We start from the raw sequence: 72089 nt of genomic DNA, 5'->3' as shown, positions 1-72089 counted from the left end.
AACTGTGTCACATCATTAAGTTTTCTGTTGACTTTTGGCAACTAATTCTAATTAGAAATAGGTGCAGTTTACACCTTAAGCATAACAGAATTATGCAAGAGAAAATCCTAGAAGAATGAGACCATAGCCTCCTCTGATTATTCAACTTTGTTAGAAGGTGAACTCAGGTGGGGGGGGGGGAAGAATCCTAGAAGGGTTCCCTTCTCCCCTTCAAAATGAGCAATAGACCACATTTAGGGAAGAGCTAACTTGTTTATCTAGAGTCTTTATGAAAAAGAGAAGACAAACAATTTGGGAAGTTGTGAAGTATATATTAAGTGAATTTTTTGGCAAGTTCCTATATGCTCAAGACAATCCCTTATGTGGTGTACACAGAAGGCTGGATTTGGAGGATTGAATTTATTTCAGCTCAATGTGCTCTTCTTGTATGCTGACTTCTCTACTCAGACTGTAGTGAGTATCAACAGAATGGACACATTTTAATTGGCTAATTTTTCACACATTGTGTCACGTTTTATGTATTTTCTACTAGTATTTCTGTGCAAATTAGTGCTTTGCAAGTTCCAACAGTTGTCATACAGTGAATGTGAGACTAGTATTGACTATGTTTTCAACAAATAGATCAATAACATCAATCAACTCAGCCAATAGATGGATTGTGTTTACTTGTCCATAGGCCAATGAATGTGTAGAACTTGGGAATCAATGAGACACTGTGCTCCATAGACTGAGATATCTATTAAGTCCAGGGCAATGATAGTTACACTGAGCAAGTCTATTTTTGTCATTTTTTCCTTGGAAAATTACTTGTTATTGATGTATTTCTTTACATCATCATATTTTCTCCTAATATCCTTCCTTCTTTCAGAGTTGTAAAACATAATAGAAAATATTTTAACATTCTTTTTCTTTCTTCCTTCCTTCCTTCCTTCCTCTCTCTCTCTCTCTCTCTCTCTCTCTCTCTCTCTCTCTCTCTCTCTCTCTCTCTCCTTCTTTCCTCCCTTTTCTCCCTCTGTCTACATAAGTTATCATAAGTTTAACTGTAGATACTCTGCCCAAAGTAATTATTGAAACCTTGCAAGATATCTTGTAGTTTCCAGATTAGATTTTTTCCTTAAGGACTATACTATAAACCCCGAACACTCTGACTTTCATTGGTCTTTGTATGGACCCAGATGGCTCTTCCCCTCGCAGATTGATTTTTTTGACTAGGTAAAAGGCCATTCTTTGCTTCATTTATTTCTTACCTAGATTAATCACTGAATGGGCATTGCCTCAGTCAAAATGAGAACTGTTAAGGACCTGAGCTTAAAAAGACCAAAGTCTCTCACTGCATCCAGGGCCATCTCCAGTCATCCTGATCCATATCTGACCACTGGATCTAAATGACTCTGGAGGAGAAAGTGAGACTGGTGACTTAGCACAGAACTTCCTCACTCAAATCCAAGTTACTTGTCCATCAAGGCATTCACTTCTCTGATGGCCCTTTTCGAGAATGAGGGACAAAAAGCAAAAAGCACAATAGTATTCCATCACATTCACATGTTAAAACTTGTTCTGTTCAATTCTCCAATTGAGGGATACCACCTCCCCATGTTTTTGGCACCACAGAGTTGTTCTAAATATTTTTGCCTATATATATATATATATATATATATATATATATATATATATATATATATATATATATATACACACACACATACACACACAAACACACACACACACACACACACACACACACATATATATATATATACATATATATATATATATATATACACATTTCTTCTTTCTTTGATATCTTTTGGATAAAGACATAGGCACTGGTATCAGTGGGTTAGAAGATGAATTCAATTTTATAGTTTTGCTATCATAGTTGTTTTCCAGAATGACTGGAGCAGTTCATAGCTCCATCAATCATACATTAATGTAATCACTTTTCCACAACCTTTCCAGAATTTGTCATTCCTTTTTTTTTTTTGTCAGTTTTGCCTATCTGAGAGATTATGGGCTATTTTTTTTCCTAAACAAGGTATCTGTTTGCCTGTGCACATGGAAAAAGTCAGCAATGTTGAATCTCAATGTCTTTTTATTTCCTCTCCCATGTTAGGAATTACAAACAATGTAATATAGTGAACATATAAAACTATAAAGGATCCTAGGCATCTTCTAGCTTAGCACCATCATTTTACTTCAGAGGAACCTTATATCTAAAGAGACAATTGTGACTTATACAAGTTTTTAAGACCTAAATTTTGGAATATAGTTATCAATACTGTCCAGTTACACACACACACACACACACACACACACACACACACACACACACACACACTGGAAGGATTATCATTAATGGTAAGAACACCCTCCAGAACAATCCTTTGAAGAAAAAAACTTAAGAACAAATGTAGTATCCCACTTTCTTTTTCTTACTTTTGTCTCATACTGTCCTCCTACTTCCAATTATGACATTGGATCACATACAAGAGGGCTTCTTGAACCTCTTACAGAAACCTATTTCTTAAACTCCCTGTGTTGATATGCTCCATTCCAACCATTAGTATCATTATTTGAACCTGCTTTATGAGAGCACACTTGGGCAAGTTATCTTTTAGCAGATGATAGGTTACCATTGTTAGGATGTTGTGGGGGTTATTCTTAATCAGTCAGGTTTAACTAAGGAATTTCTGAGTTTCCTTCCAATTCTGAGAATTCTTAATCATAGTCTATTATTTCTACAATAAACCATGCTAGAAGTCCTGCTAATCTGGTTTTGATTAGAATGATATGGGAAACTGAGGCTTTAATGAGATTCTAGGGGGGAAAACATATTTGGCCTGTGATGACTGCAAAATCAATCTCTATTCCCAACGTATTTCCCTAAATTCTTGAAGTTTTCATTTAATTATTCCTTTATTCTGTCATGTCATCTGATGTTTTCTAGAAAACAACATATCCTGCATCCCACTTCCCTGCCTCAAAAGTCTGGGTCATACTTTTACTTTTATCTACTAACTTGATATTAGCATGAAACTCAATCTCTTGCCCCACTCCATCCATTGCTATTTCCCTCAGTAATTTCTATTCATTTTGATGATCTTCCTATCAAACCAACACCATAATTCCTAAACTCTAACTGTAATGACCTTGCTATTTATTCCACCACATTCTTGAACATGTCTTCAACTTTACTGTCTCTAAGCATGGGCAAAGATCTAAAAAGATTATCATAACAAACCCATTTAATCATTGAGAACAACTAAAACATTTGGGCTCAAACATCAGAACATGAGTGTGTTGCACAAAGAAGTGAAAAGGACACAGAAGAAACAAGGATGGCAGAGCCAGACTAGATCCACTATAGTAGGAGACTGGATTAGTGTATCTCATGTGGTACCTTCTTGGTGCTGGACCAAACTTCCCTGGCCCCTTCTGGAGATATGTGCTCTAACTCAACATCAACTATCACTTTGGGATGATACAAAGTTTCCTATACTAATCCCTACTTTGCATCTGCTCTTATTATTAGTAGGTTTTTATGCATTTCAATACCTATATCAGGCAATATATTTCAACAACTTTGTCACCCATTTCTTTTTTTTTTTAGGTTTTTTGCAAGGCAAATGGGGTTAAGTGGCTTGCCCGAGGCCACACAGCTAGGTAATTATTAAGTGTCTGAGTTCGGATTTGAACCCAGGTACTCCTAACTCCAAGGCTGGTGCCTAATCCACTATGCCACCTAGCCTCCCCTCACCCATTTCTTAAAAAAAAAGATTATTCCATATCTAAAATATTCACCAAAACTAATAGCACTAACTTGAGCAGTAAACATCAATAGCACAATATCTGAGGTTGTATGTTATTGATAATTGCAAATATACAGTAAGCAAATATACAAATGGATATCAAAAAAAGAAATAAATTCAAATCGTGAAAAACAATATCAATAATACTTTTTCATGTACCAAAAATGGTGAGCTACTATTCAAACAGCCTGCAGCAAATAAAAATACTTATTTATACTCATAGTTATCTCAATACAGACACAAAACATTAATGAATAGAATTAGGCAAAATATTTTATAAAAATAATGTTTTATATAACAATGAATTGATAGTGGAGCAAAAAAAATTGTCCCTATGTGCCTGAAAATACAGCCAAAACAAAACTGAACATAAATTGGAAAAAGAAGGACTTTACTAAAATCAAAGTTATAAAAATCAAAGTCGATTAAAAAATGGGAAATGCATTTAAAATACGCTAGAATAATAACCTGATCAAAATGGGGGGGAGAAGTCCAGAATGAGGCAGTAGATAGATGAATTCTACTGTAAACAAAAAAAATCTAAAGGAAAAGAAAAAGACTAAAACAAAATTTAAAGATCAAAATGAAAAGAAAAATTATCAGTGAATAGATACTATTTGAAATATGAAGACTAAAAATCAGTTTAAACCTCAAAAGATCACTAACAATCCCAGTTGCTAGAGAAGATTAAAATAACTTTTCAAAAATTAACAAACCAAAAACCTAATTACAGGATAAAAACAACAGGAAAAATTAGAATAACACTTCTAAAAATTACCTGTCATCCTGAGAATATCCCATCACTACCATCATGGGGACCAAGGTTTCCAATAAAAGGATTATTTCATCTTCCCAAAGTGAAAGTCCTTTAGCTATAAACTAGAGCATATTTGTTACAGGAATTATTAGGGGAGCCCACACATTCTTTATGAGATAGTTAATCATGACTGTATCTCCATGTGAAGGATGCTATACTTCAAACCTTCCACTACACAAGGATACAGAGAAGAAGTCTGTCCTGGAGGTGAAATGCTTTGTAGAACATTGAAAGATATTGGGCGGAGCCAAGATGGTGGAAGGAGAATAGCCTTTCTTAGGAGCTCTCTCCAAAATATTCAAAAACCTTAAAATTATTACTTTAAATTTTCAAGAGACAGAATCCACAGAAAGATACAGAGAGGCAATTCTCCAGCCCAAGGTAACCTGGAAAATAGTGGGAAGGCTCTGTTCCACAGGGTTGGAGGGGTGGCAGCAAATTGGGGTAAAGGAGCTTCAGCCTTGCAGGAACAGCCCCAGGGTGCCTGGGTCCCTGGGAGGCCCTGCTCCTGGCAGCAGAAGCAGTTTCCTAACCTGTCAACCCAGGGAACACCAAGTGCAACTTGAAGGATCAGCAGGGAAACCTCTGCCAGAGCAAGTGCAAAGCCCAAAACAAGTGTGCCCCTGATCAGTGTGGCCATGGCCCTCAGTATAGCTCAGATCCCAGGAAATGGAATCAGGCCCATGGAGCAGCCCAGAAAAGAGCCACCTGGAAGCTGCTCCATGAGTGCTCAGTCCATGGAAGGTAAAAGAGTGGAGGGAGATTGTCAAGGTCTGTTGTCTGTCCCGGGGACAGGACTCTGATCATAGTCTGGGACCCCCATAGAGCAAGGACCTCCTTTATAGCCCCGGGGCAGAAGGGTGTGCTTGTGGTCTTTCACAGACTAGGAGAACAGTCAGAATCTCCCATAATACCTTGAAGGAACTGAGGTCCTTGCAGGGGTGTCCCAATAATACTCAAAATCTCAAGAAACAACCCAAAACCAGGAACAGGTTGGAGAAATGACTAAACAGAAATAAAAAGGAACCTGACCATAGACAATTAATATGGTTCCATGGAGGACCAAAACACACACTCTGAAGATGACTAAGTCCAAGCTTCTGCATCTAAAGACTCCAAGAAATAAACTAGTTGGGCTCAAGCTATGACAGAACTCAAAAAAAGCTTTTGAAAATCAAATAAGGGAGGTAGAGGAAAAATTGGGAAGAGAAATGAGAGAGATGCAGGAAATACATGAAAATGAAGTCAACAGCTTAGTCAAGAAGATCCAAAAAAATGCTGAAGAAAATAGCATGTTAAAAACCAGTTTAGGTCAAATGGATAAAAACAGTTCAAAAAGTTAATGAGGATAAGAATGCTTTAAAAAAGCAGAACTGGCCAGATGTAAAAGGAGATAAGAAAGATCTCTGAGGAAAACAAATCCTTCAAATGTAGAATGAGCTAAAGGAAGCTGATGACTTTGTGAGAACTCAAGATGCAATAATTCAACACCAAAAGAATGAAAAACTTGAAGAAAATGTGAAAATATCTCATATAAAAACAACTTATCTGGAAAACAGATTCAGGAGAGATCATTTAAAAATTATTGGGCTCCCTGAAAGCCATGATCAGGAAAAGAGCCTTGACCTCATTTTTAAAGAATTTCTACAGGAAAAGTGCCCTGATGTCCTAGAAGCAAAAGGCAAAATAGAAATTTCACCCATCTCCCCCATAAAGAGATTAAAAAAAAACCCAGGAATATTATAGCCAAGTTCCATAACTCCCAAGTCAAAGAGAAAATATTACAAGCAGCCAGGAGGAAACAATTCAGATATCATGGAGCTACAGTCAGGATCACACAGGACTTAGCAGCATCTACATTAATGGCTCATAGGACTTGGAATATAATATTCCAAAAGGCAAAAGAGCTTGGAATGAAACTGAGAATCAACTACCCAGCAAAACTGAATATTTTCTTCCAAGGGAAAAGATGGGTGAAAGTGAAACAGGGGAATTTCAAATGTTCCTGTTGAATGACCAGAGTTGAACAGAAAGTTTGATCTTCAAGTACAGGACTCAGGTGAAGTATAGAGAGGGTGGATGAGAAGGGTAAATTGAGGGACTTGATGATAAACTATGTGTATTCCTGCATGGAAAGATGATAATACTCATATAAACCTTCTCATTTAATAAAGCCTTTATAGATGAGGTACAGGAGAGAACTGAATCTGAAGGTATAATATATTGTAAAAATGGAGTCAGTGGGTGAAAGGGAAATGTACTGGGAGTAAGAGAAAGGAGAGGTAAAAGAGTCAAGAAACAGCATTTGCAATGGTATTGAAGGAGGTAAGGTGAGGGGGAATGAGGGAGCCTCTATTCTCATCGGAAATTCAGGGAGGAAACAACATGCACACTCAATATGGTATAGAAATCTAAAAGAAAAAAGAGAGAAGGGGTCAGGGGGAAGGGAGGGGGCATGTGGGTGATAGAGGAGAGGGTAGATCATAGGAGAGGATAGTCAGATATAACACATTTTCTTTTTTACTTTTTGCAAGGTGGTGGGATTGGGTGGCCTGTCTGAGACCATGGGGCTGGGTGGTTGCTGGATCTTTGGGGTGGGATGTAGGCTTGGGGCTGTGCCACTCAGCTGCCACACAGCACATTTTTGAAGAGGTACAGAGTGAAGGGAGAGAGAAAATATAATAGATGGTAGTGGGGAGGAATGGATGGAGGGAATTATAATCAGCAACAGCAACTGTGGAAAAATATGGAGATAATTTCTATGATGGACTTATGATAAAGAATGTGATCCATCCCAGAGACAGAGCTGATGGCATCAGAACACAGACTGAAGAGGACAACAATAAATATGAATCACATGCCCACTTTCATATCTTTATGAAATTTAAATGAGAGTAATCTATATGCCCATGAAATAGTCTCCACTCTGAATTTTCAAGATAGTGTTTCCTTTTAATTATCTTCCTACTAGTCTGACTGTTCCTTTAGCGTTTCCTTTATTGTATCATCATCCATATCCAATCTTCAAGTATGGATACCACAAGATTCTATTCTGAGCCCTCTTGTTTGCTTGCTTATCTCATATGAATTCATGGAAGAACAAAAACCTAATTTGATCTATTATGCACAAAGCTTTAGCTGGGACTTCACTGATGTTCAAAACTTCCATTTCCTTATCATCTCCCACTTCCTTAAAAAGTTAAAGGAAAAGTTAGCAGTTAACTGCCTTAACTTTTCTTCTCTCCTCAAACCTTCCACCATATTTTCACCCTCCACACTCATAGTCAATGATCTAGTTCACTTCAATGATCATTCCCACTTCAGTTATCCCTTCCACAAGCGTGACTTTCCCCTCATTTTGATCTATAGCAAGTTGGCAAAAGAAATTATATAGGAATATTTTGGAGTTTTGCAGAAGCTTCAGATAACACAGAAAAAGTTTAGAAACTCAAAATGCATAAAATATATGTATAGTACTGCATAACATCAACATATTGTATCTTAATAAAATAAAAATTCAGACTTCTTCCCTAGTATTGAAGAGAGTCAAAAAATTTTATGTGAATTTTCCAGATTACAGGGAGTGCTTGGCTCTGATGTCCATGATGTGGAAAGGATAACTGTATTCTTTATGTCTGAAAACAAGATAGTAACCCTTCTGGAAAAACTTCTACAATTTCTATTCCCATTAGTGAGTTGGATGCCCAGAGTCTCACAATTCTAAAAGTAACTCTGAGGGGCTGGGTTTGTAGTACTGTTGCTTATTAGAGTCCCCCACTCCAAGAGTCTTTCCCACTAATAATTAGCCAGTCATTTTCTTTTATTGAAGGTATTCACTAAGATTGCATAATAAGAAGAATAGTTATAAAAATGGTTACCCCCAAAATACATATAGAGTCTTTGGTGAGTGAGTAAAAACTTAAAGTACAAGATGCACATATGAGGAACAAATGTGACAAAGGAATAGCTTATAAATTCTGGTTACTGGAAGTCTTTGTCTCCCTTTTGAGAAGCTATATGAAGTCCAGTAGTATCCACAGTGGCCACACCTTGATAAACTCTTAGCACATGGGTTAAATCAGATTGAAGGTAGCCAACAGACTTTAGATCCATTGGTTAGGGTGATGCCTACCCCAAGCATATAAAGGGATGCCTACACTAAGCATAAGAAGACTTCTCCTGGCAGAATGGGCATACAAGAACAATTTGTTTCAACTGTAAAGAGGTGTTTGAAGCAAGTACTATGGAGCCAAATCTTCTGTGATCCTAAGTTTGACTTTGTAGGATGTAATGTATTCTTTCTGACTGCTTGTAATATTTTCTCCTTGACCCAGGAGCTCTGAAATGTGGCTATAATATTACTGGGAGTTTTCCTTTTGGATTTTTTCAGGAGGTGCTAGGTGGAATTTTTCATTTTCTACTTTGCCATCTGTTTCCAAGATAACTGGACAGTTTAACTTTATGATTTCTTTTTTTTTAAATTAAAGATTTTATTTGTTTTGAGTTTTACAATTTTTTCTCTAATCTTACTTCCCTCTCTCCACACTTTATGATTTCTTGAAAGGACTTTCAAGTAGTCTAATAATTATAAAATTATCTCTGCTTATTCCATTTTCCTCGGTCAGCTGTTTTTCTTAGAAGATATTTTTTTTCTTCAGTTCATTGACTAAATTGTTTCTGGATGTCTCATGCAGAAACTGACTTTCACTTGAATAATTTTGATTTTTAAGGAGTTATTTTTTTTCAGTAAGATTTTATGCCTCTTTTGCCAATTGTCCAATTCTACTTTTTAAGGAGTAATTTTCTCTAGCATTTTTGTACCTCTTTTATTAAGCTGATAATACTCTTCATATATTTTTACATTACTTTCATTTCTCTTCCCATTTTTCTTACCACTCTGATTTTTTTTAACAAATATAAACTTTTTTGCTCTTTTTAAAATCTTTCTTTGACTCTTCTAAGAACTCTTCTTGTTGGGCTCATGTCTAATTTGCACCTTTTTTTTTGAGTCTTTACTTATAGATGTTTTCAAGTCAAGTCTTAAAGTCATAGTTTTCTTCTGAGTTTGTGTCTTAAACTTCCCTGTCACCATAGTAGATTTTTATGATCAGGTTCTTTTGTTGTTGTTTGCTCATTTTTTCAATTTACTTCCTGACATAAGAGTTTACATGAGATTTTTCTTTTGATCATTTAACTGGTTTGAATTTTTTTCTTCTTTCATCTGCTGCTGCTTGTAAGTTTTTGTGCTTTCAAAATGATGTGATCTAAGGAGAGATAATCTTATCTTTACCTGAAAGCATACTTGTGATATTCCTCTCCACCCTAAAATTATAACTTCTATCTGGTAAATAGGTGAGAGAGCTACCAAATGAAATTTGATCCTGTGCCTTGGGAGCTTTGTTTTTGACCAGGTGTTCAGTCCCCTTACTTGGGGCACTACAGCTGCCCCACAGTTCACTGATAATACTGATTCTGTTGAGCTACACTTTATTCCCAGACAATCTCACTGTATTGTCTGCAGATCTCCCTTTCTCTCTTTCTAAGTTGTTCTGGGCTGGAAAAAATTATTCAAATCTGACTTTTTGTTGATTTTCCTACTGATAATTTAGTATAACACATCTTTTAAAGTTGTTGTAGAGGAGTATGTTGAGAAAGCTTGGCAAATGTGCTGACTTGAGGTGCCATCTTGGATCTGCCTACCCAATATGTTATTCTAAGATTCTTTCCAACTTTAGAATTCTATGAGTTTATCACTCAAATGTATTTCTGTTTTAATTAATTGGTAAATGAGCAAATAGACCCTTAGATAATGTAGCAGTTGTAGCCAGATAATCATTATCAGAAAACAAAGCAATTATTAAGTGCTCAAATATGCTTGGCATTGTGATAAACTCTGTAGAGATAGATTTATAACCCTCCTTCCCAATTTCCAACTTTCTTTCCCTAAATTCTAAAGATTACATAAAAACCAAATTGTCATTAAAAAGAAAAGACAGAATATTTAGTTTCCCACTTTGCCACCTGTCATATTTCTTTGAGTTTTATACATATGGCTCAGTAACTAATTTAATTCCTTTTCTAGAGACTCAATATCACTTTTTCCTAATTCTTTTTCCATTCTCAATGACAATACATGAATTCAAACCAGAGTTCCTAGTTTAGGTTTTTATTTATTTAATATTCATTCTCATTTTGTACACATTTTTATACATTAGTAAAATATTGTTTAAGAGTAAACAAAATATCCCTCCCCCCAAAAATATAGACTTGCTAGAGCGATAAAGTAAAGGGGAGAGAAAAAAATTGAAATAAAAAAGTAGTAATAATTGTAGGTATGGTCAGGTGGTTCAGTGGATGGAGCACCAGCCCTGGAGCCAGGAGCACCCAAGCCCATATCCAGCCCCATACACCCAACAATTGTGTTTTTACAGGGATGAGGAGATGCCTGTCTTGTGTTCACAAATATTTGGAGGACATAGGACTGTGATGGAAGACACAAGGGTCAGAAGTCCTGTAAATTACAAGCATGCCTACATGATACTTCCTATTAATGATATGTAAACATCATTAAAGGTACACAGTAAAAATGTAGATCTGTAAGCAGTTCCCCTCTTTCCTGTCTGAAACAAACATTCTATCTATACTAGAGATGAAATCTCTAGATCATTCTTGGCTGATCTTTCAACTTGGTAAACCTGTCACCTACATGGGAGATGGAAATTTTACAAATTTTCTTACCTGAGAATTTTCAAATTGCCAAGTTTCTTGGATTAGGAATTGAAAAGATTTTTTCTTTTGTAACTATGCCATGTGATTTTCCTTTTTATCCAAAGAATATGAATTCCTACACTGTCACTCTTATAATTCCTTGTAGAAATTATAACTTCAGTAAAATGAAATTTTTTCTATCTCTTTAATTCACTGTAAAAAAATCTTTTGACTGAGGAACTTGTTTAAGGTATTTATATAAGATCTCTACAGAGATGAAAGGCAATTGTGAGATTTTTCTTCTATTTCTGATGTTTATTCTACCTGAATTTGTTTTTGTTCTAAAGAAACATCTGGCATACCATTTGTTCTTAAGTTTTTTTAAATATTATATCTATGTATTTGACAAAATAAATAACAGGAATTGGTAAAGTTTGTTATGAAATTTTTAAAGATGAGAAGATAATATTAAGAAGATGGGTTCTATACATGAATGCTTGCTTTCACAGGGTCTTTTATCACTAAGTATTATTTTCAGTCTGTGGGATATAACAAGATGTAATATTGGTCTTTAGCTTTTGGAAATAGTTTTAGTTTCCTTCCTGAAAAGGTGAAAACAACTCCCATATTCCACACAATTCCTCCTCCTTCTCCTCCTCCTGCAAATTATCTCCTTTCTCTTCTTCCTTTTTTTGGGGGGGAAAGGAAAAGATCAAGAGTATTCATTGCAATTCTTTTTTCCTCCTACCATAAACTTTAATTTTTAGAGATCTATGGTACCAGGGTATTCTAGTACCACTGGTTATATGTCTATCCATGAAATCTTCAATTTATATAAGTGAAGTATTTCATATAGGCATTTTAAGTTAGTTGTTTAAAACCTGAAGTAAATGTGTTTCCAACAACAATTTATATTTCCAAAACATTTTGAGGTTTATAAACTATATTTCTCCAAATAACTCTATGAAATAGATAATAAAATATTATCCTGATTTTTCATGAGGAAACTGAAACATATAGATCTTACGGTAAGGAATACAATGTTAAGCATTGGAATACAAATTTATAGAAACTTTATATTATAAATGATGACTATATTTCCAGTTGAGATCATAAAAGGTATTTAATCCCTAAGGTACCTGGACCACACTATAGATGAACACATTATCCAAATGTTCTTATTTGCAGGTGACATTGCTTTAATTACATGACTCTGGAATACTGCAAAATTTCTTATGGACCATAGCTATTAGAGGATACTCCTGGATTTGACAGCAGAAAAAAAAAGGTTTAAGTCTAAGCTGTCCTATATATTCTATGTGTGTAACTTTGAACAAGTCACTTAAACTTAAACTTTCTGTGCCTCTATTTCCTCATCTGTTAAATGAAAATGTTAGATCTGACTTCTAAAGTTCTAGCTCTAAATCCCTGATTGTATGTTCTTAAAGGAATTAATGATCTCTCAAAAGAGATTAGTGTAACAATCCACATAGAAAAAAAAAATAGAGGAAAAATGTATATTGCTTAAATTATGTCAATTAGTTGACTAAATAATTTATTAAGTTAATTAGAATGCATATTCTCGTTAGTTATTGAAGATAGACAGCTGGGTTCAGAACAATTGAAAGATTAGATTAAATCATGTTTGGAAAGTGGCATAACTTTCAATAATTATGAGCTACAAATCACCAAAAAAGGTTATTAAAAAATTAATATTTGTCCAGTGATGATACTATGTGAGTTGCATGATATCAGTATAATAAAAAGAAAAAACCCAATGGGCATAGGAGAAATACATGATGGCTCCGAACAGATTGCAACCTATTATTAGAATATATACAGGTACTTTCTTTTTTTTAATATTTACTATTTATTTATTCTCATTTTGTACAAATAATGTTTTTATACATTAATAAAATATTCTTGTTTGAGTAAACAAAATAACCTCTTCCCCCAAAAAATACAGAATCACTTGAGCAATAAAGGGGAGAGAAAAAAATTAAAATTAAAAAAAATAGTAATAATTGTAGGTATGGCCAGGGTGGCACAGTGGACAGAGAACCAGCCCTGGAGCCAGGAGCACCTGAGCCCATATCCGGCCCCATATACCCAACAATCACCCAGCCATGTGACATGCAAGCTACCCCAACCCCACTGCCCTACAAAAACAAAAAGAAAAAAAAAGACTCAAAATAAAATAAAATAGTAATAATAGTAGGGGTGGCCAGGTGGTTGACAGAGCATTGGCCCTTGAGCCAGGAGCACCTGGGTCCAAATCTGGCCTCAGACACCCAATGATCACCCTGCTATGTGGCCCCAGGCAGGCCACCCAGACGCATTTGCCCTGCACCACCCCCCAAATAATAATAATAAAAAATGTGCTTCAGTCTTTGTTCCAATACCAACAGCTCTGTCAAGGGTGGATCACATTCTTTATGATAAGTCCATCGCAAAAGTTACTTCCATATTTTTCCACTATTGCCATTGCTGATTGCAACTCCCTCCTTTCATGTTCCTCCGCTACCATGTACTATATTTTCTCTCTCCTTTCACTCTGACTCTGCTGTAGGGTAGCTGAATGGTGCAGCAGACAGAGGCCATGAGCCCCGCTACCACCCCTTAGGCCCAGCATCCACTTGGCCCTATGGTCCTGGACAGGCCATCCAATCCCTGCCCCTTGCAAGAAGCAAAAAAGAAAATGTGTTATATCTGACCACTCTCCCCCCATGGTCCATCCTCTCCTCCATCACTCACATCCCCTGCCTCTCCTTCTTATTCCAGATGTCTATACCCCATTGAGTATATTTGTTGTTTCCTCTCCTAGCCACCTCTGATGAGAGTTAAGATTCCCTCATTCCCCCTTGCCTTCCCTGCTTCTATATCATTGCAATAGCGCATTGTAATAAAGAAAAATCTTATTATATGAAATATCTTGGCCTATTCCCCTCCTCTCCTTTTTCTTTCTCCCATTACATTTCCCTTTTTTCTATTGACTCCATTTTTACGCTATATTTTATCTTCAAATTCAGCTTTCTCCTGTGCTTCAACTATAAAAGCTCCTTCTCCCTGCTCTATTAACTGAGAAGATTCATATGAGTATTATCAGTGTCATTTTTCTATGCAGGAATACATGCAGTTCATCATCATTAAGTCCCTCCTATTTTCTCCTTCTCCTCCACTCTCTATGCTTCACCTGAGTCCTGTATTTGAAGATCAAACCTTCTGTTCAGCTCTGGCCATTCCAACAGGAACATTTGAAATTCCCCTGGTTCATTGAAAAATCCATCTTTTTCCCTGGAAGAGGACATTCATTTTTGCTGGGAAGTTGATTCTAAGCTCTTTTGCCTTCTGTATATTATATTCCAAGCCCTACAAGTTTCCAATGTAGTTGCTGCTAAGTCCTGTGTGATCCTGACTGCAGCTCCACGATATTCGAATTGTGTCCTTCTGGCTGCTTGTAATATTTTCTCTTTGACTTGGGAGTTCTGGAACTTGGCTATAATATTCCTAGGTGTTGGTTTTTTGGTATCTCTTTCTCAGGGGGATTGGTGGATTCTCTCCATTTCTATTTTGCCCTCTGCTTCTAGGATATCAGTGAAATTTTCCTGTACTAATTATTTTGAAAATGATGTCAAGGCTCTTTTCCTGATCATGACTTTCAGGTATTCCAATAATTTTTAACTTATCTTTCCTAAATCTGTTTTCCACATCAGTTGTTTTTTCAATGAGATGTTTCACATTTTCTTCTAATTTTTTATTCTTTTGGTTTTGAAGTAATGAGTCCTGATTTCTCGTAAATTCATCAATCTCCCCTGAGTTCTATTCTTTGTCTGAAGGATTTGTTTTCCTCAGAGAATTTTCTTATTTCTTTTTCCATCTGGCCAATTTTGCTTTTTAAAGTATTCTTCTCCTCAATAACTTTTTGAACTGTTTTATCCATTTGACCTAAGCTGGTTTTTAGCATGTTATTTTCTTCAGCATTTTTTGGGGGGTTTCCTTGACTAGGCTACTGACTTCATTTTCATGTTTTTCCTGCATCTCTCTCATTTCTTTTCCCAGTTTTTCTCCTAACTCCTTCATTTGATTTTCAAAGTTTTTTTTGAGCTGTGTCATAGCCTGATCCCAGTTTCTGTTTTTCTTGGTGTCTTTAGATGCAGGAGCTTGTGCTTCCTCATCTTCAGACTGAGTATTTTGATCCTTCTTGAGCTCATTTGCAAAATATTTCTCAATGGTGTTCCTCTTTTTTCTCTGCTTGCTCATTTTCCCAGCCTAAGCCTGTTTCGGGAGTGCTTCCTGAGCTTTTGGGACACTCCCACAAGGGTCTCAGTGTGTGAGGCTCTGTCCTCCCTCCTGGTCTGTGAATGACCATATGCACCCCCCTCTGCTACAGGGCTGAGGTGGGAGGGCCCTGCTGTTCTATGGGGGGGCCTAGACTGTGATCAGGATCTGAATGTGGTCAGAACCCCAGAGTCCTGTGCCAGGGGCAGAGGACAGAGCTCTGCAATCTCTCTTCACTCCCCTCCCTCAGCTCAATGGGCTCATGCCCTGGGGGCTCTGCTCACATGCTCTGCCCGCTTATGTTTCCTGGATGTGGAATGCAGTGGCCAGGCTGCTTGCTGTGTGCCTTGAGGGCTGGGCTCACGTGCTCCCTCTGGCAGAGGTCCCCCCCCCACCCCGTTCGCCCAATTTGTGCCCGGTGTTCCCTGGGGCATAGCTCAGGAAACTCCCCCACTGCTGTGAGCCAGGGCTCCCAGCGCCCTGGGGCCACCTCTGGGAGGCTGAAGTTCTTTTGCTCTGGCGGGCCACCCCTCTGGCTGGCCACTCCTCCAGCCCCAGGGAGCAGAGCCTTTCTGCTCTTTCCAGGTTACTTTGAATTTAAAGTCCTTAGTTTCAAAGATTTATGAGAGAGCACCTAAGACATGATTCGCTCTTGTGGCCATCTTGACTCCGCCCTCGTGACAGATACTTTCACCTATGACACTGTTAACTCACTGAAACCATCAACATCACCAAGTTGGAAGGGGACTTCATAAACCCCTGAGTCTAATCCATACCAGTACATAAGATTCTCTTATACAACATACTCAGCAGATATGTACAGCCTTATCTTTTCTTCAAAAAATTTTTTAAAACATTTTTAGTTAAAGTTTTGAGTTCCAAATTCTATACCTTCCTCTCTCTTCCCCCCCCCACCTCCTGAAATTATAAGCAATTAGATTTAGGTTATGCATGTATAGTTATGTAAAAAAAATTCCATATTAGTCATTTTATACAAAAAGATTATAATAAAATGGAAAAATGAAATAAAGTGAAAAATACCATGCTTTAGTTTGTATTCAATCAATATCAATCTTTCTCTGGAAGTGAACAACCTTTCCTTTCAGATTTCTGATACAATCCATTCTACTTTAGGAAGGTTGTCACGTGTAGAAAGTCTTATTTTTGTGGTGCCTAAGACTTGAGATTTCTCATACAAGAAGTTTTGAGACTTAAAAAACCTTTAAGACCTCTTTGATGTGGGGTGCAAGAGAGGAATACAAAATGAAGCTTGGCAAGGGTTTGCTTGAAATAATGGGACTTGAAGTACTCAATAATCAAAATGGGAGGAGGGGGGGTGAGATTGACTTTTTTAAATCCTATAATCCTAAATATGCTTCTAGTAGGATGTGTTAGCAAAAGAGAAATTTATACTAAATGCTTAAGTGATTTGGCTTTTTAAGGGAACCTATTGTTAAATCTTTGGTGATGTCAGCCCCTAAATTAAATTTGGCAGACGTAGATAGGGTTCTGCTATTACTACTTGCATGACCTTGAGAAAATCAATTAGCTTCTCAGAGTCCCAGGTCTTTTATCTGTAAAGTCAACTTTACATCTTTATATTTCTTATTACTAAAATTCTGTGAATGTGTTTCACTAACATCTCAAAGTAATAAAATATGGTGTTGATTTATATGCTATAAAGATGTTAAATAAATGTTAATTAATGTGTTGAATTAAATGAACCCCTCCTCTAGGGTTGGAATCACCTATGTGAATAGTTCAAGATGCAGGGTCAAATGAAATCTCATGATGCCATGGGTTATGCAATATATTTTTGAAAATAAAAGAATGGATAAAGTAGGAACTAGATTTGAAAATTATGCTTGCCTCAATAGTACAGTGTTCTCTGTGTATTATAATTAGGTTAAAAGCTTTTCTGATGGGCTTATTGAAGTAAATTAGCAAGGAAAATACTTAATATGTGTTTTCTTGTTTACATGCAAGTATATTTGGAATGGGTTGTATATTATTGGTTAGATAATACATGAGATCACAGGGCTGAAACAATTCTAGAGAAATCAGTCTCTCAGTTACATACTCACATGACTGTGTCTAAGACACCCACACTGAAGGATCTATGCTATTCTAAAGAAAGAAACTCCAAGGCTTTCATTCACAGGGGTGTCTTACAAGGTGAGACCCAGAGATGTGGATTTGATATCCACAGTAAGTCATTTCACTTTCTTGTGCCTCTCTTATTTTCTTAATCAATATTAGGGAATCAGGTTAATATTAGAGATGTCTAAGATTCCTTTGACCTCTGACAGTCTGATTCTATGAAAGCATTTTTTTTTTTGCATTTCATAATTCTTGCTTTGGGGGACAATTATAATTAACTTGAGATAGTTTTTCTTGATGTAGCCTTTAAAAATGGTACATTAAAAGGTTTCTAGACCTAAATAAAATGCAACCAACTTACTTATAAAATATAGCTCTGTCTTCTTTCTAGAAAGGAGTTGCTAGAAAGCATTTATTAGTTTTATATATTTGGATATTATCATTTCTTAAATATAACATTTCTTAGTTTTTTTAAATTTATGGATGCTTTTTTACTTGCTCACATTAAAAAAAAAGTATACAAGTACACCCTCTAGGGCTAGGCTATATATTTTGAATGAGAATGAGCTATAATGAAAATTTCAAATAAACTGCTAATAATAATAATTTAAACAATCCTTTATATAAATGAGAAAGCAAATGAAATCTATCAGAAAATCCTCCTAGGTTCTCTGAACTGTATGTAATTCTCAGTTGTCAATAACTCCTATCCCAGATCAATTTGTATTTATCATATATATGTGTATATATATGTATATATATATATATATGTATATATAGCCTGTATTTACTTATCTGTGAATCTTTCTCCTCCCTTACTCAGTCTCTATAGACTTTTCAGCCAGAACTGGCTCATTTTGGGATGTGTGTGTCACCATTGCCTAGAATGTTAGCTGACACATAGAAGAGCTTGATAAATGCTTATTGATTGATTAATTCAATGCTAAAACACCATGGATTATGTGGATATAAAGAGAGGTACCATGAAGTAGTAGTAGTAGAGGACTGGTCTTGAAGTTAAGAATACTGGAGTTCAGGTCCCCTCCCTGACAAATTCCAGGTATGAGAATGTGGGCAAAAACTCAAGAGGTGGATTTGACTATTGAACACTCTAGGAAAGTCTTTAACATTGTAAATTACAGAGAAGGTATCCTCTGTCAGGGTGAGAGGGTGAGAAGGTTGCAGGGAGGAGAGAATTTCTCAAAAATTTCCAAATCAGGAGTTCCCTATACAGATGAAATCAAAAGACCAAAACCAAAGTGATACACTGAACATAGACTTCTTCTCATAACAATCAGGCAAATTGATCTAGCTTTCCCTATCCCCTTTCTCCTCCCCTCCCACCAACATCTGAAGAAGATGGTAGGGCAAAGAATGGCAATGTGGCAGAGTAGAAAGAATCCTTTAATAGGAGTTGGGGTGACATAGTTTCTGATCTTAGTTTTGCAACTAATTACCTGAGTGAACTCACACAAGTGATTATACCTCTATAGACTCTTGGTACAATGAGGGAGTTATACTAAAGGATCTCTAAGATCCCTTTAGACACATTTCTGTTTATGAAAATTAAAAAGAAATGACTATTTTATGATTTTATTTTTGAAGAGATTTTAACTTCTTCCACATTGATAGGGATCATGTATTTGAGAAAACTAAACACAACAAGATATTTTAGAGGAGGGAGGGAACTTAAAGGTCATCTGATCTGATTAGCTCATTGTACAAATGGGGGAAACTGAGTAGCAGAGTAAATAGCAAAACTGAGACTCAAACTCTTCTCTTCAGACTCTAAATCTTATGGTACCAAATCTAATTTCTTTGGACCTAGATCATCAATAGAAATCTGCATAGGGTTAATTCCAATAATTTTTTAAGGGTATAGCCACTCTGTAAGTTGGTAAAATAGTTATCAACTCATAAAGATATTTTTAAAAAATTGCTGTTTTCTAATGAAGGCATTGTGACACTTTTGTTGCTACAGTCTGGGTTTCTTCACTTCCCTATCACTTATTTTGACCATCAGAGTAAAGGGTGGAAGTAGGGTAACCACATTAGCAAGAGGAGAGAGAATGACTGGTGTGTAAGTGTGCAAATGTATCGTTCAAAACACATTTGACTATGAACTAATGTCCATCATATCAAGAGGGTGTCTAATGTCCAGTGGTAAATTTGAACAAAAAAATGTTATATGAACACGTATAAATCCACATTAAGTCAGTTCATCTACTCTATCCTTAGTTTCTTCATCTGTAATTCTTGTCACTTGATGAGATACTTACTCTTGCTAACTTCCATGCATTCTGAGAAGGCATAATAGTAAATAAAATCTTGATTTCCATGGTGCAGTGAGTGCTTAGAGTATGACAGTTAAAAATATTAAAAAATCAAATTAAATAAGATTATATAAATGAGAATACTGTATATCATTTTCTGTTGGCATTTATTTATTATTTTGAGAATCACAGAATGTTGCAAGTTGTGTCTATCATAACTATAAATAGTAAATTTAACCTTTAAAGCAAATTTTGTTGCAGAAAATGGGTGGGGACCAAATATAAATAGTTTGTGTTTTTAAAGGCATACGTGAATGTGTGTGTTTGTTTATGTGTGTGTGTGTGTGTGTGTGTGTGTGTGCGCGTGCGTGTGTGTGTGTGTGTGTGTGTGAGAGAGAGAGAGAGAGAGAGAGAGAGAGAGAGAGAGAGAGAAGCCAAGAAGTCAGGTTCTAATCTTATTTGGGGAGGAAGGAGAGGGACCTACAGCTATCTAAATGACAAAAGCCACAAGGATTTGAACAGAATGCAATATACTTAAAGAAGAGAGTTTCTGTTATTTGTAAAAGAGGAAATATCTGATCAGAGGGAAGAGGGATGACTGGTCTTCTGCTGGTCTCTTTGTTAAAAAAAATGAGAGAAGCAACAGGAGCATAAAAGTGGAGCTGAAAGGGATCTCAGAGACAACCTAGTTCAATCCTTTTATTTTGACAGAATCCTAGGTAGCATTGAATTCTGGTACTCTATATTCTTGCTCCCATGGTATGACCAAATGAGATCATATTTGCAAAACTCTAGTACCTGGAACAGAGTAGGAACTTAATGAATAACAGCTGTTTCTTCCCTCTTCTTCATGTTCCCTTGCTCAAGGTGTCAAGAAGAGGAATGTCCTTCAGAAGAGAATTAGGTTTCTGTGAACAGCAAAGAAGGAAAGTGACAAGAAGAGTTCCAGGATTCTAGATTTAGAACTGAAAGCAACTTTGGATGTGATGCGGTCCAATTCCATAATATTACAGATGAAGAAACCCATTTTCTTTGGAATTTAAGTTGTATTTAGTTTTCTCAGGTACATGATCCCTGTCAATGTGGAAGGAATTAAAGCCTCATCAAAAATAAAGTCATCAAACAGTAACTTATTTTTAAATTCCAATGAAAAAAATCAAAGCATCAAGTTGACTGTTTCCTTTTACACATTTCTATGAAATTTGATGTAAACAAATGTTTCCCATCTTGCAATAAAGATCTAGCTTGAAATGTAAGCAGACTTCTTTGCAGAAATGAAGTGAGAAATCAGAATTTCATCACTTGCAGTTGATATTTGAATTCATTAGACTCTTAAAACTGTAGGAGTAGAAGTTTCTTTCTTCAAGAGTTTAATTATTTATAAATTAACTCTCAAATAAATTCCATACTCATGCATCATTGGAAAACTATACCAATGTTGGAAATGTGCCAAAATCCATCCAATGTCATGTCTAACCTGAAAGAATAAGAAAGAGAGAGTAATGAAACATTGGAAATGGTTTTTTAAAAGGGGACAAAATATGGGTCATCTATTTGATTGGTGATGCTACTAGGAAGAAAAAAATATTAAATGTGTAAAAAAACTTACTTGTATCCTTTTATTTGAGCTGTCTTTTTCAAAATAAGAATGCACTTTTGGAAGAGAATGAGTTATGGTGAGCAAATACATATTTTATGAAATTTTACTCCATTTGGCTATAGTTTACTTTATGGGGGGGGGCTAGGTGGTGCAGTGGATAGAACACTAGCCTTGGAGTCAGGATGGGAGCTTGAATCTTGCCTCATATACTTAGTTGTGTGACCTTGGGTGAATCAATTAACCTGAATTGCCCACCATTCAGGGTCATCTCCAGTTGGCCTTATTCATATCTGGCCACTGGCCCCAGATGACTCTGGAGGAGAAAGTAAGGCTGGTGACTAAGAACAGCAGCACCCCTACACTCAAATCAATTCGTATGATGTCTTCTTGATGTCACAGTCTTCTTTGAAATGAAGGACAAACATTGTTATTACTTTATTGGAAAGGCAGTTGGGGTCATGTACAGGATAATTGAAAATAATTGGAAAATATTTCAGCTTTCTGCTGAATTCATTATGTATTAATAATTTTTTGGAATTGTTAATGACTATTTAAAATAAATCTGACCAGGTCTTCTTTTTTATGTATGTTGGTAGTGTGTGGACCTAGTCCCAGCTATATTTTTATAAGTGTCTGAGAGCTGAGTTATGTGCTGCACAAGAACAATTGACACCCTACTCTATTCTCATGATTCACCCTGGTAAGCAGTGAAAATGTAATCTAGAAAGTGACCTGACCTTTCTGATAAGTGATTCTAGCTTGAACTGAAAATTATATAGGAGAAAATAACTCCTTACAAGGGGCCATTGTCAGAATAAGCCAGATTGGATGCAGGTTTGTCAAATCCTTCTTTAAAGATGATTTATTCTCTTAAAGTGCTGTATTTCCTTTGGAAAATTAACCAAAAAAACCCCAGAAGGTTGCATATTAATAAAATTATTTTAATCTGAGAAAAAAGTACAGATGAAGAAACCAAAACAGAGTTATACCGATGAGCTAGAAAATGATACACAACTGAACTTGGCTTCTCTGGCTCCAATTCTTGTCTTCTTTCCTATGTGGTAAAATAAAATTCAAAAGGTATAGAGTAGGGGCAGCTAGGAGTCGCAGCGGATAGAGCACCGGCCCTGGAGACAGGAGAACCTGAGTTCAAATCCGAACCTCAGACGCTTTATAATTATCTAGCTGCGTTAACCCCATTGCCTTGCAAAAAAAAAAAAAAAAAAAAAAAAAAAAAGGTATAGGGTAAATGGAGGGAAGTGGAAGGGTTAGGAAGGGCTATTTAGGTTTTCTATGGCGTTTAGGGGAAGAGATATAATATCTGAGGGAGGGAACGGAGTGTTTTGTTAAGAGTCATCATGTTTGGTCTAATTTCCTGGCCAGGCAGAGATGGTGGGGCAGTCTGATGGAAAGAAAAGGATCATGCCCCTCAGCAGATGCCAGGGGTAGCAGCCTGGTAGGCAGCTAGAGCCAAGGCAGGACCCCCCCGGAGATCTAGGCATATGGGGGGGGGGCTTTCCATGCTAGTTCTGCCTTTGTTTTCTATTACATCATCAAATCAACTGAGGACCAGAGGATCCAGGGCTCATATAACCGTCTCTTTACAGAGACCGCTGTGAATCTGGGTCTTCCGACTACAAATGCAGCACTTTCCCCTTGTTCAGAGCTCCAATGAGATCTGCAGGCTCATCTTCCCAGGTTAAGGGACGGAGCTCTTGGATCACAGCTCCAGGTGCTCCTTTGGCACGAAGGTACGACCCGGCCAGGTGAGGCACTCCACGGAGACGCGCACCGACATCTCGCCCTCCCGGAATCAACACGGAGGGAAAGCATCGTCCGCTGCTCGGCTCGTCCGCGCTTCCCGCCCGGAGCTTTGAGAGCACAACCTTGGTCGGAAACGTCTTTTTGAGGGGGATGGACCTGACATTCTTCCGCGCCTTCCGTATCCCCAAGGGTGCCGGACTGAAGAGGGAGCCCGAAGTCTCAGCTCCGGCGGCCACTCCCTTTCCACTCGGCCTCCATCGCCATTCCCCGCCATCCGCTTCCTTCTGTGCAGGAGGGACAAGTGCCAAACGCTCTGTGGATGTGTGCGTGTGTGTGGATGTATACATGGAGAAATATATAGTTATATAGAAATGTCTAGGCGTGTGTGGCGCACTGGGGGGCGGAGACTCCTTTCAACACCCAATCAGGGCCGAGATCGGAGCAGTGGCGCCGGTGACGCGTGGCCCCGCCTCCGGCCCCGCCCCGCCCCCTTCCACACACGCGCTGTGGCGCGCGCCGAAGAGAAAGGCGAGCGGGTCGTGGGTGAAGGCAGAATGAGCATGCGCAGCGGCTCGCGGAAGGCGGGGCCGGCGGCGCTAGAGATCCGTACGCGCGGGCGCGGAGGTGCGCGCCCGGGGGGCGGGGGGCCGTGGGCCCCGGGCGGAGGGGGCGGTTCCTCGAGTGTCAAGGGCCGGCGGGCGGGCGGCTGGCAGGTGCCGCCGCCGCGGCCGCCGGGTCCTCCTCCGCCGCCGCCGCCGGGTCCTCCTCCGCCGCCGCCGGCTCCTGCGGCGATGCGCGGGCTCCCAGCGGCCGCCGCACCTGCCTGCTGCCTGCCACCCGGGGCTTCCCGGCCCGACGCCGGCCTCCTCCTCCTGGTCCCCCAGGGCCCCGCGGCGCGGCGCGGCCCCTGAGGCGCGGCGGCGGCCTCCCGGCCTCCCCCCCCCCCCCCGGGCCTCCGGGGCCTGCGCTCGGGGGCCGCTTCCCTCCGCCGGCCCGCCCGCCGTCCTCAATGTCTCCCCGGCGGGGAGGGGGCTGCCTTGGAGACGCGCTGAGCAGCCCCCCCCCGGCGGCCCCTCGGTAGCCCCCGCGGCGCCCCGGCCCCGGCCGTGGCGGCCTGGAGGAGCCGGCCCCGAGCCTCCGACCCGCCGCCGCCCCAGAGCCGCGGAGACAGCGGCGGGCGCCCCCCGGGGAAGATGAAGGCGGAGGGCGCCGACAACTCCATGATCAACCTGTCGGTGCAGCAGGTCCTGAGTCTCTGGGCCCACGGGACGGTGCTGAGGAACCTGACGGGTAAAGTCCGCGCGCGCCCCGGGGGGCTGCGGGCGGGAGGGGGCGCCGGCGACCCCGACCCAGCGCCCCGCCGCCCGCCGCTTGCGCTCCGGGCTCCGCACGCCTTGCTGGCCTTTGCCAAAAAATAGGTGTTTTCATTATTATTTTCATAATTTGTGTTTTGTGCATGTAAAAACATTCAGAGAGAGCAGCTGCCCAAGGGGTCCAGAAACAACCCCAAAAGATAACTTCTTAGGGTAAGAAAGACCCCCCCCTCCACACACACACACAGCTTTTCCTCATCTCCGGCCTTTCTCCCTCTCCTGAGATGGATGGCAGATTGCCAATCTTGGAGATAATAATAACAACAATAATAATAATGTTGATAATAGTAATACTAATAATAATGTTGATAATAATAGTAACATTTTTTTATAGTGCTCCAACATTTACAGATCGTCTTATTTGACCCCTCATTACAATCATTATTGTCATTTTAGAGAAGAGGAAACTGTTATTGTGAGAGTCACAAAACTAGGAACTACCTGCAGCAGGATTTTCAGACTCCTAAATCTAATTCTACTCCATTTCCAGTATTACTCTATCTGGAGGAGAATCTTCATGATCTACCCTTATACCATTTACCCAGGACCTATTAATTTCCTTAAATAGTGTAGAAGAGAAATTTTAAGTCCACCTCCTTTAGGGAACAGTAGGGTTGTTTAGTCTCTGTAATAATACTCCTGATTGAGTATGTGGGATTTATTATTCGTGATTTAAGTTTTAAAAAAAAAAATAGTTTTTTGTTTCTTTCCAAACACTTCTTCTTAGTGGTTGCATCTGGGTTAGGAGAGGTGTAAAGGAAGACATTCATTTTTTTTTCCCCCAAATCTTCCCTAGTAATATAAGGGAACTTGGAGCATAGTAAATTGTCAGGTTGCTTACCTGGCTCATGATGTAGATGTCTGCTTAATTAGACTAGAAATGGAAGCAGCCTTGGGTTCAAGATCTAATAAACATGCACATCATTCAGAAAGGGAACAGATTTAACTATATGTGATGATTGAGGTATATAATTTTCTTTAGGATTATTTTTTAAATTCTTTTAGTTTTTTAAGGCAAACGGAATTAAGTGGCTTGCCCAAGGTTACACAGCTAGGTAATTATTAAGTATCTGAGGCCAGGATTTGAACTCAGGTACTCCTGACTCCAGGGCAGGTGTTCTATCCACTGCACCACCTAGCCTTCCCAATTTTTTTTTAAGAAAGTGAAATTATAATGAAGTTGGACTCCACCTTATTTTCAAGCAAAATAATTTAAGCTACATACTTTTTGCATTTCAATTTGGGAGTAGTTGTGGAGGATCTTTCCCTCTCCTCCCTTTGAAAATTTACCATTACTACATTATTGTTATTTTATGCATCCATAGTTTTTGGAAATTAGTATACAATAATGAAGATAAATATATAATGTTCACACACGGGAACTAAATTCTTTTTTTGTTTTGTGAAGCAATATGACAGTCATGTTGCTTTTTGTTAGTATGTGCATCTTTAAAAGCATTTAAAAAAAATTTTTTTAGGTTTTTTTGCAAGGCAAATGGGGTTAAGTGGCTTGCCCAAGGCCACACAGCTAGGTAATAGTGTCTGAGACCAGATTTGAACCCAGGTACTCCTGACTCCAGGGCTGGTGCTTTATCCACGGCACCACCTAGCTGCCCCCGTTTTTTTTTTTTTTATTTCAAAAGGAAGAAATAGCCATAGCTAAGTCCTTAGTAATAAAAATGACCTTACATTCAAAATGATTTTAAGTATAAGAAGTTCTGTTACACTTTATAGCTGACATATCAGCAAGTCAGATAATAAACTTGAAAATATAGGATTTAATTCTTGAAAATTTTTTCCATGCGTTCTATTTTTGTAGGACATTAATATTTCAGAATGTTTTTGGATAAAGGTAGCATAGATAGTACTTGATTGATTCTTGGACACAAAATATATTAATAAATTTAAGATTTGATATTATGTGGAATAAATTCCAGCAAGAGGATAAAGGAATTTGAATTACAGAGAGGCATGCCTTAAGGGAAGGTAGCTGTCTTCAGTTTGAAATTAACAAATTGTTTTACATTTTAGGTTTTACTGATTGAGCTTGATAGCTTCATTATGGTGCTAAGGATTGTCTTTGGGCAATTTGGCATTAAGATAATAACCAGTTTTTATAGTCTTAAGCTATATTCAGGTAAGAGCTCCATGCTATTTTATGATTTAAGAGCCACAACCTAAGGAGAACTATATGAACCAAACCATATCAAATTCCTTCTTCTGTTTAATAGGGTTTGATTTGAATGCCAAATGTAATGTCTTCAATTATAGTTTAGCTATAGGTAACTTCATTTTTTTTGGAAATTAACTGAGGAACTAAAAGGAAAAGAAAAAAATTAGACCTCTGAACAATCAACATATATGATCAGTCCTTCAATGGTCTTTAACTCAGAAAGTGTTTAATCTTTCTTTACACACAGTATAAAGTTTGTGTGGTTTTCCTCAGCCTAAAAGCAGTATAATGAGATAACCCAGAAAAAAATGGTCCTCTAGGCTAAAACACTACCAGCAATATGAAGTGACATGTGAATTCTAGGAAGGAACACATATGATTATAGATTTAGAGCTGGAAAGGTCCTCAGAAATCAGCTAATTCAAATCTCTTATATAAAAGAAGGAACTGAAGTCCAGGGAGAACAAGTGACTTGCTCAAGGCCATGTAAAAAGAGCCACACAGATATTCAAGATTCTCTTTCTCCAAAATCAGTTTTTTCCCCTCACAACATTTTGCTGCTTCATGATTCCTAAAGACAAAAAGATTTAGGACATTAACTGTGGACAAAAAGAGTTATAGATTTCAATAGGTTCTGAAAGTATAATTATTCAGTACTATAATCAATAATTGTAGTACAATGATTCCCGAGTCATCAAGATAAAGTTAAATTAGAGTTAATAAATTTGTTTTAAGAAAGCAAAGTGGTATATAAAATATTTTTTTAGATTTTCATCCTAAAAGGTTAGAGAAATAAACTCTTTTAAATTGTTTACTTTTAAGGATTTGGATTGGGATTGAGATGAAGAATTTACTAAAAGCATATATCAGAACTGTGAGCTGTTAGCATATCTGAATATATTAAGATATATTTAGAAAACAGTAAAAATTATTTATTGCTTTAATCTCAAAAATTATGAGTTTTCAGTAATAATTTATATTTATAGAACGCTTTCCTTATAAGAATGCTGTTAAGCAGGAATGGAAATATTATAATTTTTTTATACAAGAAGAAGAATAATACATATATTCAGTGAAGTAAAATGCTTTGACTAAGGTAACACAGATAATAAATATTGGACCCTAGATTCCAACTTGATTCTAGCACATTCTCTTATTAGTGATTTCCTAGTTGAGAGTTTTTGTATTCTAGTGAATTCTAGGGAATCTTTTCTCCAAACTGCAAAATTAGATTTTGAAGAAGTTAAGAACCATTGAATTCTCCCCTGTTGAATATCACAATCCTCAATAATTTAACAAATTAGTTTGTTTATTTGAAGACTGTTATAGACACATCAGTTCATGTATCAAATTACAAACACAATGGCTCTAAACTTGTACAATATGAATACTACTGTAGTAATAAGTACTATCTTAAAATATTTACATAGACATAGGATGAATGATGGAAAGGTACCTATAAAGTGCTTAGTGTGTGCTAAGTACTAAGCACTTGCTAAGCAAGACAGACACTAGCACTCAAGATAGATCTACTAAGATCTCTAGTTGTAAGTAAACAAAATATGGAAATTAATCCAGCATTTTACATTTGGCTAAGTTGTGGCATCCAGGGGTTGACCACTGTATAATTGTAACACTACTTTAATAATTCTTTCTTTGATTTAACCCCTAATGTAAGAAAAATCATATGCATTATCAGGTCCTAGGACTATTATGAGCAATATCAGCTTCCAAGTTCATAGATGACTTTGAGAACATTCTTAAATGTATGAAAACAGTAGCTTTCAAAGGAGTTAGGGAAGTTTGAACAGAATCAATTGGAAATCAAGATATTTTGTTTTTAAAGAAAGACCCTTAATTGATGTTTCTTAGGTTATATAGTTTAATAGATGTTAAAATTATGATTTTCAAATAAATATAATACAGTAAATTGAGTGCTGGACCTGGGTTAAGAAAGATCTAAATTGTATTTCAGCTCCATACTAGTTGTGTGATCCTGGGCAAGTCACTGCACCTGTGTCTCCCTCAGTTTTCTCATTTGTAGAAAGGGGTTAATAATACACCTGCCTCCCAGGTTATTATGTAGATAAAATTAGTCACTTTGAATGTTGTCTAATTACTCATTATTTCCATTGACATTTGTTAGGTCGCTTGAATTTTGATTCTTCTGAGATTTCAGTATTTTATCATTAAATGTACAAAATATAGTTTCAAAGAGATTAATACTGGCATCGGGAGCAGTTTAGGACCTGAAAATTTCATCTTCATAGTTTTTTAGCTACATAGTTAATCAGCTAAAACTGAACTTCAGTTCCACTTGAATTTTTTCCCCTTGATCCCAACAGCATGAGCACAGAATGACTTAGTATCCAAAAGCATCTGGACTAAATTGCTTTCCACTTCATGTTCAATTCTCTGCTAAGCTCAGTGTACTTCAAAAATATATTGTAAAGTGATTTTATTTAAAAAAATATTTTTGAGAAGAAGAAAATCTATTTTCTTTTCTTCCCATCTCTCCCCCCCCCACCTTAGAAAAAAATGAAAACAAAGCTCTTGTAACAAATATGCATAGTCAGGCAAAACTAATTCTCAATCAGCACCCAGAGTTCATCATCTCTCAGCCATGAGGAAAGGCATGATTCATCAGAAGTTCTCAAGAATACTGATTGGTCATTGATCACAATTGGTAGAGTGACTTTTTCAGAATATATTTACTAATTGGTTAAATCAAGGGCCTGAAAACCAACTCTTAAGAGCTAAATCTGAAATAGCCAAATTTTTATACCTTGAACTAAGGATGATTTTTATATTTTTGTATACAATAAAGCTTTATTTTAAAATGTAAAAAAATATAAACTTTCTGGGCTTCACAAAAACAGACTGGGGCCAGTTACCAGCTCCTGGAGTGAATCATTAGGCTTTTCATTTAACTGTATTTCATAATCTAGGTAATATTCATTTTCACCCATATGTTTTTTCCAGTATGAAAAAAATGCCCTTTCTTTTTTTGTGTGTGGGCATAGTGTTAAGGAGTCATGTGCCAGGGCTTGGTGAAATCAACACATATCATTTGTAGTCAGAGAGATCTAGGGAATCTTAACCATCCATATGATACACTGCTATTGGTGTTGCTGGATATCTTTCATGATAGTGGCAAACACCTTTCAGCTTGCCTTTCAGTTTTTATGCCTCACTTCAAATTGATAATCAGAAAATTGTTGAACAGTTATTTCTTTGGTTGCATTTATCTCCTAATGTACCTAATATTTAAAAGACAGCAATATTTTACTGTAATATACTTCAGAAAAGCATAGTTTCAAGAGTGAGCAGTCTATTAAACAGCTCAGAAAGCAACTCATCTATATAACCCAGGGGATAGTTTCTGAGAATAGCTGCAGCTAAAATATTTAGTTACTGAATATATTTATTTGAAAAATCATAATTTTAAGACCTCTTAAATTGAACACATAATGGACCACTAAATTTAAGATATTTTGTTTTACAATAGAGACTTTCAAATTTCTGATCATTTCAGACTATCTGAAGCATCTAGATTGAAACATACTGCTTTCAGATTAACAAAGGGAACTATCCTGATGGTGCTTAGGACACTTAGAGTCTTTATATGGCTTGATTTTTTTTTAATCAACAGGTGTTGATTTTCTTTATTCTTTCCATCTTTTTTTTTTAGTTGTGTAACTTAAGATATGCTGTATTTACTTTTTTAGGGGTTTTTTTTGTTTGTTTTTGCAAGGCAAGTGGGGTTTGCCCAAGGCCACATGGCTAGGTAATTTTTAAGTGTCCAAGACCGGATTTGAACTCAGCGACACCTGACTCCGGGGCCGGTGGTCTATCCACTGCACCACCTAGCTGCCCTGATATGCTGTATTTTAAAGATTTAGTGTGTGAAAGCAGATTTTCATCTTGTGATCATTATGGATACAGTAAATTTGTACATAGCTAATTCCATAAAGATTTTATAGAGATGTAAGAGGATATGGACCAGTAGTTTCTAGTTTAATTGGAAGAATTGACAAATTGCTGAGACCAGTCAGCGATCCTTAAAAGAAAGGAGTTGGGTGTCACAGTGGATAGAGCACTATCCCTGGAGTCAGGAGTACCTGAGTTCAAATCCAGCCTACGACACTTAATAATTACCTAGCCGTGTGACCTTGGCCAAGCCACTTAACCCCGTTTGCCTTGCAAAAATCTAAAACAAAAAAAAAAGTAGTTGAAGCATTAATTAAGGACCTACTGTGTACCTTTTACTTGTGTAAAGCACTGGTGATAGAAAAGGAAACAAAAGACAGTCTTTGCCCTCAAGGAACTGCCTAGTATGATGAAAATCTCACAATTTAATGAGTAAATAATTGAGAATTAGGAAAGGTGCTAGAACTAGAGAAGATGATTTTTTTAAAGAGAAGTTGAGATGTTTTTTCTTGACTTCTATTAAAATTCTCGAATATATTATTAAAGAGATGGTCTTGGGGCGGCTAGGTGGCGTAGTGGATAAAGCACCAGCCTTGGAGTCAGGAGTACCTGGGTTCAAATCTGGTCTTGGACACTTAATAATTACCTAGCTGTGTGGCCTTGGGCAAGCCACTTAACCCCATTTGCCTTGCAAAAACCTAAAAAAAAAACAACTAAAAAAATGAGATGGTCTGTTAATAAAAGAAAAATTAATTACTAAATGTCTTAATACAGAGTAACATTGTTTACATTTTTATTTTAACAGAGCTATTAGATTTGTAGACTGGAGGAATATCATCATAAATACAGATTAGATTTCAACAAGGCATTTGACAGTCTTATTGTGGACAGAATGGGAAGACATGATTGAGAAAATGATGGTATAGATATGTGGGTTCAGGACATGATAAATAACTGGACCCAAAAGAGTAATTATTAATAGTACTAATGTCACCCTGGTCAAAATCTTGTCTTTGATACCATATTGTTCAACAGTGATTTGATTGAAGGAGTGGATGGCATGGTTACCAAATTTACTAAACTGGTAGATTTTTCAATAACTGACAAAGTTAACATCCAAAAACATCTGGACTGATTAGAATGATAGACTGAAACAACTAAGATTAAATTTAATGAAGATAAATATAAAGTCTCAAACTTAAGTTTAAAAAATCATCTTCCCAAGTATCATGTGAGGAATCATTGCTAAACAGCATTTTCTTTCAAAAATGGCGACTTCTTAGCACATTGAGAAAGGATTATTGCGCAGAATATTAGAGATTACAGTCCCATTATACTCTGCTCTGGTCAGACCACATATGAAATAGCCATTCATCATTAAGCTGAAGCTCTTAAAGAAAAGTGTGCCTAGATGGGGGAGATGTTTTTTGAGTTCATTTCACAGGAGAATTAGTTAAAAGAATGGGGATGATAAGCCTTAAAAAGTTATTGTGGGTAAAAGGGATTAGATTTGCAACCTTGTTCTTGGCTCTAGAGGACAGAAACTGTGAAGAAACATTGGGGCATATTAGGCAGATTTTGGCTGATGTAGTGAAAGCTTTGTAACTGTTAGAGCTGTCCAACAATGGGATGAGCTATTTTGGCCTTTTTACTTTTTTAAGGATTAGTTTCATTAGATTTTTAGATTTGAAATCTCATTATACTACCTTTTTTGTTTAAATGATCAGTCAGAGGAAACTGAACCTCAATTCCAGTTGACTCTTTTTTTTTTATGTGAAGCAATCAGGATTAAGGGACTTGCCTAGAATCATATAGCTAATAAGTGTCTGAGATCAGATGTTTACTCAGATCTTCCTGACTCCTAGATTGGTGTTCTATCCACTGCACTACCTAGCTGCCTCTTCCAGTTAATTTTTTAAAAAATTATCCTAATACTTGCAGAAAAGTTTCTGTATGTGTTTTTTCTTATAATTAAATAATAATGTCTTATTATTTCCAATTACAAAGATAGTTTCCACATTCATTTCCCTTCTCTTCCCTCCCCCCTCTCAAGACAGCAAGCATTATGATATAGGTTATAAATACAGTCATGTTAAGCATATTTCTATATTCGTCATGTTTTGAAAGAATCAGAACAAAAGAAGAAAAAAACCACAATAAAGAAAAAATAAAAATTTTTAAAAAGTGAAAAATAATGTGCTAAGATTTTCATTCACATTCCATTCTTTTGTCGGGATGTGGATGGCATTTTCCATCTCTGTTTCTTGAAAATGTCGTTTTTTTTTACCTGGCATATCCTGTATTGTGACCTTATTTCTCTAGTGGTTAAACTTAAATTCATCTCCTGGTATTTGGCTTGGGTTTTGAATGCTTAATTACTGGATGTGTAAAAACAATTATTTCAACTTTTATTATGAAAGAAAACCCTGCTACAAATAAACATGACCTATGTAAATAAATGCAAAAGAAATATTTCTTATATAAATATTTTGTATATAGAAAATCTCCAATTACAACTCAGGTTCTAAATGTTTTTTTGGTAGTTCATTCACCTAAATTTAGAATTTTTTCTTTAAAAAACTGTATGATTTTTTTAAAATATAGCTTATTATACCTGGAAAGTATGCTGTTCTACTTAATAGTAGAGTACTTTATAGAACCAATTACTATAATGTATTCTTGAGAGGATACATTTAGTCTTAAAATTTACTCCTGTCGAAAATTCCATCATTGACTAGCTACACTTCCCTGGCCTATAGGGTCAAGGATTATACCAGGTGTTTCTAGTTATTGGTGATGATCTTGCAATCAGGAGAGCTGAGTTCAAGTTCTTAAAAATGTAGGAGCTCTGCAAACTTGTACCTCAATTTTTTTACCCATAATGAAGATAATTGTCAACCTCACAGTATTATAAGGAAAAGGTGCTTGGAAACTTTAGAGAGCTATATAAATGAGTTTTCTCTTTTTGTTTTTATTTAATTTATTTTATGCACATGTTATACGTGTGTGTGTGTAAATTTTTTTGTACATCCTTATCTGTAATACCATGTATACTTCTATTTGTCAGCTCTTTTTTGGAGATCTTTAACATCTTCCTTTTAGAAAGATGCTTTATAATTGATTTGTGTATTTATAATAGTCAAATTAGTCGTTCACAGTTCTTTAAACAGTATTGCAGTCATTGTATATAATGTTCTCTTGGTGCTGCTCATTTCACTCTTTATTTCATGTTGTCTTTTCATACTTTAGCTCCTCGTTTCTTAGCGTTTTCCCTTTTTTTAAAAAAAAAAGATAACTTATGTGAATATGTGTATTGCAGACTCCAACTTAAATAGTAGCACTCCTGTCCTTCCCCCCCCTTCCCTCTTCCCCTCCTCCCTTTTATTCATTGAATGAGAATTCACCTTTTTAGAGAGACTTGGAAATTGGCTTTCTTTTCTTTTTCTTTTAAAGAAAAATTAGCTAATAGCTTATCTATTTTGTCGATTTAAAAAACTAATTCCTACTTTTCATTATTAGTATTTGATTTCAGTTTTGTTACTTGCCTTTATTTTTCAGAATTCCACTTTTGTGTTTATTTGGGGGTTTTTAATTTGATTGTTTTCTAGTTTTTGTAGTATAATGCCTGATTTGTTGATCTGCTCTTCTGCCCTTTTACTGATAAGTGTTTGGTATGTATTGCCATTGTTGCCATTACCATTAATGAAATTATCAATTTTTTCTGTGATTTGTTCTTTGACTCACAGGTTTCTTAAAATTATTTAGTTTCCAATTTTTTAATCTTTACTTGAAAAATCCTTTAAGTAGTCTTTAATGCATTTTGGTCAGGAAAAAGATGCATTTAATATTTCTGCTTTTTCTACATTTTTGTGAGATTTTTAATACATATATATAATCATTTTTTGTGAAAGTACCCTATACATTGATAAATAGGCATGTTATTTAATATTCTCCAGTGGTCTACTATCATATCTAACTTTTCAAAATTACGTTTAGATCCTTCTTTTTTTTTTTGTTTATCTTTTGGATTGATTTCTGGAGAATTCAGAGTGTTAAATTGAGGTTCTTCATAGTTTCACTATTTCTCTCTGTAATTTAACTTTTTCCTTTAATAATGTAGATGTTAAACCATTTGGCATATATATATTTAGTATTGCCATTCATTATCTTTTAGCAAAATAGAGTTTTCTTGTTTATTTATCTCTTAGTTTATTTTTTGCTATTCCCTTTTCTGAGATCATAATTGTTACCCATGCCTTTTCTGATTCAGTTGAACTATAATAGTAGATTCTGCAGCAGACCCCTATTTCAACAGCGTTTATCTGTTTCAAGTGTGTTTTTGTAAACAATATATTGTTAGAGTGTTGTTTCTAATCTATTCTGTATACTTTTTCTTTTTATGTGTGAGTTTATTCCATTCACACTTAGTTATGATTGCTAATTTTGTATTTCCTCCCATACTGTTCTTTTTCCCAATCTCCCCCACCTTTTTTTTCTTATTAATCCCTACCTTGAGCTACCTGCCTCTTAATCATCCTGCCCTTTCCCTTAACCCTGTTCCTCTCTTTGTTAGGTAAGATATATTTCTATACCCAGCTAATACTGTCTGTGTGCATATGTATATGTATGTGTTTATATATTCCTTCCTTTGACCAGTTCAGATAAAAGTGAGGTTCAAATGTTATTCTCTCCCACCCTCCTTTTTATATAGAATTGTATTTTGGACCTCATTATGTGAAATAGTTTCTCCCTCTCCCTTATCTTCTCTCTAAGAGCACTCCCTATTCCTCTGGCTAATGAAACTCCCTCTATGACCTCTGTTGATGATGCATTTCTGAGGGGTTATAAGCATGCCGACTTTGTTTCAAACCTTATGATTACTCAGTTGTATTTATTTACCTTTTTATGTTTTTCTTGACTCCTATATTTATTGCATTTTCTATTTAGCTTTGTTGACTTCTCTTTGATCCCTTCTAATATTCAGAGTGCTATTTTCTTGGGTAAGGCTTTATTTTTATTCCTCTTGTTATATAAGCTGCTAATTCTCCTTTCATATTTTCCTCCCCCAGGTCTCATTTCTTGTCTCATTTTTCTTTATTTCTTTTGTGTAATAATTTTATGTTCTTTTTAAAAATTTCTAAGACTTCTGGTTGGATTTGTATATAAGCTGCATTTTTCTTTGAGGCTTTGTTGTCATTATGCTTTGTGGTTATTTTCTTCTTGGTTTGTTTCTTGAGCTTCCCTGTCACCATAAAAAATGTTTATGATGGGATTTTTTTTTGTTCATTCTTCTAACCTACTTCTTGACTTTGAAATTTTATTTAATTTTGGGCTCTGCACAATTTTGGGGAGTTTGGGCTTTGGCCTTTGGTATCTCCCATGTTATTTTTTCACAACTCAGGCTAGGGCCTGTAAACCATCAGTGTTTCTATAAAGTGATGAAGTCTGCTTGCTGTATTCATGGTTTAAGTTTTTGATCTAGGTTTAGTTACATTGACTTCTTGGTTAGATATTTCAGAAGACTGCTGCTGGACTCTGCAATTTTAGAGTCCTGTAGGTTCTGAAGGTTCAGAGTGACTGAATTTTATCACAGACTCCAATTTTTGTTATGCTGCTCCAGGTTACTAGGTTCCCTGGATGGGAAACTAGAACCAAGTCTCTGATTTTCTCAGGATTAGAGCCACACAGCTTCTGTTTGCTTTTGAACTTGTTCCTTGATCATTACACAAGTAGGATTCACTAGTGATCCTTTCTGCCATCCTTTTTGCAGTTTCTGCCCCCCCCCCAACTTCAGTCCAATCAGCTACTCAGGTGCCAGATTTTCTTGTATCTCCCTGTTCCTGTACCCTTGCTTATTCAGGTATTTCTTGTGATATTTTTACTGTCAAAGTATGCCTCTTCTTAGTAACATCTTTAGCAAATATATTTAGCACTCTTTCAATTCCTAGGCACAGATTAATTTTTTCCTGACCAGACACCGTCCTTGGTGTCTACAAACCTGTCTGTTTCCCCTCTTTATTTCAGGATAGATCTCATGTTTTGTGATTTCAGTTCTCTCAGTAAAGTGAGAAGCAAATTCCTCAGCTGAGAAGGAAAAAGTAAAGTTTGAGGGCTTCGTGAATGAAAATGTTTGAAATAGCTTCTATGGGAATGAGATAGAGAATCACTTATGAAAGCATGAAAATTCTGCCTTGTTACACTGAGACCTAGTTGATAATGAATAATGTGAATTTGTATAGGATTAGGCAGACCAATGAAATAGAGAGCCTGTCCTGGAATCAGGAAGATTCATCTTCTTGAGTTCAAATTTGTCCTAAGACACTTAATAACTCTGTGACTCTGGGCAAGCCACTTAACCCTATTTGCCTCATTTTCCTCATCTGTAAAATGAGCTAGAAAAGGAAATGGAAAATTACTTCAATATCTTTACCAAGAAAATCCCAAGTGGGGTCATGAAGAGTTGGACAGAATTGGCACAATTGAACAATATGTAGGAACAATGTGAATTTGTAATGTAACCAGTTGACATTATAAGACTTCCTCCAGCTCTAGTGGCTCTTGAATAAGTTTAGAGGAAGCAAATCATCCAAGGCTGAAGTTTAGCAAGAGATAAACTGTGAATAGCATAGATGACAAGACATACAAAGGCAGAGAATATTATATAGTTGAGATGTCTAACTATTGTGCTGAGGTTGGAGATTGGTGAGAATGAAGTAAGAGCACTGTTATTACTCTGAGAAAATACTAAGAGATAGATTAGAGATGCTGTAGAATAGGTTTAAGTGGAATGAAACAGAATGACAGAAGTTCATGTTTATATAAGAATATCAGACTTTCTAATCAGGGAAGTAGAATATTTAGTACTAATAGTGACTTCTATGTGAACATCTCTTTCCATGGCAGTGTTAAGTGAAGAAGTAAGTTATGGAATTTAAGGAGGCTGAGAAATTGAGAGATTAAGGATCTAATGGGTATAAAAGCTCCTTTAGTATAAGGAGTAAGGTTTGTGGAGGAGAGAAAGGTAATGAAGTCTGATTCTGAACTTGAACAAGAAGGGAGGAATGACCTAGGGATCTATATAGTTGCCATTATTTGGACTGAGTGGACTTTAAAAGCCATGGTTGCTTTTTTTTGTGAAAGAGGTGAAAAGAGAGTCTGGAATTTGCAGTGGGAAACAAGGAATATTCTGACTCTTCTTCCAGGACTAGTGTATCAGGGGCTGTGAGAGAAGCAGTGCTCAGTACTAGAATGAGGGAATAGAAGGGAAAAAAATGAAAAAAAAATCTCTGCTTCCAAGGATATTCTTGTTTTTAATTTTTTTAGGTTTTTTTTTTGCAAGGCAAATGGGGTTAAGTGGCTTACCCAAGGCCCCACAGCTAGGTAATTATTAAGTGTCTGAGACCAGATTTGAACCCAGGTACTCCTGACTCCAAGGCCGGTGCTTTATCCACTACGCCACCTAGCCACCCCAGGATATTATGTTCTAATGGGGGGATGTGTGTGTGTGTGTGTGTGTGTGTGTGTGTGTGTGTGTGTGTGTATAAGTAGAGAAATATCTAGGATGTAAGTATATGTTGAATAAATATGTGGCAGTTAGGGAGGGGCAGTTGGGTGGATCATGAAGACCTTCATTTGGAAATTGGTGGTTATCATGAGCCTTGATGAATGTAAGGAATTGTGAAGTACAGCCAAGGAGGATGCACATTCCAAGCATAGATTATAGCCAGTGCAAAAGTACAGAGATGGGAGATAATGCTATAAATAGAAAGCAGCAAGGTCAGTGATGCTGAACTTTAGAATTTAGGAAAAAGAATAATGTGTGATGAGGCTGGAAGGAGGTGTTGTGAGGGGGTCTACAAGCTAAATAGTAGTTTGTGGTTGATCCTAGCATAAATAAAGCCCCTTGGAGTTAATTGAATTGACAAATTACTTGGTCATAAGTGTTTCAGGAAAACCCATTTGACAGCTATGATGAGGATATTTTAGAAGGGAAGAAGATTTGAAACTAAAAGATTAATCACTAGAGTATTTCACTAGTTTTTGTGAGAGGTGATGAGGGAGAGACCTGAACTAAGGTGGTTTCTGTGTGAGTAGAAGGAAGGATCCATGTGCAAGAGAAGTTACAGAGTTACAGGAATGGCAAAATTTGATCCCACATTTGGAATGTGGTGTGAAGGAGAGTGAAAAGTTAGTTATAATATTCAGGTTATGAATCTGGGAGGCTAGTAGAATGGGAGCTCCCGTGGCAGAAAGAGGGTAGTTTGGCAAGAGTGGTTTTGGTGGGGCAAGATAATGAATCCTGTTTTAGACAGAGTGAGTTTAAAATTTTCCTGCATATCACGTGTAAAATATTCAACAGGGAATTATTGATGTGGGATTAGGAGAGATTAGGGCTAGATATATATGTCTGGGTATCATCCTTTATAAAGGTTAAGCTGATAAAGTGGAGTAGGGAAACTAGAAAGAGGCTCTGGGTATGCTCTTTAGTTCATTGCCTGTCAATTCTACTTCTGTTTTCTTCTGATGTAGCAACCAGAGCCCAGTGCCTGTTAAAAGAGGAGAGTACATAGTATCCAGAAGATTTAGAATTGAAATGAACCTTCAATTTTATTTCTTACAACTCCCTCTTTTATAGTCTGTTAAACCACTAAAAGATTACAACTTAACTATTAAGCACTTGTTATGACTAAGTGTTGCTTTGGCAAAATATAAAAAATTAGGATCTAATTCTCCCATTTTTGTAATTATTTAAAAAAGGAAATGAATTAATCTACACACTTCCTTCTTTGAAAAGTGACATTTGTCCATATGAAACCCTGGAGAGTGAGCAGAGGCAAAGAACCTGAAATATAAAGAACAATCAAGTTACTAGCATTGGGAGTGAGTCTTAACCTTTTTTTTTGGCCACAGTGTTCTCCTGAAGGCAGCATAAAATATATCCAAAGGAAAACAAATTTATTCTCTCAAAGGAGCAATTATAACTGGGGCTCCATTTCCAAAGGATATAGCATCTTATAAATCAACTATGACATCATAAAAATACAGCTATAAATATCTCTTTAATCACTTAAAATTGTTATTAATACTAAATTATTTAAGTTGACAAATTCATTAGTATGTAATAATTATACAATTTACCTTAACATATTTTGTGAAATAATCTCTACTTCAGGAAGAACACTGTGAAAGGCATAAGTAGAAATATGTAATTAAGGAATAATATAAGTCATAAGGACCTATGAGAATAAAGTTCTAAATGATGATAGAATTTAAAATTAGAAAGTAACTTAGAGGTCATCTGGTCCAACCCTCTCTTGTACAGATGAGGAAAATGGACCCTGAGTTTAAATAACTTCCCCAAAGTTGCACTTGTTGTAGAGATAGGCACAAAGCTGGGCGTGAGGAAAAGACAGTAAAAAGCATTTAATAAACTAACATCAGCCGAAGAATTGAGACAAAGAACGGGCCTACTTTACTGTTTGTGGCAGATGGTGTAATGTTAACAGATGACAGAGAAAGCAGAACAACACAAATGGTACTTTGCTCTCTATTACCTAGAAATTCAGACTTTAAATGGTATAATAAACATGGTTAAGAAGAACCTGGGATGGAAGGAACAATGACTGACTACCATGGTACTTCGATTCTTGATTTTATTGCTATAGGGACTCTTTCCACCCATGTATATTAAAACTTCTCCACATTTTTTAATTCTTTGTGAATTATACCAGAGTCCATGTTTCCATAAACCCTCTACAGAGGAGACTGTTTATTATAAGGCTTCCTCTATATCTCTTAGTATCTTTAGGTTATTAATATAACAATAGGGCTATCCATTTCTAGTTCATTATTCATATGTCATGCCCTGAATAAAAGATCTTCATAATGCAAATTAATCTTCTCATTAGCATATTACAACCCATTTGTATCACCATGCATCATTCTACCATAATTTTAGTTGCTTTTGCTTTTCTAAGATCATGATGTTCTGTGATTTGCAGTTATATAGCAGCCTTGGGAGAGCATAGATACTAAAGAAATGAATTTCCAGCAGTGAGCAGTTAAGAGAGCATCAAAAGTTCCATGCAGATTTCTCATTGAGAACCAGTCTGATATCTTTCTTAATCAATTCCCAGTCAAGCTTATTGTTATCTTTGTTGTATGTGATATATACAGTGATGGACTATTTTGGCCAACTACCTCAGAAAATACTTAGACTTTAACATTTTTTCTTTCTTTTTTTTTCAAAAAAATATCAACCTTTTCTTCCCTCTTCCAAGTCTCTTGCAAAATATCCCCATCCCCCAGGCCTATTGAAAAAGCAGTGGGTAAAAATGCAAAAATAAAATCTCTGCTACAGACATATATAACCAAGCAAAATAAAGTCTTGCACTGATCACATTCAAAAAAATATTGTCTCAGTATTCATGCTGAGTCTGTCACCTCTCTGTCTGGAAGGTTAATTGTTTCATTGTGAGTTTTTATGGAATTGCGGTTGGTGATTATGTTGATCTGAGTTCCTTAGTCTTTAAGAGTTGTTTGTATTTATGATATTGTTGTATAAATTGTTGTGGTTCTAATCACTTCATTCTGCATCAGCTTATACAAGTCTACACAGATTTATCACATTCATGTACCATAACTTGCTCAAGCTATTCCCTAATTTATGGACAGCCCCTCAGTTTCCCATTCTTTTCTACCACAAATAGAACTTCTTCAAGTATTATTGTACATATAACACCTCTTTCTTTGATGTCATTGGGGTATAGAACTAGAACTAGTAGTGGTATTGTTGGGTCGAAGGGTGTATAATACAATTTAATAATAGTACCAAATTACTTTCCAGAATGGCTGAAACAGTTTTCATAATTCCAGCAGTGCATTAATGTACCTTTTTTTGCCATAGCACCTTCAGCATTTGTTATTTTCCTTTTTTTGGCCAGCTTTGCCAATCTTATGGGTTTGAAGTCATACTATTGTTTTTTTGTATTTACATTTTCTAATTATTAGTGATTTAGAGCATTTATCGTGACTTCTTCATTTGGATTTCTTTCTCTGAAACTTCATATTCATATCTTTTCACTTTTTTAAATTGAATATACCCATATATTTATATGTTTATCCCTCTATTAGAATATATACTCTTTGAGAGTAGGGACTGTGGTAAACATTAAATAAATGCTTGTTGGTTTGACTATTATTGCTATACCACTATCCTTTATTGTCATTACAGGTGGACTTTCTGCCCTCATTTCTTTTCTCTTTTGAAGCTTTCCTTCACAGAGATGCCAGATTCATTTTCTAAAATCACAGAAATGATTCCCATAGTCTAGTTGAACTGTTCTTCTTGATGATCCTTGTAAGTTGTACTGTATGTCCTATCTCCATTCCTTTTCACCCACTATCTTTCATGCTTTATAATACATTTCTTCTTCTCCATTTTCTTTCATAATCCTAGATTTCCTTCAATACATAGTTCAATGTTCAGTTTTTACATGAGGCTTTTCCTAAACCCTTTCCTCCAAGATTCTAGTTCTTCTTATTTTCCACTCCCTCACCACTTAGCTTTTGTCTATAAATGTACATATCTTCCTTAGCTAGATTATAAACTTCATGAGTGGAAAGACCTCTCATGTCTCTTTGTTTCGACAAGGATGGCTTGTCATAAGGAAAACAATTAGTATAATAAAAAATATAAACTAATCCCATCATTTTTATTTCAGGTAATGCAGATAAAAACTCTTGGTATAATTACATTTATTTATGTCACACTTCCCCTAAAGCTCACTCATTAAACCAAAAACTAGTTATTTGTAATAGAGAAATACCAAAAGCTTTCCAAGTAGAAGCAAAGCAAGAATGTTCTTTCTTCATATTTGACAAAGTTCTAGAAAGGGTAGTTATAATAATAAGACAAAAAAATTAAGCATTGATAAAGAAGAAACAAAATTATTATTATTTCTAGCTAGCATCATGATATACTTAGAAAAGTCCCAGAAATTTTCTAAGAGACTGATTGAGATGGATGAAATGGTAAAGAAATTTTATTCCAAATTCCTATAAAGTATATACAGTTTGTCTGGAAGCTAGCATATCAAGGCATAGTATTTGCATTTTTCTAACTAGAAAATATTTTTAGAGATATAAAAGAAGGCTTAAATAACTGAAAAGATAAATATTATACTTTCTTGGACTGGGTCATTATAAAAATGCAATACAAATTAAGTTAACTTAATGTTTTTAATGCTATATTAGTCCTATTTCCAAGGGAATACCTCTTAGAACTATCTATATATACAGTATTGAAATTAATTTGGAGGAGCAAAAAAGGTTCCAAGTTTTGTATGAAGGAGATATTATCAGACCTGAAACAAAACTGGTATAAATTGAAAATAAATCATTGGAATAGAGAAGAAAAAAGAAGGAACCAAAACAAAAGTCCAAAGATTGATAAAAATAAGAAACAGTTACTGAAAATGTTGATTTTTTTTTTTTTTTTACAAGAACCCTTAGAGCAACTGGAAAGAAATTTCTGGGAGGGATGCTAGACTTAGAGTCTGTGAACATATTTTTTGTCTCTGTTGTAATTCTATATATTTTATTTTATGCATTAAAAAGCAATTAAGAAATTGTCCAGGGGTGGCTAGATGGTACAATGGATAGAGCACCGGCCCTGGAGTCAGGAGACCTGAGTTCAAATGCAGCCTCAGACACTTAATAATTACCTAGCTGTGTGGCCTTGGGCAAGCCACTTAACCCTGTTTACCTTGCAAAAATCTAAAAAAAAAATTGTCCATAGGTTTTATTAGATTACCAAAGGGCAGCTATGTTATAAAAATGTTGGACAAAAAAAGCAAAAAAAAAAAAAAACCAAACCAAATCTGGCTTAGACCAATCTCTTATCCCATTTACTACATTGAACTGAAAATGGATTCATAGCCTGAATTTTACAAAAATCAAAAATCATAAAGAAGAGGTCATAGGATCATAGAAGCTTACATACAGAGCCAGGAGGAGTTTAGAGGTTCAGTTCTCTTCTTTTGCAGAAGAGGAAACTGAGGCCACAATTGGTTGTGACTTGTTCATTGTCTCACAGGTAATAAGTAGTTGGGATAGAATTTGAGTCCAGGTTTACTAATTTCTTTTCTCTAACTTAAATTATATTTCCTACCTTTCCTAACTGGTTAAAGACAAAATTCTTAAAAGAAATAATAAAGGACAAAATAGATGTTTTTTTTTAATTTTATGACTTTTTTTTTAAATGCATGAATACAATCAATGAAGATTGAATCATAAAAATAATCCATGTAGTTAGGAAAATTTTATATTCTCAGTCAGAAAAACATGAATTTCAAAGTATAAAGGAATTTTATCTAATGTCTAATAATACTAATATTAACAATAATAACAACAACTGACAGTTAAGTACTTAGCACTTTTTTTTGTGAGAAAACAGAATTGCAATACCTCAGAAGAAATGTGAGACGCACAAATTGAAAGCCAGAGCTAGTTGTGCCTGACGTGTGGTAGTGCCTTGAGGAGGGGTCATTTTGGTTCTTTCTAAGCAGGAAAGACAACTACCAAACTTACAAATTATCTCATTTAATCTACATAACAACCTACTAAGTATGTGTCATCTTATCCCCATTTTACAGATGAGGAACCTGAGGCAAACAGAATGATTGACGTGCCCAGAATCAATATTGCTAGCAAGTCTGAGGTCAAATTTGAATTCAGCTCTTTCTGATTTCAAGATTATGAAATCAAAAACTTTCCCACATAAGAATTCCATATATATGAACAAGTATCTTTCAAAAGAAATGTCAGTTATAAATGAACATTTGAAAATTTACTCCAAATCACAAAGAGTAAGAGAAATATAATTAAAACCACTCTTAGTGAGTGTGCTTAAGCATGCATAATGCTTGATGAAAACTGGTTGAAGAATAGAAAATTATTAAAGGGAACTTAATAGGCCTTCTTAAGCCTTTGAAGGGATGGCTACTGGGGTTTGCTAGAACCAGTTTTTGGTGTGGGAATTTAATACCTTAGATAATGGGCAAATGATAATAATCAAGCCTTGATTTGTTGAGTCTTGATTTCCTGAACCATTGATGTCAAATTCAAATAAAAATGTCTCTCTAAGGCCACATATTGAACTAGAAAGCTATTTTTATATTGTTATATTGTCTATTTCTTGTATTGTAGGTTTCCCAATTACATTTTCTATCTAGTTCTTCCTGCTAGGGAGTGGGTCTGTGAGCCTCCTATTTGACATCTCTGTTCTGGGTCATTTATGACTTTTACTTCAGTTTCTGTAATTCTGGTTTGCTTGATGTTGATATTCACATAGGAAAGGAAAGAAAGTAAATTTTATGTCTAATATAAATAATTAAGGTATCACTTAAGATCTATACATTCCGATCATCATATAGACATAGCCATTTAAAAATATTGCAATTGTCATAAAAGACACAAATTTAAAAAAAGTAGATGCTAAGGGTACAGCAGTAGCAATAAGAAATACAACTGCAATTAGTAGAAATAGTTTTAATGTCAAAACTTATTATAATGATAAATTCAAAATATTTCACACAACTTTTGAGGTTTTGTATAGTAGTGAAAAGACTGGGATCAGATGCCATTGAAATTGGCAACCATTCTTAAAGTCAAAGTGATAGTGATAAATCACAGTTTTATAGTGTTTTATAATTTGCCAAAGTACTTTCCTTACAACTCTCCTGTGAGGGAAATAGCCGAAGAATTAGCCTCATTTACGGATGAAGAAAGAAAGACTCAGAGAAGTTGTGACTTGTCTGTCGCATTAATAGTAAATGAATTGTAGCCAAATTCAGGTTTTCTGACTCCATGACTTGTATTTTTGCCACGACTGACTTTTTTTTTCCTCAAGAGAACCATGTGGGTTAAAAACAGTATCAAGAGCCTCTTGGATTAAATCATGTGGTGTAGATGGATCCAGAATGATGGGTTTTTTTGTTTGTTTTTTTGCAAGGCAATGGGGTTAAGTGGCTTGCCCAAGGCCACACAGCTGGGTAATTATTAAATGTCTGAGGTCGGATTTGAACTCAGGTACTCCTGACTCCAGAGATGGTGTTTTATCCACTGCACCACCTAGCTGCCCCCATAATGACTTTTTAAAGAAAGTTTAGGGTATCACCCTAAACTTTTTTTGAGATCAGGAAAAGTGATAGTAAGAAAACACAAATCTTAACCTTGATGGAACTTTGAATAATTTTAACATTTCATATTGTCTCAGGTTCCTTAAGTTTTCAAACCAAAATTAGCTGGCTTTAATTTTAACTATACTTAATCTGTCTACCTTTATTTTGTTTTTCGTAATTTGACTTAACAGATTAAGTACCTTTTCCCTGCATTTAGACATGAAATGTAATGTAGGAATTAGACATATAAAGGCTCTCAGTATCTAAAAACTTGTCTTCTTATTGTATCAGATATTGAAATGATTTTTCCTTTATTCCTTGAAAAAATACCATTTTTGGTAATTTTTTTTTAATTTTACATTTTTTCCCCCCAACTTTGCTTCTACCCCCCCACTCCCATCCCAGAAGGCAGTCTGATAGTCTTTACCTTGTTTCCATGCTATACATTGATCAAAATTGAATGTATTGAGAGAAAAATCCTTAAGGAAAAAATAAAATATAAGAGATAGCAAAGTTATATAATACATAAGAGGTTTTTTTTTTTTAAATTGAAGGTTATAGTCTTTACTCCTTGTTTAAACTCCACAATTCTTTCTTTGGATACAGTTGGTATTTTCTTTTGTAGATACCCTAAAATTGCCCCTGATTATTGCACTGATGAAATGAGCAAGTTCATTAAGGTTGATCATCACCTCCATGTTACTGTTATGTTGCATAATGTTCTACTGGTTCTGCTCTTCTCACTCATCATCAGTTCATGTAAATCTTACCAGGCTGAATTACCTTCCCTCCTGGTTTCTGATAGAATGATAGTGTTCCATAATGTACTTATACCACAGTTTGTTTAGCCATTCTCCAATTGATGGACATGCACTCGATTTCCAATCCTTTGCTACTATAAACAGGGCTGCTATGAATATTTTTGTACATGTGATGTTTTTACCCTTTTTCATGATCTCTTCAGGAAATAGACCCAGTAGTGGTATTGCTGGATCAAAAGGTATGCACATTTTTATTGCCCTTTGGGTGTAATTCCAAATTGCTATCCAGAAAGATTGGATGAGTTCACAACCCTACCAAAAATGCTATTAGTGTCCCAGATTTCCCACATCCCTTCCAACATTGATCATTGTGCTTTCTGCTAATATTGGCCAATCTTAGAGGTGTGAGGTGGTACCTCAGAGAAGCTTTCATTTGCATGTCTCTAATCAATAATGAATTAGAGGAGTTTTTCATATAACTATGTATCCCTTTGATTTCCTCATCTGTATATTTGCCTCTGCATATCCTTTGACCATTTTTCATTTAATAAATTTGACTCAGTTCTCTATATATTTTAGAAATGAATCCTTTGTCAGAAATGCTAGTTATAAAAACTGTTTCCTAATTTACTACATTTCTTTTGATCTTGGTTACAATGGTTTTGTTTGTGAAAAGTTTTTTAATTTAATGTAATCAAAATTATCTAGTTTGTTTTAAATGATGTTCTCCATTTCTTCCTTAGTCATAAACTGCTCTCCTTTCCATAGATCTGACAGGTAAACTATTCCTTGATCTCCGAGTTTGCTTATAATATTGTCTCTTATGTCTAAATCCTGCACCCATTTTGATCTTATCTTGGTATAGGGTGTGAGGTGTTGTTCTAATCCAGGTTTCTTCCATACTGGCTTCCAATTTTCCAAACAGTTTTTATCAAAGAGAGAGTTTTCAATCCCAGAAGATGGACTCTTTGGGTTTATCAAACAGCAGACTACTATAATCATTTCTTGCTATTGCATGTAGTCTATTCCACTGATCCCACCACTCTATTTCTTAGCCAGTACCATACAGTTTTGATGACTAATGCTTTATAATTACAATTTTAGATTTGGTAAGGCTAAGCCACCTTCTTTTGCAATTTTTTCATTAAATCCCTGGACATTCTTGACTTTTAGTTTCTCCATATGAATTTACTTACAATTTTTTTTCTAGCTCATTAAAGTAATTTTTTTTGAAGTTTGATTGGTAAGGCACTAAATAAGTAGTTTAATTTAGGTAGAATTGTGATTTTTATTATATTGACTCGGTCTATACATGAGCAGTTGATATCTGCCCAGTTATTTAAATCTGGTTTTATTTGCATGAGATGTGTTTTATAGTTATTTTCATAGTTTCTGAGTCTGCCTTGGCAGGTAGATTCACAAGTATTTATATACATTCTCTGAAGTTACTTTAAATGGAATTTGTCTTTCTAGCTCTTTCTGCTGAATCTTGCTAGTAGCATACATATATAGAAATGATGGGGATTTATGAGGATTTATTTTATATCCTGCAATTTTGCTAAAGATGGTAATTGTTTCTAGTAATTTTTTAGATGATTTTTAGGATTCTCTAGGTAAACCATCATGCCATCTGCAGAGTGAGAGTTTTGTTTCTTCCTTCTCAATTCTAATTCCTTTAATTTCTTTTTCTTCTCTTATTGCTGAAGCCAACATTTGTAATACCTCAGAGAATAGTAATGGTGATAATGGGCATCTTTGTTTCACCCCTGTTCTTATTGGGAATACCTCTAGTTTAACACCACTGTATATAATGCTTGTTGATTGTTTCAGATAGATACTGCTTATCATTCTAAGGAACAATCCATTTATTCCCATGTTCTCTAGTATTTTTAGTAGGAATGGGTGCTGTATTTTGTCAAAGGCTTTTTCAGCATCTGTTGAGATTTTCATATGCTTTGTTAAGTTTGTTACTGATCTAGTTAATTTTTTTAGGCTTTTTCAAGGCAAATGGGGTTAAGTGGCTTGCCCAAGGCCACACAGCTAGGTAATTATTAAGTGTTTGAAATCAGATTTGAACCCAGGTACTCCTGACTCCAGGGCCGGTGCTTTATCCACTGTGCCACCTAGCCACCCCTCTAGTTAATTTTAATAACAGTTTTCCTAATATTGAACTAACTCTGCATTCCTGGGATTAATCCTGCTTGGTCATAGTCTATTATCCTAGTGATAACTTGTTGTAATCACCTTGCTAAGATTTTATTTAAGATTTTTACATCTATATTCATTAGAGAAATAGGTCTATAATTTTTTTCTCTGTTTTGACTCTTCTTGGTTTAGGTTTCAGCACCATATTGGTGTCATAGAAGGAATTAGTTAGAGTTCCATCTTCACCTACTTTTCCAGAGAGTTTATATAGAATTGGAACCAATTATTCCTTAAATGTTGATAGAATTCACTTGTGAATCCATCTGACCCTGGAGATTCTTAGGAAGTTCAATAATGGCTTGATGAATTTCTTTTTCTGAGATAGGGTTACTTAGGTATTTTATTTCCTCTTCACTTAACCTGGGCAACTTATATTTTTGTAAATATTCATCCATTTCACATAGATTATCAAATTTATTGGCATACAGTTGGGCAAAATAATTCTGAATTACTTTAATTTCCTCATTGGTGGTGAGTTCACCTTTTTCATTTATGGTACTAGCAATTTGGTTTTCTTCTTTCCTTTTTTTAAAATCAAATTAACCAGAGGTTTATCAATTTTATTGTTTTATTCTCATAAAACCAACTCTTGGTTTAATTTATTAGCTCAATAGTTTTCTTGCTTTTGATTTTATTAATTTTATTAATTTATCCTTTAATTTTTAGAATTTCTTATTGGGTATTTAATTGGGGGAATTTTTATTTGTTCTTTTTCTAATTTTTTTACTTGCATGCTTAGTTCATTGATTTCCTCTTTTTCTAATTTATTCATGTAAGCATTTAATATAATATATCCCAAAACATTAATTCTATCTATAATTTGTTGTTTGATACACTCATTCTTTATTTATGAGCTTATTTATTTTCCAATTGGTTATAGGATTCTCTCTCCCTGGCCTACTATTGCATGTGTTTTTTATTGAATTATGCTCTGAGAAAGAAGTATTCACTATTTCTGCCTTTGTGCATTTGCTTATAAGGCTTTTATGCCAATACATAGTCAGTTTTTGTGTAAGTGGCTACGTACTACAGCAAAAAAAGTATATTCCTTTCTCCAAAGGTCTATCGTGTCTTAAGTTTTCTAACATTCTATACCTTCTTAATTTCTTTCTAGTTTAGTTTATGGTTAGATTTATCTAAATCTGAGAGTGGGAGGTTGAAGTCTCCCACCAGTAGAGTCTTGTTGTCTTTGCCTTCCTGTAACTCATTCAGCTTTTCCTCTAAGAATTTGGATGCTATACCACTTGGTATGTACATATTTAGTATTGAAATTGCTTCTTTGTCTATGGTACCTTTTAGGAGGATTTAGTTTCCTTTTTATTGAGATCTATTTTTGTAGTTGCTTTGTCTGAAATAAATATTGCTACCCCTGCCTTTTTCACTTCAGCTGAAGTAAAATATATTTTGCTCAAACCTTTTACCTTTACTCTATATGTATCTTTCTGCTTCAAATGAGTTTGTTATAAGCAGCATATTGTGGGATTCTGGCTTTTAATCCACTCTGCTATTCACTTACATTTTAAGGGAAAGTTCATCCCATTCACATTTAAAGTTATAATTACTGACTCTTTATTGCCCTCCATTCTATCTTCTCTCTATTTGTATTTACCCTTTTTTTCACTTTATCCATATTCCCCAATGTTTTGCTTCTAAATACTACCTCCTTCAGTGAGTTTGCCCCTTATATCCAGCCTTCTCCTTTTTCTTTCCCTTTTCCCTTCTCTTCCTTCTGTTATTTCCTCTTTTCCTCTCCCCTCCCCCTTTCCTTTTGGTAAGATAAATTTCTTAACTGAGTCTGTGTATGTTAATCCTTCTTTGTGCCAAATCTGATGAAAGTAAGATTGAGGTGGTTCTCACCTCCTCCCTTCTTCCCCTCCATTGCATTAAGTCCTTTGTACCTCTTCATGTAATGTGATTTACCTCATTCAATCTCCTTTATCCTCCCATCTCTTTACTGTCCCCTCCTTTTTTAGGGAATATTGATTTTTAAATCATTCTATCAGAGTCATTAACAAGTCATGAGTGTCCAATACTTCTGGCTGAGTATATTCTCTCTAATAGAGTTATAATTCTCAAGAGTTAGAAAAATCTTTCTTCCAGGTGGGGATACATCCAGTTTCATCAAAAGTTGGATAGCAATTTTTTTTCTTTTCCCTTTTTTTCCCTTTTCTTTTATCTCTTGAGTCTCCTGTTTGAAGTTCAAGTTTTTTTATTTAGCTCTGGTCTTAACATAAGGTTAAGTTGGTAGTCTCCTGTTTCATTAAATGTCCATCTTTTCCCCTGGAAGAGAAGGCTCAGTTTTGCCAGATAGTGAATTCTTGGCTGCATTCCAAGCTCCTTTGCTCTTTGGAATATCACATTCCAGGCCCTTAGAGTCCTTAATGTTGATGCAGCTGGGTCCTGTGTAATTCTTACTGTGGCTCCTTGGTATCTAAATTGCTTCTTTCTGACTACTTGCAAGTGTTTTATCTTTTTTTCTTATAGTTCTGGAATTTGGGCCCAATATTACTTGGTGTTTTTATTTTGGGATCCCTTTTAGGTAGGGATTAATCTATTCTTTTTTTTCTTTTTTTTTTAGTTTTTTTGCAAGGCAATGTGGTAAAGTGGCTTGCTCAAGGCCACACAGCTAGGTAATTATTAAGTGTCTGAGACCGGATTTGAACCCAGGTACTCCTGACTCCAGGGCCAGTGCTTTATCCACTACACCACCTAGCCACCCCGATGTATACTTTAAATAACTATTTTACCCTCTGGTTCCATGATATCAGTGTAATTTTCCTTTATTAAATCCTGTAATATTGAGTCCAGGCATTTTTTATCCTCAATGTTTTCAGGAAGCCCAATGATTCTTGAGTTGTCTTCCCTGGATCTGTTTTCATGGGTCAGTGGTTTTGCTGATGAAATATTTTATATCTTCTTCTATTTTTCAATTTTTTTTTAAACAGTCTTATCTCATGAAAGTCATTAGTTTCCACAGATTCCACTCTTTTTTTTTTTTTAGAGAAGAATTTTCCTCATTGACCTTTAGTGACTCCTTTTCCAATTTGTCAGTCCTCTTTTTGAAGGAGTTTTCATTTGCCCACTTGTGGTTTTAAGAGAATTATTTTGTTTTTGCATTTGTCCAATTGTATTTTCCAAGGATTTGTTTTCTTGTTGCAAGGTGTTAAATTTCTCTTTAATTTCTGTTCCCAATTTTTCCAAAACTCCTTCCTGATTTCTTCTAAGAAGTCTTTCTGGGTGGAGACCACTTTATATTCTCCTCAGAAGTTCTAGATATGGACTCCCCTTTTTGCTACCCTGTCTTTATTTTCCTGGGATCTTATGTTGGGGGAGGGGCTAGTTCACAGACCACTAGATTTGAAATCCCTAGAGGCTTTTGCTCACTTGGTTTAGTAAGTTTAAGTGGACCAGCCAGTAGGGAGTGATAGAGGCTTTCTCAGAAGTGTCTGTGACCTTGATTTATAGCCCACTCCCTAAGCCTGGGGGTGGGGTTGGGGTGGGGTGAGGGGTACAGCTTGAGACTGGTTATCTTTGAACAATGTGGGCTGCGCCCTTGGGCTAGATAGTTAATCTCCATATTCTACTGAGAGAGCTCTGCTGCCCATACCTGAACCTGGGGGATAGGAGGGATGGGGGGTGGCTGTTACTGTGTGTGTTCTAGGAAGAGTCCCTTTCTCCCACAGGGATGGGGGGGGACTCAACTGGAAACATGGGGGCTCTGCTGAAAATATGGGGCCTGAAGCCTTGGTCCTCTAGAACAGCTGAGCTGAGCAGATTGATGTCTACCCACATTCTTCAACTCTCCTGGCCACTGTGTTGGAACTCCCCCTTCAACCCTGCTGGAGTTCCCCTGTCCACCACTCACACAACCAAAACCTCTGTGGCTGTTCTTAGGTTGGTCTTTGGGCCTCACCTCACCACCCCTGCTCTGACTCTCTGCTTCCTGCCCTCAGCTCACCCATGATCCCCTGTGACAGATCTTGTTGGAAGATGTTCTTTTCCTAGCTTCTTTTTCTGGATTTTGTCAATTGAAATTAAGAGGTTTGATTCATATTTAGTTCTGAGGGAAAACCAGCAGATAGAGTTCCTGGCTTCTCTCTGCCATCCTGGCCAGAACTCAATGACCAAAAGCACCATTTTATAAAACATAATTTTGAATGTTTTTCATTTGACATCACTACAACCAACTTAATTTCCTTAGTAACAGTTACCTTTGAATTAATTTCAATGTATTAAGTATTATAATTTTTATTAATAACTTCTTTTCAAGTACTCACCAGAATTTTTTTTATCATTATTCACTTTTTAGATGGTCATAGGTGCTTTTGTTGTTTTATATTATTTCATGAATATCTTTCCAGATTTTTTTGTATCCTACCTGTTCGATGCTTTTATATACAGTACATTAATCCATCATGTTAATGTCCCACAGTTTAGTTAACTATTTCCCTGTTGTTGGAGCTTAATGGTTGTTTTGAAAATCTCTGAACAAATAGTTCTTTTTGAATTTGATAATACTCTCAAGATCACTTACTAATTGAATTACTGGTTGATAGGGAATGATTATTTTTGTAACTTTTACTGTATACTGCCAATTTGCTTTCTGAAAAGATGCTGTAAGTTTGTGATTCCATGCCTGTTTCCTGCCCAACCTTACCAGCTTCAATTTTTTGTGCCTTTCAATTATTTTTGTCAATTTGATGAATGTGAAGTAATAGCACAGAACTGTTTTTAATTTTCATGTCTTTATTAATGAAGTTGACCTTTTTCCAAATGGTTATTGACATGTTATCTCTTTTGAAAGTTTATTTATGCTATTTATTCATGTTGCAGTTGAATTACTAATTAATTTCTGGAATTATGAAATGAAGCAAGCACATTTTAGGGGGTACTTGCTGGGAAAAATCATGATGGTAGTGGCCACTTTAATAAAACAGTGTTGGTGAATAGCAAAAATACTTAGATAAGCGACAAAAAGCTTGTGGATTCTGAGGCAAATGGTGTATGGAGGAAGATGAGATCATGGAGTAAGGCAAGGCAGTGTGGGAAGAGAATGAGAAGGGCAAAATCACTTATGTTGGGAGCACTGAAACATCATGGACATTTAGGAAATGGAAGAGCTTTCAAGAGACAGGAATTTGAGATCTCATTTTTCTAGGGTTTTGGGGGGGCAGACTTTAACTCTTATTCATGTTATTTTCTTGGCATTAGTTCATTACTTAGCCATATTATCTCAAAGTCATTAGCACCCTTAGAGTTCTGCTTGTTTCATTGCAAATATCTAGAGCTCATCTAAAGTTTACTCATCATAGGACTAAAAAATGTTCTGGCAGCAAGATTTCTGTGTTTTAAGTATATAATCTCAGGATGGAATTTATGAGAATGTGTGATTTTTGGGAAATCCTTTCCCTAGTTATTTTTTGTAGGCTTGCTAAACACTAATTTTTTGCATTTCTTTGGTTGGATGGGTTATACATCTATTTTGTTTCATTGATCTATTTATTTTTCCCATTTCCAGCTAGTTTTTTTTTTAATTTAAGGCAATGAAGTTAAGTGACTTGCCTAAGGTCACACAGCTAGGTAAATAGTATGTGTCTGAGGTCAGATTTGAACTCAGGTTCTCTTGACTCCAGGGCCAGTACTCTATCCACTATGCCACCTAGCTACCCCCCAGCTAGTTTTGATAATCATTATTTTATATTGCGTTTTAAAGTATATCTTTTAAACTCCCATCAGTTTTTCTCTTTAGTGTGACACATGATACTCTTGCGATTTTTTTCCATATAAATTTTAAAAAGATTTTGTCCAGTTCTTTTAAGAATTCCTCTGTATTCCGATTGGTATCATAATAAATATATAGATTGATTTATGAATTGTTGAAATTTTGCTATCCAAGAACACTATCTCTCCAGTTATGTTTTTTATTTTGGTTATTCGAGTTTTATACTTGTTCTTATGTAGATATTTTATATTCCTAAGTTGGTTAATTTCTAAATATTTCATCATTTTTATTGTTAAAAGAGAGAACAAAAATTTTTTTGAAATCTATTTGTACAATAATAAAAATTGGTAAATAAAGATGCAGATGGTAGTATTAACTAACATATACATAATATTCTAAAGTTTGAAAGACACTTTACATATATTTTTATGTGGTGCTTTTTGTGTCTTGAAACTTTGCTTAAGATACTCATGTCAATATTCAACAAAATTAATAGTGCTTTGATTTTCTTTTCAGAGATGTGGTACTGGATTTTTCTGTGGGCTCTCTTCTCTTCTCTCTTTGTCCATGGTGCTGCAGGAGTGTTGATGTTTGTCATGCTACAGAGACATAGACAGGGAAGAGTCATTTCTGTCATTGTGGTCAGCATCGGATTTCTAGCTTCCATAACAGGAGCAATGATAACCAGTAAGTTGGTAAAAATATGATTTTTCAAACAATTTTCTAAGACTATAATGTTCAATTATAATGTCCTCCTCCTAATAGTACAGTCTTTTACATATGATTTTTTTTTCCACTCTGGAGCAGAGTTTTTGATTTCTCAATAAATTTTTGATCCTAAAGGAAATAGGAACATTGTGCTGGGGTATAACTATATTTATTATTTGTTCCTTCAACAGAAATATTTAATCCCTAAACCTGAAACTTGAAGGGAACTCAGTAAATAGTTATACTTCTGGGAGAAATATTATGTGTAGAATTCAAGGATTTGTGCCACTAACACCTGTAACTCAGAATGAATCACTTGTCTGTGTAAAAAGATGCAAATGCAAGAATTCTTCCAATTTTTGTCTTAAATTTAAAGTTTCATGGGGTAATTGGAGGAGAACTTAACTTGCTAAATTGTAGGGACTATTAAAAAACCTTTATTTTTGTCATTTGTTCAACTCAAATATTTATTGAATATCTTTTCGTTCATTTATGCTAAACACTATCATGTATATAAAATAGTAAAAGACAAAGCACCCACCCTAAAGGAATCGAAGGAAAAGGTCAGGGTATGAACAAATTATTATAGTGTTAGGCAGAATGTGATAAGTGTGTCCTGCAATGGTTGAGGTAAGTGAGGCTATCATATCCTATTGGAGACAATCAGGTAGACTTCATTAATTTGAGATGGACTTTGGAGGATGGGAGATGTTTTACAAGTGGAAATGGAGAAGTAATGCCACTCTAATCAAGGGAAATCACATTTGCATTGCCTCAGAAGCATAAATGAGAATGATAGAATCAGTATAGTATAATTCAGCATGGGGAGAATAGTAAACGTTTATTTGGAGCTATATTTGTTTAGAATTCTTGAGTGTCACACTAAGGAGTTTAGACCTAATTGAATAGATAGTGGAGAATCATGTTGAAATATTTATAATAAACTTTGTTCAGTTTTGTTACTGAATTTATCTTTGACTCCCGAGTTGCCTGAAGTCACCTGTTCGGAAGCTTCAGTACAGTTTTGAAAACCTGCTATTTTGGGGGGAAAAACTATTTTTGAACTTGTATTAATGCTTGAACCACTTTTAGACAGTGAGACATCTTTAATACATCAATCTTTGGAAAAGAGAAAGTCATTCATTTAAATTCTTGTCCTCTAAAGGAGCCCCAACTTGTTTTTGTCTTGAAGAGGCTGGAAATATGGTCTTTGTTGGTTTTTAAAAACCCCCTTAATATGTTGTTTTCAGACTTCAGTTTTAATTGATTTTGCTCTTTTAGGAAAATTTAATATTGTAATCATTCTTTACATGTGTAACTAGGAGAAATTAAAGGCTTGTCTAAGAACATAGACCGAAGTTAGTTGCAGTAGTAGGGCTAGCACAGCCTAAGTCATTTGATTCTTAATTCACTGCAGTGATATAGTACTTCTTGGTTATGAAGCTCTTTTTGTACATTACTTCAATGGATATTAGAACTCTTTGCAAAAAATAGACTCCCCAGTTCTCTCAAACTTAGGGTTGACTTGCTGAAGCTCACACACACATGTGTGTGTGTGTGTGTATATATGTATGTATATATATATGTATGTATACACACACACATACACACATATATATTATATTAAGTCACAGAGCAAGTATCTGAACAAGGAACTGCCTGACTCAACATCCAGTGCTCTTACTGTAATATTAATGTAGTTAATAGAATGCGTTTAACCAAGTTGTCATAGTTGTATGTAAATTATATACTTTTAAATAAATATATGATATCAGGTATTATAATACTTAAAATTTACTTATATTTGAATTAGCATGAGCTTGAGATAATGGAAGACTAAGTTAGTTGAATGCAATATTTAGCAGGTCCACTTAACTACAAAGGCTTTGAAAACAGAACTGACTAATAATTGACATTAATTCTACCACTTCTCTTCCTTCAATGTTCTTCCCTCAAGGAACAGATTTAGTTCAGAGAGGCTGCTTGCCAGGACTTTGGCCATCAGATAGATTTTTTCCCCCTTATTCATTCTAATTAAGCATTAATTTTGGTCAGCATCAGTAGGGAGATTCACCTAAATTATAAGTTCTTTTAAAGTATATGCATTTTAAAATCATCTGAACATTATTGATAATGTCGTATTCATTTAGAATTTTGTTTGAAATGACAATCCCCAAACTACTATATCATCTAATTTTTAAAGAAGATAGGGTGGTTTAGTTTAAAGAGCATTAGTCTCTGAGAATCAAGGCCTGGGTTCAAATTCTGGTGGCCACTTTGTAGTTTTGTGACTACTGGCATTTTCATTAAATTTATTGGACTTCAGCAATAAAATCAGGATGATATGCTAGATTGTCTCCAGGTCTTTTTAATTGGAAATCAGTGGTATATGGTTTTTGTATTCTTACCTCTTGAAGTCTAGGAGAAGAATGTGTCTCCTGAACCTGTAGAGTTCAAAAATGATTAGGATTAAGGGATAGTTAGGTGGTGCAGTGGATAAAATACCATTTCTGAGGTTAGGAGAACCTGAATTCAAATTTGACCTCAGATATTTAATAAAATCACCTAGCTGTGTGATTTTGGGCAAGTCGCTTAATTCCCTTACCTTGCAAAAATAAAAATAAAAAAAGGATTAAGACCATTACCAGTTATTTATGATTTGAACTCTATAAAAATTTGAAACTAATATTTTGTTCTGTGAATGAAATTGAATTATAATTGGAACTTCAGATATTATTTAGTCAATTAGCATGTCATTATACTTCTCTTCTTTCTCCTATAGGTGCTGCAGTGGCTGGCATTTACAGAGTAGCAGGGAAAAACATGGCCCCCTTGGAAGCATTGGTGTTAGGAGTTGGACAGACTGTACTGACATTAATCATCTCCTTTTCAAGGATCCTTGCAACACTTTGAACTGCTCAGTTGAGAGTAGGAAATGCACGTGCAGATTCCCTGAAAGTCTTTCCAGCAGCAGGTGGCTAAGTTGTGTGAGGCCTTGAGCTGCGGGGAAAGACTGCCCTCTAGTGTCCACGCTGTGGCACCACTCACTGCATCGCGCCTTCTGTGCCTCTGCCCCAGGCAAGGTGCGGCTCTTCCACTGGCTGGGAAGGAAGCTACAAGAAAACAGCACCTTGTTTAGCTGCCATTCAGGGTAATATGGGGATGATCATTGTTCTTAACAGTGTTGGAATATAAAGTACAGGGACATTTCTGAAGAACTGATATGTGCCAAACTTGATTTTTTTTTTTAAACATTGATCATGTGGATGATTTGTAAGTTTAGAAGTAGGATCTCTGTGAACATATTTCACATGAATTCAGGTAAAATAGGAAGTTGAACTTTTCTAATACTAAATCCCAGTAAGAATGCTGAATATCCATCCAGTATGGGTACATATTACTTGATTTTTAATACTGAGCATTGAGAGATATAGGGATCTAGTATAACTGTCTAGGAATAATTGTGATTTGCATTAATTTATGTGAAAAAATACTTCATAGAAAGTTTTGAAGCTTGAAGACTCATAAAGTAGATCTGTGTGGTTCAATTTTCATTATCTGAAATCTCTTTTAATGGTTTTCCCTCACAAATATATATATATATATATATATGTATGTATACACACATCCTATCATTTATGTCAAGAAATTGGAGACTTTGATAGTCAGACATGGATTACAGTTTGTGTATACACAAAATATTATTTGAACAATTTCTTATAAATTTTGTAAAAAAATCTGAAATGCATGTTGCATACCTTAACCCTTCTAAAGAGAGTATTTGCTATGTATCTCTTAGGAAAGCTTTTCTTTCCTAATATTGGAGTTGGATTATACTACTTGTTGCAGTGAAATTTTGATTTTTTAACATTTTAAAAGTTTTTCATTCAGAAGCATTAACAGTAAAATGTGGCCTAAATTAGGCAGTCAGGAAAAAAAAAACCTCCTTGTAGATGAGAAAAGAGGCTAGGTGGAGAGAAGAATCATATTTGGACTATATAATAGCATTAAAACTCTGCTGAAATCAATTTTGAAATATAGTTTATCAATAATAGAATTGGAAAATTGTGTGATTTCTGTCTGCTTAACCCATTATTGAATTGAACTTGTACTTTCAGTGTGACTGTCAGGTATTTTAAGACTTGTTTCTTTTTTTTCCAAGTTCAAGGATTAAGGTGGTATGCATGTGAAACATGTCTTTAGTATAAAACAGTTAGTTTTAAGAGGCTTTAGAATTTAAGTGATTGTTTATAGAAGGTTAGAAAATAAGGAAAACAAGATGACAACTTAAATCTGCCTCCTACTGAAATATTATATTTATACTTATGGATGATTGGTGATTTGTGCTAATAGGAAGAGATGTAAATTACAGAAGATAGAAAATTACAGACAATCTCTCAAATTATTTATGCATTGAAGTCTAGTTGAGATGTAGTTCAAACTGGGTGTTAAAAGCTTACTACAAACCCTATTCAAGACTTTGAAAAGATGCTCTTTATTCTATACCTCCTCAGAGCCCAAGTCATCAAAAATATGAACAGAGGGAAAATAAAAATAGATATTTAATAATTTATGTCAATGAAAGAATTGTCAGGAGAACTATCTTATCCCTGTAGTTTAGGAATCTATAGAAATGGACCATCTGAGTCTGACCTATAAATAGAAATATTTCAGCATAATAGTAAATGTAAATTTATTTTGATAGATTATTAGAGCTTTAAAGGAGTTTAATGATCGATCATCTAGGCAAACCCCAGTTGTTACAGATAAAAAAGTGAAGTGACTTGTTCTTGGTTTCAATTACCATTAATGATAAAGCCAGAACTAACCCAGGTTGCTTGACTCCAAGGTCAGTGTACCCTGCTGCCTACCCTTATATTCTTTTAATTATAGAGATGTGCCCTTTTAGGCACACTAACCTAAAATAATTTTTCTAAATCCATTCGAAAAGTTTTTTTCTCTTTGAGAAGAATATATTTTCTTTATGTTTGTTATTCTAAAATTGAATGAAAATAGTTCTCCTTTTTTAGTAGATAATCACCAGTCACATTTTGAAGTTGGATTTTAAAAAAAATAACACTGGAAATTAACTTATTTTAAAGCATCTTCACTTTTAATTTAAAGATGATTACATTGTAACATTCATTAAGGGCATGTGCTCTATAATAAAAATAATATTAACCTAGTTAAATTTATGAAACAGACCAAAGAGTTTTTTCAAATTTCTGTTTTTATTGTAGAGCAGGTGTATAATTGGATGTGTTACCAGGTTGTTTTAGGTATGCTTCCCCTCCACATTTTAAGTTACATTTATTTTGCTATATCATCAAATGTGATTTGTTTTTTAAAAGCATATAATTAGTGTGGTTTGTCAGTTGTTCTAATAGCCATTTCTCTGTGGTGACAGTTTCTAGCTTAGTTTGTCTCCCATAGAGGAGCTTTTAATGTGTTATATAAACAATTAAGGCTGCTACAGTTGAAAAGTTGTTTTTAAATTATTTTTTAAAGCACAGGAGCATCTTCTAGTGGATAATTTGATTAGTGAATCAGTTGAATTACATTTTCCAGAATTTTCTTGAATTTAGGTGAAATATTTGTATCTTGAAAACATTTCCTGAATTAATAGTGGCAAGAGGTTCTTTTCATAATACAGCAAAAATCTTTATTTTACTTGCATACACCTTCATTTTACTATAGCTTGTACCTTTAAAATCGACTGTTTGTATTTCCCTTATTTCCATTTATCAGAGTTCCTCCAGTTTGAATTGTAGTTCTTGTACTGTGTACTCTCTTTCACAAATGTTTGGTAAATCTTGTTTACTATAAAGATGGTTTCCTATATAATCAGTTAATGAATTCTGAATATTAAAACAGTCCTAATTCTGCCTCCATATGCAAAACTCAATCCTAAAAACAGCAAATTTTTCATTTTAGTCCTGGTACCCAAGTTAATGCTGAGTAGTTTTAAACTCATCCCTTGAAAAGATTCTTTTTGGTTAACGGTGAAAAGGAAAGTCCAAAGGCTTTGTAATAGTTATTATTTTTGTATATATTATGTCAAACACAACTGTAGTTCATTAATTTTTCCTTTATTTCCCAGTAACTTAATATTCATGTATTCAAGAAAGGGATATCTTACTCTCTTTTTAAGTCAAAATCTACTTAGAGTTTTCTTAATAATTTAAAGTGAGGATTAAGGAAATTAAGCAATCTGTATAATCAACTTCATAGAGTTGTGAGAATAAAATGAGGTGATATTTATAAAACACATTGCAAAAAAGTGATAATTAAATGTTATAATTGTTATTTTAATTTGAAAAGAAAAGAAGCAGAATGCTTTATTAACCAACTCATTGTTTTTAAAAGGATAAGTCTATTGAAAATATAACAAGAGAGGGGCGGCTAGGTGGCGTAGTGGATAGAGCACTATCCCTGGAGTCTGGAGTACCTGAGTTCAAATCCAGCCTCAGACACTTAAAAATTAACTAGTTGTGTGGCCTTAGGCAAGTCATTTAGCCCCATTTGCCTTGTGAAAACCTAAAAAGAATATAACAAGATAGTTCCAAATTCATAAAAGATGTAGATGATATCCTGGAGTCCTCTTCCCTTTTTTTTTTTCAAATTCTAATTTTTCAGTTTATCCAGCATCAAATAAAATTCTATATTCTCATTGAAAATGAAATAGAGGCATTGCCAAGAATTGTCATTCATAATTTCCAAGAAATTTTTCTAATTTTTCCAGTTTACTTGTCTTTTTTTTCCTGCTGGCATATTTCTCCCACAAGCATCTTGGCAATTAATATATTGGCATCTTTCCATTCCAGCCTCTAGTACCACTTTGAAGGATTCATCTTTATCAGTAGATACTTTTTTAAGTAGAATGCCTCCTTTTTACAGGATAAACAGAAGGAAAAATAAGGGTTGTTCACTGGTTGGAGTAGAAAGATGGTAGAATTAGTTAACTCTCAGTCTTACCATTTCCTCCAGGGTACTTGAAAGGAAATAGATTTTTTTTTTTGCACATATAATGCAAGTTTTTTTTAAAAAATGAAATCCTAAATATAAAGCATGATTTTGCAAATTTCTTTTGCTTTGTTTTTTTGACTCGCTTACTAAAAGCAATATTTTGCCCTAAAGTAGCAAAGAACATTTAATTACCTTTTTAACTGTAGGTGAGTACATTCATGTTTACTATAAGGGATTAAGAATTGGGCTGAATGGAAATTAGTGACAATAGAAATGACAGTAGAATAAGTGGTTTCATAATCCCCTACACCAAATTCTTAACATTTTAGAGTGAAATTGAGGGGAAAGGAAGAAATTGATTAAATATGCTACAATAAAGATTTTTAAATATTTTATACTATTGTATAGCATAATGAATCATGTTGTTTTTCTTTATGTTATACATAAGTTCCTAATGAACTGTCCATCAAGTTAAATTTTATTCAGCCTTTCCAAAGAGTCATTACTAAAGACTTAGACTGAGGTTAGATTTGAAAAATGTAAGCAATGGGAGTGATCTTAGATTATCTACTCTAATGATGTCAAATATTACATTTTCCCTTTGATGATCTCTATTGGTAGGGAATACAATATTTTTATAATTGTCAAAATTGAACACTGATACTGAATAAATTACTTGATCTATTATCAACTTCTTTTTGGGGGGAATGAGATCTAATTGTTTATGTTTCCTCTCTAATTGGATATTCCATGAATTTTACATTAATTTAGTGGAAACACCGAAGTTGATTTAATGACTATAATTTTCTTCTGCCTTGAGCTCACTTTACTCTTTATATAAGTTTACACAGATACATCTTTTATATCCTTTGAGGATATTATGAGAGTTAAATCTATAAAGTTCCCCAGCTGAAAATTTTGTTTTAATTATATGTACCAAATTATGTGTACCTGGTTTAAAAGATTATATTTTAAATAGCCTTATGGCTATGTAACTATTGATTTTGGAGCAAAGCAAATACTGTAGGAAAGTCAATTTTGTGAACCATTTTTTTAACCTTTACTTATTAACCCAGTATATTCTTGATATCTAAATGACTGCATCTTTTTCAGGAAATATGTATGTAAGTGAAATTAAGAATGTGATGCCTAAGCATAGAGCTACTGCTTGTAATTTATAATCATTCAAATCCTTAATTGTTATGCTTTAATTGCATTATTTTATATTTTAATTTTTTCAATTATTACTATATTGACATTTCTTTCTAATCAGTTATGGCTTGACTTCAGTCACAGGACCTATAACAATGTCAGCTTGAAAATAATACTGATCAGTAGGAATATTTTTATTATTTTATTACATAATTGAAATTGTTAGTAGTCACTGTCCTATGTCTTTGGAATTAAATATTTTCAAGATATCTTCATAGAAATAAAGAAGTGACATCCCTGAATTTAAAAAAAAGATTACTTTCTAAGTTGAAAAAGTTTTGAATGATGCTTTTATAGATGGCATTTGCTTATCTTTAACAAAGTGTTATTCTAAGAAAGTGATTGCTGGAAATATTTTTAAGCACTGAATTTTTTTGTACTGGATAAATTTGCCATGTAACATTAAAAATAACTTCCTCCACTGTTTGTTGTTACATAAACATGCATGTAGTCTTCATTTAGCAGAACATTATTTAGATGTTTGGAATTCTATACAATTTTTATTTAATAATATGGTTGAACTCCAATTATTGCAACAGTGCTAGTCTCAGATTTTAATCATTCTAGAAAAAATTAAACCTTATATAGTATATATATATATATATATATATATATATATATATATTTAAATTGCAACAGTGTAGAAATACTGACCAGACCAGTAAAGGACTATGTTAAATGTTAATTCTAAGACCACAGAAGAATCATTTAGCAAATTATTGTTCTGTTTTTAGAGCTAAATGATGTCTTAGTGTCTTCTAAGATTTGACATATTTGCAAAGTGAATTTACTGGTTTCAGGACCAAGAAGGGATTAATGTAACTTTTTCAAGTTACTTGTGCTTTAAGATAGCATGGTGAGGTATGGTATTAAGAAATGGAACCAAATCTATAAATTTGATTTGGGGTTTATTAGTTCTATCTACCATTGTTCATTATATTAGGATCATGATAGTTGAAAAACAATTTGAGTTTTCCTTTTTTTGTGACTCTCTTTATGCTTTTCCTCTACCAGGTTGGTGTGTAATGGGGAAGAATGTAGCCAAGAAAATCAAATGTAGATTCTTATTTTATTCTTATTGCCAATGAGAGAATCTAGTGTGGCAGTGTTAGTTTTATATTAAACTCCTGGGGCAGACATTTTATGTAACCTGTAGAAATAAGTTTATCATCAGGGATTTATTTTTGTTATAAAGATTTTTAATGTACTGTGAAGCTTAAGAATAGGGACAATAAAAGCTTGGAAGTAATTTAATGTTGTAAAGACATTTTTGGAAATACCCTACATTATGTGAAAATGGTTTTCCCCTCCAGTTAAGAATATAACCTACACTATATGAGTGTATGTATACTGCATGTTTACATATACAGTTTAAATTAATTTGAAGGATGGAAAAAGTTTATGTTTATGATACATAACTGAAGTTGTAAATATTGTATACTATTGATTTTTAATTTTATAAAAACAATTTTTTAATTTCCCTATTCATGTATAAACTTCATTATGTATATAGCATAATTTCTTGGACAATAAAAATTTTACAGTGAATTTTATGTATTTTAATTTAAGTAAATATCTTAGTAGGGTCTTAGATGTTCATTTTTAAGTTCTTTGCACTCCCATTTTCTTCAAAGGGCAGCAATAAACATATGCAAATTATTTTGGTTATAGAAAGTTGGTCTGTAAAGACAGGTTATACTTTATTGCTTTAAAGCAAAGATGCACAATTTGTATCACCCAGTGTCTAATCATAAGACCATTTCTGGGATCCATATATGGTACTTGTCATTTGTAATATACAGGGTGAATTCTTTAATAACATGGACAAACAACTGTTATAAATGAATCCAGCACTTAAATGTCATTACAGATTTATTGGATTAAAACTTTGTAATATACAGTATTTTAATAAACTTTGGGTATTCAATTTCATGCACTTATAAATAAACCTGTCTTTAAAAGCCTTACCTAGTGCTTTTATTTTCATGATGGTAATGTGAGGGAAGGGCGTAAAAGTAAAACTTTACTTGCTAGTAATCTACTGAGGCTTCAGGTTTCTGTCTCTGTCATATTGATTGAGTTGGTGATAACCAAAAGAAGAGGTAGGGGTAGTTTTAACAAATGTTGTCTCTAATTAAAATGATAAAGTAGGCCAAACTAATCTTTACCTAAGGATTTCATTAACACATACTTACAATTAAAGACTTTATATAGCAGTGGAAGCTTTTTTAGTTTGTTGTTCATTAGTTTCAATTTTTGATCCAGCTCATTTTACAGATGAGGAAACTGAGGCAAATAACAGTTAAGAGATTTGCCCAGGGTCACACAGCTAGTAGGTATCTCAGGCCTGATTGATCCAGGAAGATGAGTTTTCCTGACTACATGCTCAGAACTCTGTCCACTGCATCACTTAGCTGTCCTACATTGTTGGATAGCCCTACATTAAACCAAGCCAGAAGTAAGACAGCTATGTATACCACAAAGAAATAACTGAGTTTTCAGAATAAGGAATATAAGATCACTTCTCTAGTTTGTCATCAAAGAAATTTTTGTATATGGAATAACTTTTAATATAATTATACCAATATAATTCTTGGGCACAGATAAAGTATAGAGCTGTTGAGACAAATTAGGATTTTGATTTTTTTATGAACATCCTGGAAATGCTATTTTCATACATGTATGCATATATATTTTGCATCTGTTTATTTTTTTAACTAAGTTTTCAAAATGTAGAATATATTTTAGGAATTGAGAATTGGAAAAGATCTTAGAAGTCATTCATATTTTACAAGTGATAAATAGCCCCAGAAAAAGTAAAAAGAGAGGGATATGGGAGGCATTGAAATGGAAAATAAATAATATAGGATCACAAATTTAGAATTGGAAGGGATGTTGGAAGCCATTGAATTTGACTCAATTTTATAATTGAAACAGCAAAATGAATTGTCCAGGGTCACAAAGCTAAAGTTCATAGGATTTGGGTATGAAATGGACCTTAGAGTCTGTCTGATTTCATCTCTTGGAAATGTGGGTTTATAGAGTGGAGATGGGGAATTAACATAATTTACATTAAATTCTTTTTTTCTTTTTTTTTTAGGTTTTCTTCCAAGGCATATGGGGTTAAGTGGCTTGCCCAAGGCCACACAGCTAGGTAATTATTAAGTGTCTGAGGCCACATTTGAACTCAGGTACTCCTGACTCCAGGGCTGGTGCTCTATCCCTACCTTAAATTCTTGCTAGGCATTGAAATGTTTTCAAGTAGCATCTATAGTTAATTTTTCTCTCAGTATATTTTTTTTTCAGTAGAATCTACTGGTGTCTAAGTCACTCAAAGTATACTTGGACTAAACACTGTCAAAAGAAACTCTAGAAAATTGATGACCTGCTGAGAATGTATTCAGGCTTTGCTTTTCCTCTTAAGAACTAATGTAATCACATATAAATTCGAAATAGCTTCTTCCTTGGTAGAAAATGTTGCTAGTAGTGACATTTCCAAGAGTCAATCAACAAACATTAAGTTATTGTGAGCTAGGCACCAAATATGAAAGTTTCAATACCATATGGATATACAGATACATTCACATACAAACAAATGGAAGGTAATTTTGAGGGAGAAACTAGAGATTAAGACTTCTTGTATATGATGATTGAGCTGAAATTTGAAGGAAATTGGATTTGAAGAGATAGAGGTAAGGACGGAGTATATTCTAGCCAAAAGAGACAGCCAGTTCAAAGGTTTAGAAACTAGTGCACAAATGAGAAGATTTGCTTTTTATTTGAACATTTTAATGATCCTTTTATGTTAATGATTTGGGTAGTGTAGAGCTTAGTGAAAACAGCACTGGACTTGGAATCAGGAAGAACTAAGTTAAAATTCCATTTCTTGACATTATTTTGGTCATGGGCAAGTGACTTCCCTTGTATTATTACTTAGTTTTCTCATCAGTAAAATGAATGCAGTAATACCTATGATACCTACTTTACAGGGTCATTGTGAATAAAGATAATGCATAAAATGTTTTTTAAAAAATTAAAATGTCATATTGATCTCAGCTATTACTACTCGAAAGGACAAATCCTTTTGCATTCATTCTCTCTCTCTCTCTCTCTCTGAAAGTCAATGGTGTTAAGTGACTTTGCCCAAGGTAATTATTTAGTTCTGAGGTTGAATTTGAACTCAGATCCTCCTGACTTCAGGGTCAGTGCTCTATCTACTGTGCCACCTAGCTATCCCTGCATATTCTCTTAAACCTGATAACAGATGAAAAAGGTAGGAATTCCTTAATCCTGAGAAAAGGATGAAAAAATTAGATTTCATTAGGATTATAGAAAACATTTTCCCTATACTGAAAAATCTTGAAGTAAAATGTTGGGTAAACCATTTTCCCTCTGAATTGCTCCTAATTTGATCTGTGGTTGAAGGATTTGAGCCATATGCAATGTAAGATATGTGGACTATCAACCATATGAAAGAAAAACACTATATAAAATGATTTCAAATAACCCTAATGTGTTAATTTATATCCATAAAATTAGCAAAAAAAAGTTAGGTTCAGAGATGCTACTTACACCAAACTATACATATATTTTGAAACAGTGATTACTCAACTATATATATATAGCCCAAGGAAGTCTGAAACAGAAGGGATCCTTTATAAATTAGTTCTTCCTAAAATTAGTTCTAAATTGTTCATTTTGGGGGGCAGAACCAAAATAATGAAGTAAAGGCAGGGATTCCCCTGAGCTCTCCCCCAAACCACTTAAAATGTCTTTAAATAATGACGAATAAAATTCTAGAGGGCAGAACCCACAAAAAAAGCTGAAACAATTTTCGAGCCCTTGGAAGATCTGCCAGAAAGATCTATTGCATTGAAGATAGAAAGGACCCATAGCACAACCTGGGTTGTGCTAGCCTGTGGGGTACCTGCATCCCTGGGGGTCCTCAGATCTGCGTCAACAGTGATGTGACATTTCCAGACCTTTCAGCCCAGGAATTCCCAAGGACAATTGGGAAGGTTATCAGGAAAACTTTGCTGCACCAGAGTGAGATCAGAGTCCAGTCCAGTGCAGACCTAGCCCCAGGGTGCTAGGAGCAGGCCTGGGGAATGACTGGCAGGGAACCACCCAACCCGCAGATGGTAAGGGGATTGGGGAAGATTGCAGAGGTCTCTACTCTCCCTGAGGCAGGACTCTGTTGCTTTGCCTATACTTAAATCAAGTCCGTGACACCCAGTCTCAGGAAAAGAAGCAGAAATATAACAGTTTACTGCCTGCAGCAGAGCAGGGACCCTCCTCACAGTTCCAGAGCAGAAAGAAGTGCTTATGGTCATCCACAGACCAGGAGAGCAGACAGAGTCTCTTATAAGACCTTGGAGGAATTGAGAACTTGCTGGTACCGGGGTGGGGGTGGGGTCCCTGGAAATGGCTGCAAAAACCCTCAAAAGCTTGGGATAGTGTTTCCTCCACTGTGGAAGCAGAGCTCCACAAAGAGTTAACAAAGAGTTAAAATCAAGTCAAAGACTAGGGAAATGAGCAAACAACAAAAGAAAAAAATCTGACCATAGACTATTACTTTGCTCTCATGGAGGATCAAAATACACACCCAGAAGATAACAGTTATCCAAGAAAAATAAGAATTTGTTTCAGACTATGGAAGAGCTCAAAAATGATCTTTGAAAATCAAAAAAGGGAGGTAGAGGAAAAATTGGGAAGAGAAATGAGAGTGATGTGGGAAAATCATGAAAACCAAGTCAGTAACTTGGTGAAGGAAATACAAAAACATACTGAAAAAAAATAACAATTTGATCCAATTTAGATCAAATGAACAAAGCAGTCCAAAAGGTCAATGAGAAGAATGTCTTATTGGCCAAATGGAAAAAAGTCTCTGAAGAAAATAATTCCTTAAAATGTAGAATGGAGCTAAGGGAAGCTTTAACTTTGTGAGAAATCAAGAAAAAATAAAACAAAACCAAAAGAATGAAAAAGTAGAAGAAAATGTGAACTATCTCATTGTAAAAACAAGCGATCTAAGAAACAGATCCAGGAGAGATAATTTTTTTTTGCAAGGCAGTGGGGTTAAGTGACTTGCCCAAGGCCACACAGCTAGGTAATTATTGTCTGAGGCCGGATTTGAACTCAGGTACTCATGACTCCAGGGCTGGTGCTCTATCCACTGTGCCACCTAGCTGCCCCCAGGAGAGATAATTTAAAAATTATTAGACCTCCTGAAAGACATGACCAAAAAAAAAAGACTAGATGTCAATTTTCTTTTTTTTTCCCCTTGTTTTTGCAAGGCAAATGAGGGTTAAGTGGCTTGCCCAAGGTCACACAGCTAGGTAATTATTAAGTATCTGAGGCCAGATTTGAACCCAGATACTCCTGACTCCAGGGCTGGTGCTCTATCCACTGGACCACCTAGCCACCCCTAGATGTCATTTTTCAAGAAACTCTCCAGGAAACTTGTCCTGATAACCTAGAAGCAGTGGGTAAAATAGAAATTAAAAGAATTCACTGATCATCTTCTGAGAGAGATCCCAAAATGAAAACTGCCAGGAATATTATAGCCAAAATTCAGAAATATTACAAGCAACCAGAAAGAAACAGTTCAAATATGATGAAGCTATAGTCAAAGTAACACAGGATTTAGCAGCTTCTACATTAAGGGCTTGTAGGACTTGGAATATGATATTCTGGAAGGCAAAAGAGCTTGGATTACAACCAACAATAAACTACCCAGAAAAATTGAACGTTCTCTTTCAGGGAAAAAGAAGACTATTCAATGAATTGGGAATTTCTAACTTTCCTGATGAAATGACTAAAGCTGAACAGAAAGTTTGATTTCCAAGTACAGGACTCGAGTGAAGCACAGAGATGGTAGACAAGAGCAAATTATGAGGGATTTAATGATGTTGAACTGTTTCTATTTCTGTACAGGAAGATGATACTGATAATTCCTATGAACTTTCTCATTTATTAGAACATTTAGAAGGAATGTATATAAAAGCACAGGAGGGAGTTGAATTTGAAGGTAGAATATATTTTTTAAAATGGAGTTAGAGGTCAAGAAAGGAATGTCCTGGGAAAAAGGGAAAAACAAGTTAGAATGGGGTAAGTTATTTCACATAAAAGAGGCAAGAAAAGTTTTTGCAGTGGAGTGGGAGAGGGGAATGGGGAGGGGGATTGAGCGATCCTTCCTCTCATTGAAAGTGTCTCAGAGGAAATAACATACACAGTCAATTGGGTCTAGAAATCTTATCCTAGAGGAAAATAGGAGAGGAACGGGATGGGAGAAAATGGACGGGGGGAGGGAGAAGGGTGCAGGTGGTAGAAGAGAGGGAGGTTTGTAGGAGAGGGTAGTCAGATACAACATTCTTTTGAGGGACAGGGTGAAAGGAGAGAGAATAGAATAAATGGGAGTAGGGGAAATAGTAATACATCTATCAATAGCAATTGTGAGAAAAAGATTGAATCAATTTCTCTGATGAACTTATAAAGAATGCGATCCATCCCAGAGACAGAGCTGATAGTGTCTGAATAAAGACTGAAACATGCTTTTTATCACTTTATTTTTCTTAAGGTTTTTCTTCCTTGGGGGGGGGGTTAGGTTTACTTTTACAATATGACTATTGTAGTAATGTTTTTCATGCCTACACATTTTAACCTATACAAAGTAACTTGCTTTCTCAATGCGGGAAGTAGGGTGGGAGTAAGGGGAGAATTTGGAACTCAAGGTTTTGGAAGTAAATGTTGAAACTTGTTTTTGCATATAGCTGGGAGAAAAATTCAAAAGCAAAATAAACTATAATTGTTCCTTTTCATGAATCTGGTAACCTCACTGTTGAATTTATATCCCAAAGAAAATCAATACCTTAAAGGTTCTGTTCATGCTAAAATATTTATAATAGCACAATAGCAAAAAGTTAGAAGTAACTCCCCAAAGACCAACATAATATAACAAATTGTGGTATATAAATTTAATGGAATGTTATTGCAACATAATAAATGGAAAATCATATAGAATTCAGTGAATCTTGGAGAGGAATTATATAACTTGATGCAGAGTAAAGGAAACTAGAATGTCATACACAAAAAAAGACAACAAAAGACTAAGGTAAAGGTACACTTGTTTTATGGATACATGTTCATATATATATATATATATATACAGATATGTTATAAGAGTGAAAAGTTATATGTATTCAGTTACATATATTAGATGATTTTGTTATGGGAAGGAAGGTTTATTCAAAAGTAATCGATATGTTAAAATAAAGGTATAATTCCTTAATCAAAACATAATTGAACCATATTTCCTCTTCCCTTCCCTCTTTCACATCTTACTCAGCCAGAGGGTTTTTTTAAGTCCTCAACTTTGACTGAATTTTTGGAAAAATATGGAGCCTTGCCTATAAAATTAGCAATTGTTTAGGACTTAGTGACTTAAAAGTTCTTTTTTAAAGCACAGTGTTAATTATTTAGGAGATCAGCTTTCAAATTTTCTGAAGA

The 72089-nt window shown here is 35.2% G+C and overlaps 1 protein-coding gene across 1 annotated transcript; it reads left to right on the top strand.

Annotated features, from left to right (window-relative positions):
- The first annotated feature begins 24358 nt into the window (after nt 1-24358).
- Nucleotides 24359-71193, top strand: TMEM170B (transmembrane protein 170B). Its single transcript, XM_074208015.1, is given in 4 exon segments — nt 24359-24406; nt 24408-24639; nt 55212-55382; nt 58186-71193. Coding segments are annotated over 4 exon segments (582 nt in total). The 3' UTR covers nt 58317-71193.
- The last annotated feature ends 896 nt before the right edge of the window (nt 71194-72089 follow it).

The sequence above is a fragment of the Macrotis lagotis genome, chromosome X (assembly GCF_037893015.1).
Source record: "Macrotis lagotis isolate mMagLag1 chromosome X, bilby.v1.9.chrom.fasta, whole genome shotgun sequence".
NCBI lineage: Eukaryota > Metazoa > Chordata > Mammalia > Peramelemorphia > Peramelidae > Macrotis > Macrotis lagotis.
Note: the sequence above shows the minus strand (reverse complement) of the source record. Positions and strands in the feature narration are given on the sequence as shown.